Genomic DNA, 72,089 nt, shown 5'->3' with positions numbered 1-72,089 from the left:
AAATAGTGGAAAAATAGTTAAACATATTTAAAAATCATGAAAAATTACAAGGAGGTTCTCAATTACAGTAAGAACTGAAATATAAAGTATGGAAATTTTTAGAACTAAACCGATTTAGTTATTGAATATTTAATCATTAGAGCAACTCCTAAAATGTTAAATTTTAATATTTCAATAATGAGAATTTCCACTTGAATTTGTTATATAACAAATTGATTAATAGAAATCTAAATTTTACAGAAGAACATTTGTAACTTATCAATATCAAAATTTTAACATATATAATATTGGCATAATTCTATTGTAGAAAGTATACTAGTATTAAATTTTGATAAAAGAGTCATTAGTGTGTAACATCGTTGTAGGAATTGGTAGTGGTACGAGTGGAGCATAGTTCAACGCATCATTTACATTATCTCAAAGCATTATGAGTATTCACGTCTCCTCTATTTTCGGTCTTTAAATGTTTTGGGATGGAAAAGCATGTCACTCGTGGAGTAGATAGCGAGCTCCGCTTGAACAGAAAGCAGCAAGCTGCAAGTACTTTTACTCAATTATGTTCGTTGTGATTATTTTCAACTGTATCAAAAGTGATTTGCTATGTATTGTGTATGCTATTGTTAATTCATGAGGCCTTATCGTGGTTAAGTCCCTGGAATAAGTTCACACAACTCATTAACTCATTTGAGCCTATGGTCATTATTGATAGCTATTAGGAGGTAGACAACTCCTCACTTTCCTGTTTCGCAGAGTACATTTTACCATTTCTATCTATGTGAGCGATACATGTAGATCTCAATAGGGCACCCATCGGTTATTAGGTTTGGGTTGTGAACTTATGATTTGATCATTATGCACATACGAACCTTGTATCTCGTTTTAGCATCGAACTTATTTCCTATGAGAATATGAACTTTGCATCTCATTTTGGCAATGCACCTTAATCCTCATGATAACAACAAACTTATTTTTACTCACGATAGCAATGAACTTTGTTATGCAAACTTGTTTACGCATTATTTTACTGAACTTTCATACTCATTTTAACAAAAAAAAAACTTTAATTTTCATGATAATAATGGACTTTGTTTCTCATGATAGCATCTGACTTTATTTCCCATGAGAATATGAACTTTGCATCTCATTTTGGCAACATACTTTATTTCTCATAATAACAACGAACTTATTTACTCATTTTAGCAATATACTTTTGCTTATGGAAACTTCTATCAAAATTTTGATTATGATTCATGAAACCAATTTTTTGTAAACTTGTGAACTCACCAACTATTTCTATAGTTGATGCTCGTTTTACATGCTTTTTCAGGAATCGTTGAGTAAGTGACACGTAGGGACATATCACTTGTAGGAGTATTTGAATGTATTATTATATTTTAATACATTGTAATTTCTTTTAAAAATTGTTCAAAAGATGTTGTAAATTTTAACGCTTTTTAATGTTATTGTTGGTGTTTCCTTTATCTTTTGCTATGAAACCTTTAGTACTGTTGCGCCTCGTGTTTCCACTTTAACGGGGTGTGACAAAGAAGACCTATAAACAACAAGAGGTTAAAGAGATTTTATGCATCTTTCTGTAATTGACAAACCTAGTCCCTTTATTCTGTCATAATAAATTAGTTGGTCCTTCTTACCAAGAGTTTGATATATTAAGTATTCTAAAACTTCTTGAATAGCTAGTCCTTCATAAATTTTTTGTTTCTTTTAAGTTCATATATATATATATATATATATATATATATATATATATATATATATATATATATATATATATATATATATATATATATATATATATATATATATATATATATATATATATATATATATAATTTTTTGCAATTGCTTTTATTTATTGAACTCATTTATTTAGCTTTGAAATTTTATTTTTAGATATTTTTGTATTTTGATCATTTATTAAACTCCTTTCTTAATTAATTAAAAAAATCTAATAAAAAGGAAAACGAAGTATTACAATATTTACCCTTGAAATACCACCTTCCTAAAGACTCGGTGAAAATCCTCCATGATGAAGTTCAACTCCACGTAACCAATGTTTTAAAAACCGGTTTTTTAATTGAATCGGTGTACTTATCGGTTTCCGGTTCAACCGGTTTAACAGGCTCGACCGCTGAGTAAACCAGTTTCTATAAATTTTATTTTTTTTCATATTTTCATACTGATACATACATACACAAATCAAGAATTTGATGTCCACAATTTCAAACAATAAAATACATATAAAAACAAGTTGTAGATCAATCTAAATATATTAAAATAGTTTATAACCATAAGTTTTATATCAATCCACATACATTAAAAAGAAAATAAAGTCCTAGATGAATATAAACGCATTAAAAAACTTCGTAACATTTATTATATGTTTTTATTCAGAAAATTTTTTATAAACGTAAAAAAACTACCAAAGTTTATTATGCAAAATGTTTCAATTTCATGTGTTTTTATTCAATTTAACCGGTTCAACCGGTTTAATTGAACCAGTTCAACCGGATTTTTGTAAAAACCGGCCGATTCGATCCGGTTCATAAATAAACATGAAACCGATGATAGTTGAGCTGTTTCCTTCCTTGATTTCCGGTTTAACCGGTTCGACCGGGCGGTTAAAACCGGTTTGTAAAACATCTCACATAACTTGTTATTTCGATATATAAAAACAACAGTAGAGTTAATTCGTATAAACGCCAAATGATAATCTTTCCAAAATAGAGTGATCTACTTCCTAAAATATGTGATCAACATCTAGCAAATCATAGCATTGACTTCCTCCTATGACCAGTCACCTTTTATTTTCCAGGCAGTCATTACTTTTTATCTTCTACTCGGAATAAGTCAATAACAACAATATTCACAAGAAAATGTTAGCTTACAATTTCATTAACCGAAGTTCATGAGTGAAGAAATAGAAGATGAATAGTTGAATGCGCTTAGGAAGTAACTATTATGTAAGCTTCATAATCTAAAATCATTATACTGATGGTGGATTGATTTAAAATTCAACACCCCAACCTTCAAATAGCAACCGTTTCGCAAATTCAACCACACCAAGAACCGATAATCCTTATGCGTTAAACAACACATCACAACCTTTCTATCGCTACGAAAATCTTGTTCCTACATACAACTGAATTTTACCAATTTACACAATTCATCAGAACAATTTCATCCCAATATACAACATTTCCAAACTCCTCCCATAACGCATATATTGGTCATCGAAACACAATTTGAATTATTCGTCCCCAAAGCCCAACCCAAACCATCATGAAAACCGATGATTTGGAAGACGACGACCTTGTAGTGGTATGAAAAAGGCGGTTAGTGATTGAAATATGTGCCTTTTATTACTTTTGTTATATAATTTTCTTTTGAATTTATGAAATGATTTTAATTTTAACTAATCTTATATTTATATTGTTTTTATTTATATTTGCAATAAATAAAAATAATAATAAATTTAGTGTGATTGTCTATGGGTACACCCCTATGAAATGATTGGAGTGGAAAATGATACTCATGCACACTAGAGTAAGGGCGAAGGAAATGGTTGTTATTATGTGAGAAGCACCAAAAGACCTTTGGTGCAAGGAAATGGTTGTTATGCGCTTATGTGAGAAACACCAAAACACATTTGGTCCAACTGTGTAGTGAGATGTCTTTTGTTCATAGGATTGATAGTTCAAGTCCAAATATATGTGGTTTTAGGAGCATGCCATAATGTGTGTCGCTGCTCTAAAGAACATGTGAGAATCAAGCAAAGTAACGTTCCATGAAGGTAGGACCAACACCAAGACAAAATACAACCACATAGAGCATATCGTTAGAAAAAAAAAAAAAAAAAAAAAAAAAAAAACCAAAAAAAACCAAAAAAAACCAAAAAAAACTTGGAATGAGAATGAGACACACCATCAACCATAAGGGACCATTTATGTAATTTACTCACCATATTATTAATAAATACCCGAAAACATGTGTAAAAGGTACAGTAGTTTAGAATAGTATATCAGCTTTCCGTCGATTATATATATAAGCGTAGTATTTTTGTATACTTTTAGTACTGTCTATGGAAAACCACATGGATGTAGGTATCAGTTTCGGGAGGTCACTGATAGTACCAAGTGTTCAAGAACTTGCTAAGCAATCCATCACAAAGATCCCACCTCGGTATGTTCGCCAAGATCATCAGAAACCCTTACTCACTTCATCCGATGACACCTTCACTCTATCGTTACCTGTCATTGATCTTCACAGCTTATTTTCAACCGATTCTGAATCTTCCACGTATTCATCTGAGCTAAGTAAACTTCATACAGCTGCTAAAGAATGGGGTTTCTTTCAGGTAATCATTCACCAACTCTACGTGTCTCTGTTTTATATCCTTATTAAATGGTGTTTGTGGTTAGGTTTGCAAAATCTTGATTAAATCCAAAGACGAATGTTTTTTGTAACAAATTTGGTATACGTGATTAAAACAGGTTATCAACCATGAAATAAGTGAATCCCTATTAGAGGATTTCAAGAGGGAAGTCTTGAGCTTCTTTAAGCTTCCGATGGAGGTGAAACAAAAGCTTTGGCAGAAAGAAGACAGCCAAGAAGGTTTCGGTCAGCTTTTTGTTGTATCCGAGGAACAAAAGCTTGATTGGTGTGACATGTTTTACGTAAATACCCTTCCACATAATATCAGAAATTCCAAATTATTTCAGAAGTTACCTCCCGTTCTGAGGTTCTTTCTTCCATCTCGATATGAAAGCTTTTAGCGTACAAGTTTCCATTGTGTTTTTTGGATTGGATATATATGTTTTAATAACTCCATTTTGGCACCAAACTAATGCTAAAGTGATTCATCTACAACCCACTACAAAATTTGTAACACCAAAAGAATTAATATGTTAAAGTATATTACTTTTTTCCAATTTATAAAGATTTTCAAAAATACATTGTTGGATTCAACAAAAAGTGATTCACCTTCGATCCAACCTAACAACATTTCTTGCATCAAAATGATGTAAAAAAAAATAGTATAACACCAAATTCGATGTTAATGTTTTAAAAATCGGTTTGAAATGGCCGGTTGGACCGGGAACCGGAAAAGGGGGAGATTCAACTATCACCGGTTATACATCGAATTCTGAACTGGAATGAACCAAGCGGCTTTTAGAAAAACCCAGTTGAACCGGTCAAAATATATCGATTGAACCGGTTAAACCAAATAAAAACACATGGAAAAGAATCATTTTTATAATAAACTTTGGTGAATTTTTTCAAATCTATATAATTTTCTCTAAATAAAAAATATGATAAATGTTATAAAGTTTTTAATGTATTTTGAGTGATCTAGAACTTATTTGTATGTATACTTTTAATGTTTGAACTTGTAAATGTCAAATTCATAATTTATATATGTATGTATGTATAGGGAAATAGGAAAAAATATGAAAACTATAGAAACCGGTTGACCCGCGGTTAAACCGCTTGAACCCGGAATCGGTCAGTATACTGATTCAACTAAAAAACCGGTTTTTAAAGCATTGGTGTTATCACTGTAAGGAATGGCATCTACAGTGACATGACATAATATTCTTTAATTGTCATTTATCAGGGAGAAATTGGAAGCATACTCTACAGATATGAAAAAGTTAGCAAAAGCCATCTTAGGTGAAATGGCTAAGGCCTTAGGGATGGAACAAGATGAAATCACCGAGTTGTTTGAGGATGGTGTTCAGTTGATGAGGATGAATTACTATCCCCCATGTCCGGAACCAGAGTCGGCGTTAGGGATTTCCCCACATTCTGATGCCACTGGGTTAACAATCCTCTATCAATTAAATGAAACCGATGGCCTCCAAGTTCGAAAAGATGGAAATTGGGTATCCGTTACACCTTTGCCAAATGCTTTGATAGTAAACATTGGGGACATAATGGAGGTAATAAAATGATCCAAAGTTTCATTCATATGAATTATATTAATAGTTTTTTGTTTTTAAGAAACCGAAAAGTGAGTTGGTTTCAAGAACCAACAATTTTGGATTGAGAAATTAAATATTCTCCTACAATTTGTTCCTACTTATCCTCCTACCATATAAAATGTTGACAAGTAGATTAAATGATTATCAATTTTATTAAATGTCTAATTAAATGTAACACATGTCAACATTTGATATGATAGGAGGATAAGTAGGAACAAAATGTAGGAGGATATTTAATTTTTTTTTGGATTTTTGTTTTAAAAGAGTAAAACCTCAAAATTTACAGCTTAGCTTTTTTTGTTTTAAAACAAAATAAAAACCAAACGAAACCATATCTACTGTGACGTCGTTTTTACAATTCCTTACTTAGATTGGTTTTGGGCTAACTGCAACTAATAACATCATGCATGCTTGAAGTTATTGTAGTATTATATGGCATCCTCCTTTTATTTTTTTATATTAAAACAACGTACTTTTATTTTTTTTCTTATTACTACATTATATGATAAAATATCTATCAAATTATAACAATGTATTTCCGCTTTTTCCCTTGTTACGATATTACACTTTAAAAAATCAATGCAATTTTAGCACTGAAAATTGTTTTGTATTTTGATGAGTTTGCATTAAGTAGGTAGATTTTGAAAATATAATGTTGCAATATGATGAAATGAAAGTATGATGATATAATCATCAATTCCATGTGTTTGATTATTGTTTTTGGTTATGTACCTAAAAATAGCAAAAAACATAAAAACTGAACAAAATTGAACTGTTCCTTAATTGTATGTGTTTGTAGATTGTAAGTAATGGTGTGTATAAGAGCATAGAGCATTGTGCAACAGTGCAGTCAAACAAGGAGAGGTTATCGGTTGCCACATTCTACAGTTCCAATATGGGTATGGAATTAGGCCCTGCACAAAGCCTTGTTGCACAACATAATGTAGCAAAGTTCCAGCGACTCACCCTTGAGGAATATTACAAGGGCTTTTTCGATCGAAAGCTTGATGGTAAGTCATACTTACAATTTATGAAACTTGAAGATTTAAATGAAAAGGTTATATAGTTCAACTACATCTTTGGTTCTTTTACTTCATGTAATTAAAAACCATGTTATAAGATGTATTGTTACTCGGTAGTGGTAATTTTGCCACATCATGAAGTTAACTATGTTGGTTGTCTTAACCAACTAGTCTCTCTTGTATGTATAGATCATAGACAACTTTTGTGTATTCATATATAATAAGAACATGATAATGTCATCATATAATAATAAGAAAGTTATTGTTTTAAAGGGTGTTTTGGATTCACTTATTTAATACTTTTTTATTCGGTTTTGGAAAAAAAAAATTGTTAGTAAAAAGTCTCAGATTACCAATAAAATTATAAAGCAACCGTTCTTTTTTCCAATAAACTATTTTTTACCTAATTATTTTGATCAGTTTATGAAAAAAATCTTAAATTTTTTATTTTACTTCAACTTTTCTACCTTTTCCACAAAAAATCTGAAAATATCTTGGGTGTAAAAAATTTCATGGTTATAACCATTTGTCACATTTTAAGACTATTTTAGACACGACTAGAATCTTGGTTGTGTCGCGGCACCGCTTTGTGCACCTATAGGGCCCCCCTTTCAGGTATGTACTATGAGTTAGTTTGAAGTCTAGCATGTCAGTAGGATGATGACTTCATGCATATAGGCCAACTGAGGTGTTGATATGTATTGTATATGTTATGTGTTATACGATATTGTGCGAAGCTCACTAAGTTTTATGCTACTCTCAAGTTAAAAGCATTTCATGGTGTTCTTCTAACAATGGGAATGGTAGGCTTGATTGTACTAAAAACGCATCTCAACTAACATTTGTTTTAGACTTGCGTTATTTTATGATGATTCTGATACACTTTTTATGATATGGTTTTGTGGTGATGAAACAATTTGTTACTTTAGTTTTTTTTAATATAAAAATGGTTTGAATGTTAAACTGTCTTTTAAAAAGAAAGTTTTAGTTTGAAAATTTACGATGTTACACGCATAATATAAAATCAGAATGTTATATATTGGTATGTTATCTGAAACATAGCTTCAATTTTTAACATTCATGTATCAAACCAAAAGTGATCATAAAAGTGAATCTAGAAAAGAACAAACAATGTGTTTCTGATGGTTTTGGTATTTTGGAGTTCCAAAACACCAAGACCATGAAGTAATTTATTCATGGAGGAATTGTTCATATATGCTTAAGATTTGGAGTTCCACAAACTCTCAACCCAAGTGGACCGAACCAAATAGTTAAAAACAGTTGGAACAAACTGCAAGTCAAACAATTTAAAAGAAGTTGGCCCATAATCCACTTGGGAATGTTGTAACAAATCTAACTATGGTCCAAGTAATTCCTCTCAAAAATAGTGAAAGAAATATCATGCCATCTTAACTTATCCACTATTAACATGAGTAAACTAGTGCACAATCAAAGAAACATCAACAAGGATAGAGTTAAATATAAAGTCACTAAAGTTACTCGAAAGGATAGCAAAAAAAGCAAGTTCATATATTTTCGTTACATCACATACTATATCAAAATCCCAAACACTAAATAGCCAGATTTGAATCCCCAAACCCTAGGATTTAAGGAGAGAGGGGAGATGAGGAGGAAGAGAATTTCATTTTCTACCTTTAGGTATAAGAAAGCCATGAAATTAGGTTCCCCAAGGGTCGTATTTACAGTTTAGGTAACTTGAAAACAAATCCAAATTTGAATGATTAAATAATAGATTTAATCTGAATTCAAATCCTTTCCTTATCAGCAACCAGGAGCCTTCTAGAAACCCAAGGGAAGCCTTCAAAACTGTCCATTCCATGGATGATTCTAAAATTGCTTCTTTTGTTCAACTACTGAACAATTATATTTCACCTCTTAAATTAAAATCGATTAATAATTAATCAATTCTATCAATCTTTAATTAATTCATAATTAATTATTAACTATCTCTAATTAATTTATTATTCACATATTAAATTAACAAATTGTTTATCTTTCTCCTTTGATCAATCCAATCCATTTCCTGGTTATGAGGGCAACCCAAAAAAGAATTTACTTTTCTTTATCAACATTAAACCAATTTAGTTATGACCTTACACCCTTAAATCCAATAGTCTCCTACTTGGATAAGTCGCTAACTATAATTGTATGTACAACTCCGAATAACCAGTAAAAAGTGTTTTCCAAACACACTACCAAACTCTGACTAGACATTGGTTCTTAGATAAATAATCAACTATCCTTTCCTTCTACAAGATATCCTATGGACATGAAATATAGATCAGAATCAATATCATAGTCCAAGATTTTGTTTCTCGATCTCTAGATTAATGAAGATTAAGTTCAGACTACTAATTAAACACATCAATTTAGTTCGGGCTCAGCCAAGCACTTTAGATGTCAATAACAAATCATCGAGGGGCATAAAGATATCGTTTTTCCTATTAATGCAAAAGGAATAAATAAAATTTGACTATATAATCATACAATTTACTCCCCAAATCATGCATAGAATTACACCTTATAACACCCATTTACGAGATGTGTTCGAGTAAACCAATGCACAACTGATTTGAAAATATGAGTTATATATCTCTGTTTGAAGAGTATAAGATATCATCGTATTAGAATTACTCATAATTGAATCAATGAAGTTATCTCTTAAAGCGACTTTAACCAATACTCAAAATCCTTATTTTCAAAGTACTCATGAATATTGCAGCAATCCCTATAGACAATCTACAAACAATTCATGACACTCTTAAAATAATATTTAATCCCATAAGTATGACTGACTGTGTCATTTCGAATAAATTAATATTCAGGAAGTAACACGCAAAATGAAACACAATAATAAACTAATCGTTCTATGACATCATACTCTTTGATTATAAACAATTCCCTATTATTTAATCACCATAAAAGTCACAAATTTATATATTGTATAAATGTTTCGGGATAATTAACTTAGTAACTAAACTTGTCAACATTTCTCATGCCAATGCTTTTAGCATGCATATCATGTTTTCCTTTGGTTATCACTATTGTGAACGAATCATTAAAAAGATATTCACTTCACAACTAGATCTCCATCCTCAACATTTTATTGGATGTAGTGGAATTTCCTACTTCTATGCATTGACCTTCTATGATATCAATGATCCTTAGTCAATATCCAAGGCCAACTATGAAGTTTTTCTAGTCTAGGTACATTCCTTGGATACTTCACTTGCACTAATGTTGTCTTATGTACATTGTCGAATCTACCACCATCTCCTTCATGAAACTTTTCATACTACAAATCAAAATGAATATCCATTTAGACTATGAATCAAAGTTATCTCTAAAATTCATGTTATTATAACACTTCTCAAACATGTTCTCTATTGTCTACAAACACCCATTCCTTGGTATCTTTCAATACCTCAGAATGTTCATGACAGTTGTCTAGCAATCTAGTCATGCCAATTTCTGATACAATATTATGATGCTCAAAACATTTAAGAATCAGAATAAGCACATTTCATAGCATTGATGATCAATCCTATAGGTGAATCATGTAGGACTCGACCTATCCTATCATTTTAATGACAAATGCGAAGGAATTTCGAGATTCACTTAACTCTTGTAACACCCTATTCCAAGTCGTTTCATAATTCGGGGTTGTGACTCGAAGATCAAGTATCATAAGGCTTCAGGCTTTGGGTAAATAATGGTTTAGACCCATATGGAAGTGGGTAATGTAGATTATGTGATCCAAGAGTTCAGTTTGTGCTTTGGAGCCCAAGGGCATAATGGTAAAAGTGATGCTTCATGCCTTTTATTTGACTCAAGGATTTTAGTTAATGTGTTTTAAGTCAAATGTAATTAGATAGGGTTGTAGAGCCCCTCAATACCGTTATATGGATATAAAGATCTTCGAAAATGGAGATGGAACGAAAAACTTATGGCCTTCGGAAGTTAGCAGGATTATGGGTTACTTTAGTATGTTGGGCGTACCTGGAGTATGTTGGGCATACTAGACTATATGATCTCGAGTGTTTAACATGGTATGTTGGGCGTACCAGGAGTATGATGGGCATACGGGCTCCATGTGGAAACCTTAATTTAGGATCTTGGACCCTATTTAATGACCTTAACTCATTTCTAATCCTCCTTATCTTCAGCCTCTACCCCCTCTAACCCTAAATTTTAAACCCTAGCCCCCATTTAAAAGTATTTTGACCCTTGGAGTGATTTTGGTGGATTTTCATTTCATTTGGAAGAAGAAGAACACCTTGGAGAGGTTTTGTTGTCTTGGAGCTTATAGATCCAGGCGTTGTTCATCTTGATCTAGCTTCTGGAAGTATACAGTTTAAATCTTGATGATGCTTTTGATAGATCTAGCTAGTCTTGGGTGTTATGAACTTTTGGTCACTTTAGTTAATAAATTTTAGATCTTGAAATTTTGTAACCTTGTTATAAATAAAGTTGGAAACTTTATCCTTCTAAACATCATATTGATTCAGATCCAAATGTTTGAGATTTGGACTTAATGAGTTGAAAAAGATGCACTTTTTGTCCTTTTGAGACTTAAAGACTAGATCTCGGTTGCTTGGACCATTCTAATGGATAAAGTTGGAAACTTTATCCATTATGGAGTTATTAGGAACCATAAAAATGTAATCTTGGACCTTAATTTCCTTCCATGCATGAGCCAGGATGCCTTAAAGAGTTAAGAAGTTAGGGTTTTTGGTATTAAGCACTTAATAGCCATGCAAGACCATAAACATGGAAACTTTATGGTTAAGGAGATCATTTGAGGACTAGATCTGGAATTTGGATAAAAAAGCTTACGGGGTTAAGCTCTTAATAGAAGGAAATGATGGTTGCATGTATGTTAGGTGTACGCTATGGTACGCAGGGCATACGAGGTCAATACCCCATTTCTGGTCAAGGCTTGAGTACGCTTAGCGTACAAGCTGAGTACGCTCGTCGTACTCAACTGACTTGACTTGGTAGAATTTTTGACTTTTGGACATTGACCTGTTTTGACCAAGTTGACTGAGGAGTATCTTGGGTATTTTGATTATAAGTTAAGTTTGGTCATGTTCCAATAAATAGGTGACTGGTATAGTTGATATTTTGAGCTGTGTCATGTTCAGAGATCTTTCAAACTGAGAGGTGAGTTCCTTCACTGTACTTGTGGGTTGAAGGCACCAATTCCAACCCACTGGATTATGTTTGTAGGATGATAGTTGTCTTCGTGACAATTTCCTACTATGCTTGTATATACTTGTTTTCTCTTTGGCTCCGATTGATAGGATTTTATGTTAGCTATTGGGGGTGAATAGACCCGATACCGATTGAAAGAGATCGAAGAGGGTGAAATATACCCAATCTGGTTGAAAGAGGCTGAAGGGGGTGAAATATATCCAGTACCAGTTGAAAAGGACCAAAAAGGGTGAAATATACCCAATACCGGTTGAAAGAGACTGAAGCGAGGTAGACCCAGTTATGTTTTGACTGATATGTATGTATGGTATGGGGTATTTTGGGGGATTCACTAAAATTTATGCTTACGGTTTATGTTTATGGTTTCAGGTACTTCTGGTACGAAAGGGAGGGCCCGGTGTGACTGTAGAGCATCACCCATAGTTTTCTGCATTGGCAATTTATAATATTTACTCTGATGTTTAAATAATATATATACCTTGATTTCTTTTGGAACAAATTGGTTGTATGGATTATTTCTTTAAAAATAAATATTTTACTACGAATTTTTGGGACGTTACAACTCCTTTTTGTGAAGCATACGAACAATCATTTTATTTCCATGTTGAAACCTTTTAACACGTTGTATTTTGACTGAATCCTAATAAACATTTCGATTTATACTTTTAAATCCAAATACCAAGTATCAATGTTGCTTATGTATGTTCATCATAGCAAAACAATTCCCGAGCCTTTACACTTTGCAACTTAGGGACAATGTTTCCTATGAGTGATATTTTGAACATGCAATACCAGGAAGACAACCACACTCCCACTAGCTTTGACATATACTCAAGACTCGTATGGACTTCTAGAAATACAACACTTTTGACTTTCTAATGGAAGACTAAAATCCAACTACACAATGCTTGTTTAAATCTATAAATAACTTTCTCAAGCCTACACTCCTTAATTGAATACATTGAATGTTTAAATCCTTTCAGAATATGTCATATATCCTTTGAAATTTTCCTATTGAGGAAAGTCATTTAAACATCCATATTACCATATCTTATATCAAACAGGGCAACAATGGTAACAAATAACCAAAGAGACCTTTCTAAGCTACTGGTGAGAATGTTTTCTCAAAATCAATTTCTTGATTTTGAACAAAACTCCATTCCACCATACTTGATTTGCATGTGTGTACTATCTATGCTAGTATTCACATTGAAGATCTAATCACAACCCACTATTAGAATACTAGGCTTTAGGATCCACCAATTTCGAAATTAGTTATCCTTAATGGATTGAATTTCACTATCCTTAGACTCTTCTAATGGAAACCATAGGACCCATCATTACTTCTTAGTAGCTATTAGGCTTATCCAAATTGATTAGTGTGTTAACAATAACCAATGCATCTCCTTCCATGGTTAGATGATACTCATAAAGCTTTGGAGGTGTTGTAACTATACTATATCTTGCGAAGAAATAAGCAATGTCATTTAACATAACTAGTTTATTAACCTCATGTTGAGAGCTAATGTCAACTATAGGTTCATTATCAGTCATATCTCGAATTTCTTCAGATCAATATGCCTCCCACTGAATTCTTGATTTATATGTTCTTTCTGGTGTTGTATGCGGATGACATACTTCTCATAGGAAACGACATTCCAACCTTGCAGGAAATTAAGTCCTTGCTTGGGAAGTGTTTCGCTATGAAGGACCTTAGAGAAGTTGCCTATGTTCTAGGGATAAGGATATTGAGAAACATGAGTAAAAGACTAATAGGACTTAGTCAAAGTACCTAGTTGGACAAGGTGTTGAAACGTTTCAGCATGGAGAACTCCAAGAAAGGTGACTTACCTTTCCAAATCAATACCAAACTGAATAAGACTTAGAGTCCGAGTACAGAGGCTGAGATAGCGGAGATGAGTCGAGTACCATCTGCTTTCACAGTTGGCTCGATCATGTATGTTATGACTTGTACTCACCCTGATGTGGCCTTTGCTTTGAGCATGGTCAGTAGATATCGAGGGAATCCTGGTAGAGCTCACTGGACTGCAGTTAAGAACATTCTTAAGTACCTACGGAGGACTAAGGACTGGGTTCTTACCCTCGGTGGGAGTGATGACTTAAGAGTGATAGGGTATTGTGACGCCAGTTTTCAGACCAAAAGAGATAATTTGCACACTCAGTCGGGCTGGCTGTTTACCCTAAATGGAGGCGCAGTAACATGGAAAAGTTCCAAGCAAGAGACTGTAGCTGATTCAACGTGTGAGTTAGAGTACATTGCAGTGATCGAAGTATCGAAAGAGGCAATATGGTTGAAGAACTTCGTCGGTGACCTTGGAGTTGTGCCAGCCATAAAGGAGCCTGTGGAGATTTTCTGCGATAATGAAGGGGCAGTTGCCTTAACCAAGGAACCGAGAGATCATGGTAGATCCAAGCATATCGACAGAAAGTACCACTTCATAAGACATCAAGTAGAAGAAGGACACCTCGTTGTGAAGAGGATATCATCAGAGGACAACCTAGCAGATTCCGTAACGAAGGGACTGAGTAAGGTTAGGCACTTGCAGCACGCAAGGGGCATTGGGCTAACAGATGATATTAGTTTTAGTGATTAGATAAATGTTTGAAACTTGTAATAGCTAAACAGTAATTGACATTTGATGATTAAGGCTATTTATGATTTATTAATATATTTTAAGTATAATATTGTAATATGGAAATCATATTATTTAATTAGTAATGATCAATAATTAATTTGGAATTAATTTAGTGATCAAAAGAAACTAATTAAATATACGGGGACTGATTAAGTAAATCAATGATTATTATAGTGTGGGCCAATGATCCATGGTTAATTTGGACGGGCTAAACCAATGTGATAGTCCATGGATATTCCATGGAGGTTTACCCCATGGAGCCTAAGTAATATGAAAGGTCATGGTGCATTAGGGTTTTGTAAAGATGTAACCCTAGAATTTGTTACACTCTAAAAAGGATCCCCTAAACCGGTTACACCTATCATTCTAAGAGTTTGATATTGATTTTGTGCTAACTAGTTTATTCTCTCAAGTCTCCTTTTGCATTTGGTGTTTGTGACACATTAGAGGCATCACACTTGAGGTGCTAAAGCTTTCAAAGGCCAAGAACTACATCTACATCAAAGAGGTATTCATCAAACTATGAGTTTTATATTTTATATCCTCCATTGTATGCTAGATATGATGTATGCTTTGGAAAATTGAAAATGCATGTATAATTAGAGAAAACATAGATCCAAAGCATCTAGGGTTGCATGTGCACCATAGGAGTGTTATAGTGCTTAAAACCCAACACACACAACAAATACTTATCAAATTTTAAAATAGGTAATCCCCAAACAAGATCATTTAAAACAAGTTTGTTAAGATTTTTGAAGTTAAGGTGGGAAAGACGTCGATGCCATAACCAACTGAGGCCTGACGAAGCTTTCGACAACAAAAACACAGAGGGAAATCCAACAATAGGTTTGATGTCAAGAGTGAACATATCTCTTTTTCGTTTCGAATTTAGAAGAACCTCATTTGTTTCTTTGTTAGAGATAATGTTGCCTTCCTCATAAAAAAAGAAACTGATTGCCAGCGCCCACAACAAGTTAGGAAACACTAATCAGATTATGCTTTAGTCCTTCGACATACGCCACTCGATTCACCATGAATTTCCCATTTTTTACTTTTCTGTATCCTTTGACTTTACACTTGTTGTTATTGCTAAACTTTACAACTCCAGCATTGTCCAACTTTCGAAAATCTCTCAAATTCTCCTTCCTTCCAATCATGTGACGTGAGCATCCACTATCGATATACCAATTATCATCATATTGCTCGTCACATAGTACCTGCGATCAATTAGAAGAATTTAGGTCCCCGATACCTTTTGGGTCCTTGGATATTAGCTTGAAACACGTTATGTAAAGAAGAACCTGTAACCTAATTACGAAATTTTGACTTAAAACTGTCAATTAAGTCAATTTCATTGGCTTTAGGCATCGAAATGTAATCATTCAATGGGAAAGGTTCAACATTGACTTTCCCTCTTTCATCCTTTTTCTGAAATCCATCAACTTTCTTCTTTGGAATTTCTTTCCACTTTCGAGTTGCTGGATTAGATTCTTGAGATGAAGTAGCTCCACACATAGAATCATTTAAGTATATCTCATAAGCAGATTGAATTTGATGTTGTGTATACTTTCTCGACTAATATTGTTTTCCTTTTCCCTCCAGCTAATGTTTGATGTTCCTTACATCACTTATACCTTCTTCAAATGATGTTTTCATCTTCTGCTTCGAATCAATATTTCGAAAGTGTGTATTTTAAGTTTGAAAGTTTCATTTTGCTTTCCTTGAACATCCAATTTTTCAAATTCTCGTTTTGGAAATGACCTTTTTGGTGGATTTTGAAAACGATTTTTGTAACATCCGGATTTCAGGGATATTATTGTAACAGTTAATCTTGGGTTTCAAGGGGGGACTCGAAGAGTTGAGGGTCCAACTCACCGAGTCAAGTCGGGATCCTTCGGGGGGATTTAATGAGTGGACTCGACGAGTCAGAAGAGGGACTCGCCGAGTAGATACTGGTCCGAGAAAAACCCTAAGTTTCAGGTTTGGAGCGTATTTAAAGGAACTTATGACCTTGGGTGCGCCTCATATCCTCTGTGAGAAACCCTAAATCACCATGGAAGCTTGGGGTGAGTTCTTATGAAAAAATCAAGTGATTTAGAGAGTTATGTGGAAGGAAAGGTGCATGAATCAAGCAAGGAACTAGATGGAGGCTGTGGATCTAGATTATCTTATCATGGAGCTGTTGTGGAAGGTATGACCCTGCATCCTTTTCACCTAATTGTGATTACACGTATAGATCTTGGGAGTTTTAGGGCTTAACTACCCTCCTTTTATCTTTGAGCTAAGTGAGACATGATCTGAGGAGGGAAACCTCAGATCTGAGCCTTTAGAGATCCTTAGAGGCTAGATGCCTCAGCTTTGGTGGCCCAAATGAAGGTTGTTGAGCAAAAACCTTCATGAAGAGTGTGCTTTGGTGTTTTGGGGCTATAACACCGTGCATTAGCATAAAGATCGAAACTTTACGAAAGTATTAAGCCTTGGAATGATAGATCTATAGATTAGAGGGTTAGATCTGGTTAAAATCGTCTGGATAAGGAAAAGTCTGAATGGACTCGTCGAGTCAATGAGCTGACTCGACGAGTCGGCTAGGGTTTCATGTCTGGACTGAATCGTGATTTAGCCCAGCGAGTCGTGGGGTCGGATCGACGAGTTAAGTTGGATCTTCAAGAGACTTCGGGAAGGTAAGTGAACTCGACGAGTCACAAAGGTGTACTCGCCGAGTCGGGCAAAGTGGGACTGTTGACTTGAGTTGACTTCTGTTGATTGTGGGGTCTTGGTCAACATAAGTAATAGAGACCATGGAGGGGTAAAATGGTCTTTTATCCACTTCCCAATTAGAGAGGGAAAGAGTAATCGTCGGTTTAATTAGAGTTGAGATTTCGAGTGTTAAATAGAGATATTTGCCTTATGTGTTAGGCGGTGGCGAGTTCGAGATTCGAGTGTGAGGATAGCTACTTTCTGCTTGCCAGGTGAGTCTTCTCACTATACTTTACCTAGAGTGGTAATTAGACTTATATGACAGAGTATCTTGTATGTTATTTATGTGATTGTGATACACTGCATTACTTCTATGTGATTCATGCCGTGTATGTTCTAGAGTTTACAAAGTTAGAACCGGAAGGTTCACATAGTTAGAACCGGAAGGTTCACAGAGTTAGGACCAGAGGGTCCACAGATTTAGGACCGGAGGGTCCACAGATTTATAGCCTCGAGTGGCTAATATGTGCTATATGTGGTATTTTGGGGAATTCACTAAGCTTCGTGCTTACCGTGTTATGTGTTATGTGTTTCAGGTTTTCCTCTCGGAATCGCAGGACGGCACCGGCTTGATTATACACACCAGAGAAAGAGTTATGAGGATCTTGGATTATTAATGGAGTTGTGCTTGTAATTGAATAAAAGAGATTTTTATACGATAAGTTATGAAGAGTATGCATTTTTAAAAAAAAATTAAAAAAAAATTGTTTTAAATTTTCACGTCGTTACAATTTTGATATTGATTACGATAACCAACACCATTTGGTGAAAAACTTTTTGATTTTGACCAAAATGTCTTTGAGTATGATTTGGTCTAAAATTCCTTCATCCATTATTTTGAGCAAAATTCCTTTGTTCCTTGTTTTGAAGAAAACGTCCATTTCCATAATTTTGACCAAAATTTCTTTGATTATGATTTTAAACATAGTTTCCATTTCCATGATTTTGAACATTATGTGGTCGAAGTTGATTTTGAACATTGGTTCGACTCTTTTGAAAACCACTTTGCTTTTGATACGATTTGTTTTGAAATGGCGTCTTATTTTGAGAAAATGTCTAAACATTTTCAGAAGATTTTTGCTTAAAAACATTTTGTTTTTGAAAAGCTTTTAGATTTTTCCAGTAAGCTTTGTTTCATGCTTTTGAATTCGAAACACCTTCCTCATAAACCAATTTCTCTACTTTTTCTTTGAAAAAAATGTTTTTTCACATTTTGAGGTTTTGAAGCATTGGACAAATAGTTAACTTCTTTTTCTTTGTTTTTATTATCAACACTTAATTTTTTAGTTTTCACAGCCCAAAAATGTTTTGATTTTTGTTGTTGAAAAGTTGTTGAGTTTTTATTCAAACCATTTTCGACAGTGTTTTGACTTGAATAAAAAAACCTTCTTCTGTCACTCCTTTATTGTCTCCCTCAACCATTTTGTTCAATTCTGGATTCACCTTATCACCATTTCATGAGATAACAAATACTTGATTTGGAAATACAACTTCATCTGCACCCTTGAGCCTTGATAGACTATTGAATTTGATTACAGATAATGTTTTCCTTTATCTTTCAACACCTTTGTGTACTCATTTGATTTTTTATAGACCTATTTGACTACAACTCTAGGAAAATGTGTCTCATTCGAAATTAGTCTTCCACCACAACATGATCAAGAGGATCATAGACATTGGATGTAGAAGGTCGATCACTTTTTACTTTTCACATTGAATCATGACATTTTTCTTTGCCTTTAGCCATCAAATTGACATTAATAACAGAAAACTGTGACCAATCGACACTCCTCAGCCTCAATTTCACTAATATTATCATAATCATCTTTGATATCAGCAAAATTTTGTTGAGAATCAAATGCGACTTCTCAGTTATGTTCAAAATCTAAACTTGTTCATTTTTAGTTAAAGTTTCATTAACAATATGCACAAGATCATCAACATTCAAGTAATCATCAATCTTAACTATTCCATATGCATATGAATCATTAGAAATTTTATCATACTAAGATATCTCCTTTTCACAATCATAAGAAGTTTCATCTATCTTTTCTCTCTTATAAGCCAAGAAAGGAAGCAACTTTCTATGTTGTTCTTTACATATTGTAGATGAATGATGCAGCTCAGTCAATTTTTCATACAAGCATTTAGTTGAATTATAGTAAATATTCCTCTGTTTGATTAGCAACATGTTATTTGTCCTAACAGAATCTTTATCTACTGTAACAATTCTTATTTTAAGCTCTAAACTCTCAATGACACTCTTCTTAACTTCCAGTTTGTTTCGAGCATCATATAGCAATGATTTTGATTGTTTAGCTTCTCTACTCATGGAAATCAACATATCATTAAGATAAGAAAGAGTATCATCAAATTCTGCTAAAACTGCATGATAAGTATTCGAAAGAATATTAAGAAATTCAAGAAGATCACGTACCTTCGTTGTCATAAGAGATTTGTCATCACTTGTTGAGACGAAACATCTTCCTAAGATCTTCTCCTCATCAGAATCACCTTCTTCATCTCTTCATCATCGGACCCTGAAGACCAGATCCGATATGTACGTTCTTCCTCATCTCCTCCTCTAGCCATCAAAGAGATTCCTTTGGTTCAAGATTTTATCTCCTCAATCTTCCCTGCATAATACGCTTCGTCCTTCACTCTCTCCTTCTTTTCTTCCTTCTTTCTTAGCATACAGTCCTTTGTTAAGTGGTTCGACCCATTGCAGGAATTGCAATCATAACCTAAATCACATTTAAGCTCCATCTCCTTTTTCTCTACCAAGTTCTTTACTTTTTTTTTCCTCTTTCGACTCAACCTTCACACTCTTTCCAATCGAACTTTTTCCCTTAAACTCGTTGTTGTTCTTTTGATTGAAAGGCTTCTTGTAGAATTTCTTTACTTTGTTTTTTGAGTAGTAAGTCATTGCTTCATCATCAGAATTAAGAAGAAAACCTTCTTCCTCAAGTTTATCTTCTTTAACAGAGTCGACTTTAGATTCCTCGGCAGTCACTTTTGACATCAATGCCAATGGTCTTCCCGAACTTAACTTTCCTTCTTCAGCAATTTTATTTATCTCACTTTCATGAGCTTTCAGAACATTATACAGATCAGCCAATGAATAACCATCGAAACTCTCTTGAGTTTTGATCATGAGGCTAATGTTTCTCCACTCTTTTCTCAATCCCATCAGAAAAGTAAGATTGAACTCCAGAGACGAACGAGTAACACCATATCTTGTACATTTGAATATCAGTTCGTTCAAACGATCATGGTAAGACTCTACTGATTCATTATCCTTTTGCTTGAACTCAGTTAGATCCAACAAATACTGCTTTACAACACTTTTCTTTTTCTTCTCATTGATTTGATATTTTTCTTTCAATGTGTCCCAAATCTCCATTGCTATTTTACAACTTCGGACATAATTGTAAACTACAGATAGAAGAGCACCACGTAGTTCATGTAGACATTTCTTATCATTCGCTTCCATTCTGTCCTTTCGCAAAGCCATATCAGCAGCAGAAGAACCACCAGTTCCAACATTTTCAGCCGTGTTAGCACGATGATTACCACTTTTGATACATTTCCAAAGATCTTTATATATTCCATTCAAATAGTCCTCCATTCTGTCGGGCCACTACTCGTAGTATTCTAGAATAAGCATCGGAATCTTAGTAGATGATTTGAGCAAGTGTGAGAAACTCGACATAGTGTTCATGTTGAAGTTCGCCATTGTTGTACGGACGAATGGGATTTTAGATTCAAAAAGAGATATCTAAAAGTATAATCAAATAGAGATTGACCAATAATCAATCGATCTAACAAACAAAGTGCAGAATTGATACAAGTTTTCTGATCCAAATTGCGGAATATTTTGAGAAAGAGCGATTCAAAAAATATGAAAAAAAACACGAGAAAACTGAAATTGATTGGATGAATCCTGCTCTGATACCAATTTATATGAGTTAGCACTACTAGAAAAACAGCCTTTTACGACGCTCATTGTGCATCGTAAAAGGCTCAGACGACGCGCAAATGCGCGTCAAGGAAGGCCCTGTCATAAAGAGAGACGACGCCCTTTTGCGCGTTATCTATAGACGACGCGCATTTACGACGCGCAATTAGGACGCACGTTTACGACACGCAATGTATATCAAAGAAGGCCCTGTCATAAAGGAAGACGACACGCATTTGCGTGTCGTAACCTTACGACGCGCGTGTTAATGACACGCAATGCGTATCAAGAAAGCCCCTGTCAAGAAAGGCCATGTCATAAATGAAGATGACACACGTTTTTGTGTATCATAATTTTAAATGTTTAAAAAAATATTATTTATAGATGTACTGATTTTCAAATTAAATAATACATTAAAAATCTCATAATACAAAATAAAATACCATAAATAACAAAGATAATTCATTTCACTAATATGTCAAATACAAATAACTATTCCAATAGTGAGTAAATGTTATAAAAAAATGAACTCATTTATATACAATTGCATTATCTAGCTTACTATGTGCCAACAACTCTCTGTGTGTTTACATTTGCTTGAGTCTCGTTTCCTCCAAAGCTTCTAGCCATGCCAAAATATGATATCTTAAATTCATCAAGTCCTTGACGTGAAGTCTTAGATAGAAGCTTAACTGCAATCTCCAATCTTTCTAGCAGACCCTAAAGATCATTATTGTCCATGTAGCAGGATCAACCTGCAATCTCTTTTTTGCCTTCGTATTACTTGCAACATCTTTTGCCTGTTTGACGAAGGTTGTGCCTTCACCAACAACATGTTGCATTGCGTCAAAAAGATAACAACAGATGACAACAAATACAAATAACTGCATTCTACTTTAAAAAAAATAGAATCCAACTCCTAAATCACAAACCTGTTTAAACATACTAGAGACAGAATCCAATCCATGGGGTATTTCTGGAAAATAGTCTGAACATTCTTGACAAATCATCAACCTGCAAGTGAAGGGTAAAAAGGTAAGAAACAAATGTTTATAACCAGTAAGAAATCTAAACACTAGATTGTAAAAAAAAAATATCAAGAATTTAATCAAAAAAAAAATCTAACTATTGTTTACCATTTGTTTGTATTCTCTAGCTTGAGCTTCAGCATGCAGATTAAGCTCGGAAATGTGAGCTTTATGTTGGACAATCGGAGAAAAAATTAAAAAAGAATCAAAATACAGGTTAAATTAGTTAACTTACATATGGGTTTAATCAGATAAAGGAAAAAAGAGAAGAACTTGCACCTCTTTATCTTTGTTGGCAATCTCTTTTTCAAGAAGTTCATCCTCATATGCCATGAATCATGATCATGAAATTCAGATTAGGGTTTATAACATGCATTACAAGTATCTACTTCTACAAGAAGCTGATTATTAGCATCATCAAACTATTCCCTTTCTTCTGTGGCATTTTGAAGACGAACATTTGCAACAACCAACAAGTTTTTGACCTAAAACATGGAGTTACTTTCAGACAATCACACTGACACACACACACACACACACACACATATATATATATATATATATATATATATATATATATGATGCTCATTAATAAGAAGGCTGAAGGCACCTTCTTTAATTCAGTTTCAAGTTTGTCTCTTTGCTTTTCAAGTTCATTAATTTCAGCTCGCAACTCCTGGAAATTGCAATGACATTTTCAGTCTTCTTGAAGTGTTTCATAATATGAGAAGCTGAAAGGGTATCTGGGTATCCTTTATGCACAGTTTATTGCTTATCCTAAAAGCTAAATTCAATAAAAAAAAAGTCATAAACTTAAGGTGCAAAATTATATTTAAATAACAAACAGAAAAAAAAAATCAATCCCTGTGATTAGTGTTTTTTGGTCCATAGCTAGAGCTCATTTAGTTCTTGAATTGAAATTCAATAAACTCCTCTCTCAATTGAAATCAAATTTGTATTCTGATTTTCTATTTCTATCAGTTTGTATGTATGAGTTTTACCATTTGTCTATGTTTTATGAATTTTTTCTTCCATCTTAAAAGAGTTATTGCATCTACTAAGCGTTTGTAATGTTTGATTCCAGGGAGAGAGATTATAAAACTGGGTTTTATTACGAATCTAAATATATTTTGTATTGAGTTTAGATTGGATTTTTGGGATTATGTTGGAAGTTGTTTGATTTAGGGTGCTTGAGAATGGAGATGAAGAAGATGAAAGAGACAAGGGCAAAATGGTCATTTTGAAAAATTCAACAGCTAGGCTGTCAAATTTGAAAATTCAAGAACAAAAAAAAGGTGTTATCAAATTGTAGCTTGCATCACTCTCGAGATTGCACTCTATTTCTTTCTTTTTCACATGGGAAGGAGATGCACTAGGACTAAAAAAAATTAAAAATGTTGCATTAGTCTATTTCAGATCAGGGTTCTATTAGTGTGTACCTCAAAGATAAGTCAAAAGAAAGTCTCTTTGTGTTTACCCTTATCTCTTTCTCTTTCTCTTTCTCTTTCCCGCTCTATCTTCTTTTTCTCCAACTCATGTTCTTTTTCCCTTTGTTGCTTTTCCTTCTCTTTTTCTCTATGTTGTTCTTGCTCAATTCTCTTTTCTCTTTCTCTGTGTTGTCTTTCCTGTTCCTTTTTGTCTTTCTGGACATAATTAGAGAGTCCAAGTCCCTCCAAATGAGAAACTTAAGGAAAGCATCAATTGCTCTTTCAACATGGCTGACATCTTATAACAGGTTTTTGTTGTAAAATTTGTCCCAAGATTTAACTCTTGAGTTTTAATATGTTAAATTCCTATAAAATTACCAATTTACCCTTTTAAAGAATTAACATATTTACACTAACAGTGTAGTTTTGGGGATCAAAACTGTGTCCTAAGGACGATTTTTGCAAAAAGATTCCTTTGCAGTTTACTTGTGTACTTATATATAGTCTAGGGACTATTATTGTCATGTATGCATTTATGTTACAGGTATATATGTTTTCACCTTTACAGTACTGTGAAAGGAAAAATATATAACCACACATAAATGCAAATATGACGATAATAGTCCCTTGAATATATATATATATATATATATATATATATATATATATATATATATATATATATATATATATATATATATAACTACAAATTATTTCTTTAATAATGTTAAAAGATTCATTTTTTTTAATAATGATTACAGGGACATGGATGTCCAGGGTTGCCTGGAATCATGGTGAGAATTTTTTGGCCTCCTCGAACTACAGTGGCACTGTCATTGTGTGGAAGAGAGCAAAGACAAATGACAAAAGGTAGACATATGTCTGAGTAAAGTTATAAAAATACCCTCAATTTAAAGTTTAATTTACACATATGAAGAAACTTTTTTACTACTTCAACACACTTGTTAACCATCAAAAATCAGAAAATTTATGATCATGATCATCTTTTCCCAGTGTCACCAAACAAGTACTATTTTCCATTTTAACTCTGCAGAAAAGGCATACAGTTTTGTGGACTCAGCAGAAAGAATTAAAAGAAATACGGCATGTACCTGTCTCAAACAAGTAATCCACCTCTAATATTTCAACGGTCATGTGATTTTGGGAAATCCCAGGATGTTGGAAAGCTATACAACCAAATAATCATACAAATCTAATTATTGTAGCTTTAAATAATCAGAATCGTAATTAGATAATCGCTTGATTAAAGCTTTAAATAATCAGAATCGTAAATAATCAGAATCGTAATTAGATAATCATTTGATTAAGTATACCATGGAGTAATCAATGCAACAACACCAATAGGTTCCCTGATAAGATGACACTTAAATGTATCCATTGGAAGACTAACATATGCATTTTGCTTTCTATCCAAATCTTCAGCAAGATCAGCATTGTAATCAAAGCATCCAGCAACATCATCCTAAATGCCATATACTAGCAAGTTTGTTAATGAACCTACTTATGAATTTGAGACAAAGAAGATGAAGTAACGGATAACCACGCACAAACACCTTTGAATCAATAGCACACAAATACTTGGCATAATGAGCTCCTGATGTTGATGCCCACTCTTTCCCTCCATTACGTTTAAGAGCTTTGTGAGCAGCATCCACAACAATGTTAACATCTTCTTCTGTAGCAGCTGGAATATCCCCTAAACACAATATTTCGAACATAACCAAGTTAACATACAAAAACCCTAACAACTTACACAGCCATGATATCAATAACAGATGTGCAAATCGCAAAAACATAATCTTCCCTGAATTCATTGAATCTTTTGAGTTTCTATTCACTGATATTGCATTCTTGAGGTCAATAGAAGGCATCAAATTCGAATCTTGACTTGTGTTCATATGATGAATAAACATATAAGCAAACTCAAAGAAGAAGATGATAAATGGAACGAGAATAGGGGTGATGGTTGAGTACACGAGTCCAAGAAAGAAGTACCATTGTAATCGAGGCTCGGTTACAAGCCAAAGCAATGAACCAGGATCCATGGTTTCCTCTGTCTTCTCCAGGATAGCGACTGATCGAAGAACTCTTTTAGTTGCTGAAGCGCGGTTCCAGTTATGATGCTTCCGAGAAACACGTTGAGATGTAAAAAAAGATGAAAGAGATTAGAATGTCGCATATGAAGATACTTCCTCCATATGGAGCCTAAATAGAACTTGGATCAAAGAGATTAGAAGGTCGCATACAAATAGTATAAAGCAAAGAATAATTTGATTTATTACCAATAGATCTTTGAGGAGGTGAAGTGTGAAGAAAGTTGTGGGGGCTAGGTTTCCTTTACGATTCTAGGGTTTGATGAATTGTGTTAATCGAACGATACAGCCCAGGAGACAACTGCTTGCTCTTTCATGGGACCTTCTTTGAGAATTTTAGCAAACACCGAGCATACACTGACGTTCAACGCTCTCAGGATAACGACCTAGCCATCCGATTGCAGACGCAACGTTCTCCTGACCTTCTGGGGATCAAGAAATGAAGGAGAAGAAAATGTAAAGAGAAAAAAACTCTAAGAACCATTTGAAGAAGTTAACGAATTCAGATGAGAAATTAGGGCTCGTATGAAGTTGTATCTCTTCCGTCGAGAACCCCTGTGGGTTTGATATGTTCAAAAGACGGGATTATATTGCGATTTTATTGTGGGAAAATAGAGGATTGGTGATGTTATTAGGGTATTTTTTGGGTATTAGAGTGAGAGAGATAGAGAGAGAAAGAGAGAGAGAAGAACAATGGAAATAAGGCAGAGGGTAACAATGGCAGCCTTTCAAACTTTTGGGATTTTCGTTTCCCCCCAGGTGCAAAAGAAAAGAACGCGCCTTCATTCAAAAAATATAAAGTGACATTTCTAGACGACACCCATTTTTAAATAAGTGCCCTCCGTGTTTTTATTTTTTTTTTGTTCAACATTAATTTTAGGGCACGCATAAAAGCGTGTCCACTATCCTTCAAATTTTAGAAGAGATAACACTATTTTTAGGGCACACGCTTTTGCGTATCGTAAATCACCGCGTGTCATTGTTTGCGCGTCATTAAAGGGCTGTTTTCTAGTAGTGTAGAATCGATAAACGAACACAAAATCAATCAAAGAAAGCAGTAAGAACACATCATCTAAATATGATATGATTGACTCGTATTAGTTTGAAGAGAGTACAAAGTTTTTTAGAGTGTTTACAAACTAAAGAGCAAAAAATTTACTCTCAACTCTAGTACCTACCCTATTTATTTATAGGGTACAACAAACTCAGCAAAAAATACTAGGACTAAATATTCTAGCTTCGAATACAAATAGTGCCCTGTAAATACATAGAGTCGAAATCATTTGGATTTCGAACCCTTACAGACTCAACCTATTTCGACTCCTCAATATATACATTTCAACCCCTACATAATAGACAAAATTAAATGAACCTCTTGGGATGTTACTGTACTAGATGTTCCTTTTAAAAATATCATTGGATTAGACAAAGACACAAATACAAATATTCTTCCTTTCTTGAAAAGCAATGTACTTTTCAGACAAAAGATATATATATATATATATATATATATATATATATATATATATATATATATATATATATATATATATATGGAATGACACCCAAATCAGAGCATTCTACTTTCAAATATAAGATATTTGGATACAAAAAAAAATCAATTGATGGTGATCTAATACAGAGAACTAGAACAACTACACCATACTTAATGTACCTTCTATACAATTATCATGCATATAAAATTTTAATAATTCAGTTTTTACATATAATATAAAAATTCCAACTAACTAACCGATTAAATTAAAGAATAAACATGTATTTTCTGACATATATTAGCAGTGGTTAAAGCTCCTGAAAATCATTCTCTCATGGTTTACATAAAAAATAGAAAGACAAATTAATATAAAAATAAAACTAAGATGATAAAATATCAAAAACTGGATCTATCTTTTTAAATAAATGAAAGTACATTGTTGTTTCTTGAAAGCAATGTATAGAAAACGTGTCGACTCTAGAATTAGAAATACCTGAACTTTAGTTGCCATTGGTTTAATGTACTCTTGAGTAAACTTTTTAGTTTGCAACCTTGCATAAAGTCTGATGAAAAAAACAATTATATTGAGAATTATATTTTCACGATTCAAAAACAAGTCTGATGTAGAAGATGAAAAGTCAGGAAAACAAAAGAAAAACATGATGCAAAAAGAAGAAAACGAAGGATAACAGAGGCTTGATATTTACTTCTATATTAGATTCTGGCTAAAGCAGGACGTGGAAAATTGTAATTAATGAACCCTAAAATTGAGAACCACAAGTTAAAATTACCATCATACCTGTAACATCCTGAAGTTTAGGTATATCTCTTTAATCCTTCTTCTTTTCCAAGTTGTCAAAATTAGCCCATAATAGAAAATGGTGACGAGGGGGTATGTTGGGCGTACTGAAGAGTACGTTGCGCGTACCCATGGGCGTGCCTTTGACGCAAACTCTACCCAGGTACGCTAGGCATACCTTAGCTTACTCTGGGTGTAATGGGCCCAGATTCAAAACCCTAAATGAAACATGAGGACTATAAAAGGAATACTATATAGCAACCATCCCAGTCACCATTTTACAAAGAGAGAAACCCTAAGAGAGCCAAACCTTCATTCTAAGCTTGTGTGTGTGTGTGTGTGTTTTGAGCTTATCATTGTGTGCTTGTGAAGAAGAAGAGAGGGCCATTGTGGAAGCTAGAGTTGGAGTGCAAGCTTTGGATCTGAGCTTTACAGAGGTTGGGGCACCACTTGGAGGTAAAAAGCTCAAAGCTTTCTTCATCATTTTGGATTTGTGCATTATGGACCAATTTTTAGGGTTTTTGTCCCAAGATGGAGACTTTATGAGTAAATGGTCTCCATAAGCCTTGATCTGCCCCATTTCAGTATAAAATGTATTGTAGATCCATAAAAATCCAATCTTGATCGATAGTATTGAGTCATGCATGAGTTAAGGACTTAATGAGGAGAGAGGATAAGAGTTTGGAGTGATTAGTGACCTTTACAGCCATGCAAAGGCTTAAACGATTCGACTTTATGGGTTAAGAAGCATTAGAAGGACTAGATCTGGAATATGAGCATGTATCTTAATCGATTCAGACCAAAAACATTAAGACCATGAAACTGATACTTACGCTTGGCGTAAATCTCAGAACGCGGCGCGTAGGGGTTGAGATCCCCGATTCTGGATAGCTGTAGTACACCCTACGTATAAGGTTGGTACGCCCCGCGTACTGCCATCTATTGACTTTCGTTGACTTTTAGGGTTTGGTCAACAATTGGACATTTGGACCATTGGAGGGGTAAAATGGTCTTTTCCCCTTCTGAGAGATTATAGGAAGGGATTAGTCTAGCCTTTGAGAATCGTTTTAATTAGAGGTAAATTACCTTATGTGATTAGGTGGAGGCTAGATCAGTATTTCGAGTTCAAGACATTCCGAGATTACCCAAGGTGAGTCTTCTCACTATACCTTACCTAGAATGGTAATTATGTGTGACCGGAAGGTCTTATGTGCTATGACGAGTATGTGATATATGTTTCTATGTGAGATGTATATGTTATGTATGTTATGAGTAGCATGGTATGGACCGGAAGGTTAACAGGGTATGGACTGGAAGGTCAATAGTGTATGGACCGGAAGGACGATATGGTATGGATCGGAAGGTCGACAGAGTAGGACCGGAAGGTCTACTCAGATTATGGGACCGGAAGGCCCCTAAGACACATTGACTAGAAGGTCTCGTAGACTTATAGCCTCGAGTGGATTATGTGTTGTATGTAGTATTTTGGGGAACTCACTAAGCATTTATGCTTACCATGTTATGTGATATGTGTTTCAGGTACTAGCGAGGATCGCGGGAAGGCGCCGGCATGATTTGTACACACTGACAGAGGATTTTGTATTTGAGATTCTGGGATATGCTTTACCGTGATAACATTTGATACACTTGAGATTTGAGATGATTATATGAGATATGTTATGTTTGAAAAATGAAAAAAAAAATTAATTTTCACGTCGTTACAAGTTGGAACAATCAGAGCCTTGGTTTGAGGGATTCGGATGCACCTTCGGGCGTATCTGAACTCAAACTGAGGATTTGAGAAAATCGTTCATAAAAGAAACAATTTTTCTAAAAAGAGTAAAAGATTTTGAGAAAGGCAAAAAGGAGCAGTGTGTATGATCAACCAGCGCCCGAACGGTGATTTCCCAAAATACCCTTACATTATTTGTTATGAGATATTATGTGATGTGTTATGCATGCTAGAGAGTAGGCTAGGTATTTCATATTTTAGGACTAGAGTGGCCAGATTTGTGATTCCTTAGCCTAGGAGTTACTGTTATCTGCGATTTGCTTTCGAGTATGTGCTGAGAGAGAATCTCCAACAGGAATCCTTTAGAAAGGGATTTGAGCAGAGGAGTAATCTAGGAGAGATACCTAGATGAGCATTGAGGACCCTACTGAGAGAGTAGTCAGATACCCGTGAGGGGAGGAGTTGCTTGAGCTCGGTGATACCTTTTGAGTATGAGTAAATCAAGTGGAGTTATCACCTACAGTATGTTTTACATGTTTATTCGATACCCGAATGTTGCTTGCTTCGTGCTTTGTGGAACTCCCGATGATGGGAGTCAGCTACTAAGTGAATGTGGCGATATTCAAGAGGTAGATGACTGGCATCATAAGGAGTTTCTCAGCAGCTGATGGTGGAGAAGTGTGAGGACCTAGGAAGAGCCTAGGAAGTGACCTTAGTTAGATGTGTACGTTGTCAGAGTAGATCATTTTGCTGGAAAGCGAGCACGCGTGTGGATTGGTGATTGAGAAGGTTGAGCAGCTACTTAAGGACTCTGTGGTGGTCCGTGTAGATAGTATGGGTAAATGTGGCAGGTAGTATGTGATGGGTTTTGAGAATTCTAACACTTCCTAAGTGTACATGCAACCCTAATAACCTTGGATCTATGTTTGTCTAATTATCATGCAAAGTTGAATTCCAAGGTTATATTCCTATCTAGCATACATGGGGAACAATTTTTAACTTGAATGAAAGATAGAATAACTTACCTTGTTGTTGCTTATGATCCTTGAAACCTTGTGAGCCTAGCACCCCAAGTGTGATGCCTCAAATGCTTCACGCAACACCAAATGCAAAGGAGTAAATTTTTAAAGAATCTTACACTTGCAAAAATCGGCCTAGCCCTCACTTGTTCATGTGTAGCCGATTTTTGTGGAGAATGGGTTCCTTATATAGTGTTGACACATCTAGGGTTACACCATGTAAACCCTAATGTGTCATGACTCTTCATTTCCATGACCCATGGGTTTGTAACTCCCATGGAGCATCCTATGGGTTTAACCCAACTTGATAATCCATGGAGCCTCCTAGCCCACTATACAAGTTATGGATGATTTACATAATCAACCCATATATTTAATTTGTTATCTTTTGATCACTTAATTAATTCCAAATTAATTCTTGATCAATACTAATTAAATAATACTATTGATATATTAGAACTTATAATATATTAATAAACCACAAGTGTTATTTCTCTCATTTAGTCTATCCAATTGCATGGTGCCATGCAACCTAAATGGACCATGTCGGGTCGGGTCAAGTACATACCAGAAATAGTTATGGACTTAGAAACCTTATCCAACAGTCTCCCACTTGGATAAGTCTAATAACTATAACTGCAAGTATGACTTCAGGAACCGATCAGCAATCGTAGCTCTTTCAAGGTCTCTCGGAACTGAGAAGATGATGATACGCCATTTAAGATAAGTGATCATATAATCCTCTGTTCTAGATATCAGCCGGACAAATACATGGAACAATGTCTTACTTATTGTCCAGCAGTTTATTTCCCGATTTCCGATTTGTTTGACAAAGAACTTAATTGAACACATCAACTTAGTTCTGACCGGGCCTGGTACATAGGTCAAAACAAAATCATCGAGGGGCCCAGATATCAGCTTCTAATCCAAGAAGGAACAGATAAACTTCGACTCATATGTTTGTTCTACTACTCATTGAGTTATACACAAGAGCACGTTTTATAACATCGAGTTACCAATGCGTTGACGTACAATTAATGTGTCACACCCCCAAACCAAGGATGGCGGAAACGTCCGGGGGTGGAGGACTTCATGTGTAGTATCATAACAACAATGGCAATAGTGATGAAAGTAAACACAACCAACATATATATAATTGAAAGAGTTACATCATTGTATGAATTACATGTTTCAAAATCAATTACAATATGTTGACAAAATATGATAAGTTTGACGCCTCAACGTCCCATCCTCAAAAGTACTTTGTTACCTGTTTAGCGATTTCCTGAGAATACAAGTTGTTTGAAAAAGTGTCAACACAATGGTTGGTGAGTTCATAAGCTTTTGACAGTAAGAGTTGGAAAATCGATCTTTATAATGAGTTGTATGTTGCCAAGAAAATCCAATATTTTCCTTATAAAAGTTATGTGATCCTAAATACCAGGACCGAGAATGAACAATCAATTTCCAGAGCTAATGATATGAACGTGGTTTTAAATCAGCATAAAACCCCTTTTTGACATGAAAGCACACAAGTATTATTCCATACTTAAAGTAATTTCTGAGAGCTAAATCGACATAACTCGCTAATTTAAAGTTAGAACCCGTAAATCTTATGATTGTTAATACCACATGTGAGCTATCATAACCATACTTGACATAGACGGCCTCGTAATACGACGTTCTTCAGGCGTCGCCGTTAAATGACACTTGTCACCACAGACCTGCCGGTCTAGCTGTTGCAAGCAGCTCTGGTATGGGTTTGTCAAACCCAATATAGATCTATACACAACTATCACGTTCTCCCTACAAGAGACTCTGGTTACAATTTACAGGACTTTTTGACTTTGTTACTTTGGAAGTAACCCGAAGTGAATGACTCACAAATTTATTCATTAACAGATTTACGTGAACTAAACTGAAAACCTTTGGTAAATAAGTTTGAGAAGTAAATGATACATAAACAATACCTATTATAGTTTATCCAAAACGTTTGTAATGTATAAGAATTCTTTTATGAAAATGCCTTAATGCTATGAATCCATAAACTATGCTCATTATAGCTTAATATACGTGTTCTAAATGAATGAATAATCTTATCATGAATGACTATGTTTTAGTTTATGATGATAAACTAACAAGGAAACACATTCAATATTTAGAACTTATCGTTATACACTTTGCTCAACATAATACAAAGTGTTATGAAAGTTATAAGCTGTTAACTAATTTTCAACCTTTCTACACTGTTTTTGAAAAGTCATAGAAAAATCATACGAAGTCAAAAACTAAATCCGTAAATTTTGAGAGTTCCCAAAATGTGTCTAGTTTACTCATAATTTTTATCATGATTTTTAATGACCTCCAACTTGGGTGAAAAAGTCCATAATCACAGACTGGTCCGGATTGGTGTTTGAAATGATAGGCAGTTTTGTAAAAATCACCATAAATTGTAGAAAAATCGTATGGAGATGTGCAAGTAGTCATTTTAAAGCTAAGAACTGGAACTACTTACACCTAAAACATTTTCTCAAACAAAATTGTTTAAGTTGTCCAAAACAGTCCTTGAATGGAGTCCAACTTTTCTGATGAAAGCTGTTAGAAAAATTTAGTTATGTTCTTGGTGTTTTAACTTGTATTCCCCCCCCCCCCCCCCCTTAAAAACTTAAGAAAACATAAAAATGTAGGGGTATGAACTCACCTTAAGTGATTTCAGTGGATGATTGTTGAAGAATGGAAGTGTTTAACTCAAGAACACTTGTAGATGCCTTGAAGATTTTCGAGAACCTAGCATCATAGTTATGGAGTTTGTGTAAGCAATCAATGATTTGAGTAGAATGAAGTGCAATAATCACAAGGAGGATGAATTATACTTACCAAGAGTGGAAGAACACTTGATGATCAGCCTTGGGATCTCGAATTAGAGAGAAAAGTTTGAGGGAAAAGTTGGAGTTGGATCTTTGGTGAAATGAGAGTAATTGAAAGAAAAATGAGGAGAGAGGTTGAGTGACCAGCCCTAAAAACGTGGGGATGGCTTGTGAGAGGGGTAAAAAGTACAAGAAAGTGACAAGGTATGGTGGGGAGGAGTGTGGGTTAGGCATGGAGTGGGTATGGGGTTGCTTGTGTCATAAAATAAAGTAAAGTCAACACTCTACCTTTGTACTTCACCTACTCTCTTTTGGATAAGGTTTTATCCTTAAAACGTGATAAATCATTAATTAAGGGGTCTTATATGTTAAAATAAAGTTTTGGGTGAAAATCTCGTGTTAAAACAATTAAAAACGGGCCTAGAACGCAACATTAGTCGAAAACCGGGAGAAAAGAGGCTTCCCAGCGAGACCTCTCGGTCCTGGCCGAGGTTCGGTCCTCCTGAGGCTGGGTTCGGTCCCTAATGCTGCTAGGCGCGAAGCGAAGGGGGCGAGGAAGCGAGAGGCGAGGGCTCGGTGTTCTCAGAAGCGAAGGCTCGGTCTTCAGAAGAGAAAGTGATCAGACCCGAGATGTGCCGAAGGTTCGGGTTCGGGTGTGTAGGCGAGGTTCGGGCCCGAGAGGACCTTTCGGGTTCGGTTCAGTAGCCTTTGGCTCAGAAGGGTTCGGTTCCTAAGAGGACTTTCGGGTCCTAAGAGGGGTTTCGGCTCCTTAAGTCCGTTTTTTGCGTAGACTTCCGTTTTTGGGCTGTTTTCGCCAAATTCGAGGGTCGGGATGCCCCGAGTGATTATAGAAAGTGGAGAGAGATTTTGAGAGAGATTTGAGAGAGATTCCACATACTTAGAGAGATTTGGGAGAGATTTGACATTCTTGGAGAGATTTCTCATACAAAGAGATATTTGGGAGAGATTTCACATACTTAGAGAGATTTGGGAAAGATTTGACATTCTTGGAGAGATTTCTCATACAAAGAGATATTTGGGAGAGATTTCACATACTTAGAGAGATTTGGGAGAGATTTGACATTCTTGGAGAGATTTCTCATACAAAGAGATATTTGGGAGAGGTTTCACATACTTAGAGAGATTTGGGAGAGATTTGACATTCTTGGAGAGATTTCTCATACAAAGAGATATTTGGGAGAGATTTCACATACTTAGAGAGATTTGACATTATTGGAGAGATTTCTCATACAAAGAGATATTTGGGAGAGATTTCACATACTTAGAGAGATTTAGGAGAGATTTGACATTAGAGAGAGATAGAGTGAAAACGACTGAGAGTGGTTTCATGTGTGACAATAGTGAGTGTTTGGCTCCTCAACACAAGGTCCGTGAACCCTGTTAAGCCATGTTTTAGGATCTTACACACTCCCGATGAGTATGCAACATTGTTTTATTGTTCTTGTTCATTGCTTAGTACTAAGGTTAAGAAAAATTAAACACACAATTTTTCCAGGTGATGTTTTCTCATTAAGATAGTGAGTTATACAGAAATTACATAATACAAACCCTAATATACAAGGTTTAATTGAGTTGATCGGTTTGACTCGTTGACTTTGTCCGGCTTAGACTTGACCCGAATTTGACTATTGTCACATAATGCATAACCAACTCTTAAGTAACAAATCATACCTCTAGGTTTGAAGACTTATATGATATTACCATCTCACTAAAAGTAGAGGACCCATACTCGATGCAGGGAGTATTCCGAAGGATCTAAGTAGCAGATTGAGAGGTGATGTCATGGTTCGAGTACCATGGGTTGTAGCAAATTGAGAGGTGATGTCATGGTTCGAGTACTATGGGTTGTAGCAGATTGAGAGGTGATGTCATGGTTCGAGTACCATGGGTTGTAGCAGATTGAGAGGATATTCCATGGTTCGAGTACCATGGTTTGTAGCAGATTGAGAGGTGATTTCATGGTTCGAGTACCATGACTTGAGGCGGATTGAGAAGAGGGAACATGGTACGAGTACCATGATTCGTAGCAGATTAAGGGGAGATAACATGGCTCAGGTACCATGATGCATAGCATACTGAGATGTGGTCACATGGTTTGAGTACCAATACGTGTGAGGGTTAGTGCTTCTAGTTTACTAGTTATCCTAATGTGGTAGATTAGACTGAGATTAGATATGAAAGAGTATGGGGCCAAAGGGCCATGTTGAATGAGTTTCGGTGGAGCATCCCTTGAGAGGGAAATCGAGTTAGCTCCGAGGGATTGTTGGTGAGATGCCAATGGAGTCGCAAGACTCAGGGATGAGTAGGGATGGTGCGTTATGGGAGAATACAGTCTGGGCTGAGTGACCGGGCGATAGTGGAGATGTCACTTTCTGTGACCTGAAAGGTGCTTTTATTAGTAGTTTCCAGTGTTTAAACAGGAGTATATCGGGGGACAGTGGCCCTTGTGGTCTACATTGTGGATCGACAATGAGAATGAAGTATGTGATTTTATGGATATTTCCGTTTTGGGAGGCAGGTTGAGGAGTTAGTAGTCGAAGTGCGTGATAGGGCACTATTTCCGAATTGGATTCGAAACAGTGGGGTTTCTGGCGGAGTGTTAGTCTAAGTCTTCAAGGTGACTAGATGCAGTCATGTGGGGAGGATTCCAAGATTTTTTCAGGGACGGAAACTTGGAGAGTGTTTTGTTTCCTTTGGAAAGGCCCTGGGACGATTGCGTAATACTTTAAGAGTCAAGTGTGTCATGACTGGTGAGACAATCTTTTGAGTAGGTTGTGGGTGTGCCAATTGAGTGATTGTTCGAACCCTGAGTAGGGGAGAACAAGTTTACTAGTTAGGGGATCAATGATCCACTCATGTGCGAACAGAGAAATGGTTATGGGAAATTGCGGTGCGGACGCATGAGCCCTGAGTTAGTGGAGGATGAGGCGAGGTGTCAGACGGGAAGATGTATGAGTTTGTGTTTAAGAAAGGATGAGTGGATCCATGGCTGGTGGCCGTGGATTGAAGAATTCATTGTGACCTAGGATTTTCGAGGTTGGAATATGTTGAGTTCGAGTGCGATCAGGGTCGATATGAGTAGTTTCGTATGGGTAGTGATTAAAAGAAGGGGAGCTTCGGGTTTTTGTCAACGTGTTTTGAGCCATTGGCGATGCCTTTATGTTTCCAATTGGGAGATGGAATACTCTGAGATTCAAGTGGTGCGAGAGGAAGATCGGTTGTGAGATTCTGAAAGAGCAATGCGGTATTCGAGTATGGTGCCATAAGTATGAGATTTGTGGTTTGGGTAAAACATCATGAGATTCTGTGATAGTGTACCGAGGTATCCAGGTATGATGTCCTTAATTCCAGATTATTTTGAGTTCTAAGTTAAGAGATGGTAAGCAGTGTAGCAAGTATCTATGGTTCCAGCGGAAGCTCTTTGACTGATTCATGTCAAAAGAGATTATTTAAGAATGAGAATTGCAGTGAGAAAAGGAGTTCGGTCATGACGGTTGCCGTCAGGAGTAGTAATACTTACTTTTGGATGGGTAGGTGTGCACTTATCGATGTTGGGTCGTGGAGCGTGGGTTAATAGATGCAGTGAGTGGTGTCGACTAGAGGATGAGACCGTGGGATGGTAAGAGGAAGTACTGTAAGGCTTCAGGGAGCTGCAACATCCATGAGTTAGTACGAGACAGTGTGTTGTGATGCTACGGGGAGTGGTAGTACTCATTAGTCAGCAAGAGGGTGTTGTGATGCTACGGGGAGTCGTAGTACTCACTAGTCAGCGAAAGGGTGTTGTGATGCTACGGGGAGCCGTATTACTCACTTGTCAGCGAAAGAGTGTTGTGATGCTACGAGGAGCTATAGTACTTACTTGTCAACAAGAGGGTGTTGTGATGCTACGGGGAGCCGTAGTACTCACTTGCCAGTGAAAGGGTGTTGTGATGCTATGGGGAGCCGTAGTACTCACTTGTCAGCGAGAGGGTGTTATGATGCTACGGGGAGCCGTAGTACTCACTAGTTATTGAGAGGGTGTTGTGATGCTACGGGGAGCCGTAGTACTCACTAGTTAGCAAGAGGGTGTGGTGATGCTACGGGAAGTCGTAGTATTCACTAGTCAGAGTATGGTGCAGAGGAGTTCTTAGGCTTAGGTAGCCTTATCGTTTGAGTCTTCGGGAGCCTGGTTGCCAAACCAGGGGCGAGACGGGGGTCTCCGTGTCAGTTGGGAATTGATATATCCTAGGTTGAGTGGGGATTGTCATAATCAGAAGGAATTGGGGAGAAGGTGTGTGCTTAAATTCGCGAATCTGGGGTCATGAGTTGGGTACCAGATTGGAATTGAGTGATTCCAAGTCTGCTGTTGAATCAAACTCTCGAGCTTGAGTCTAGATTCGTTTGTGTGTTGAGTAGGCGAGATGAGGTTTTGGTTTTGTAGATGGGTTTCATTTTGAGGGATATTAATCTTCATCTGATTTATTTGACCGAGTGGGTCGGTTTCGTTGGTATGAGAATACTCGCAAGTCGCATGGAACCAATGGGTGGAAGATAACCAAGGGACGGAAGCGAGACGATTTCAGATGAGTTGTAGCACTCGCTTGGGTTAAAGCGAACTTCATGACTTGTGTGTCGCGATGAGCCGAGATAGTCATCGTGAGAAGGAAGTCGGTGAGACGTTTTGGTTTAGAATGAGTAACCTTTGGAGGTTCATCTATTGGGTCGGGAGCTGACCTGGTGCTCAGTATTGAAAGGGAAATCTGAGAGGAAGCTGGGGTTTATGTTTATGGGAGTCAGATGATACTTCCAAGTGAGTGTGGTCTTTTCTTGTGTTTGAGGTCAGATTTTTGGGATTTATTCTTTCCGGTAAGTTATGATAGTTGTTCAGGCGGTGGGTCATTAGTGGGTTATGACCTTTCCATTCCTCTTGAGTTCGACTAGGATCGATTAGAGAATCAGAGTTGATAGAGTGTTCTTAGAGTCTGTTAATCGATGAGAGATTAACATGATATTTTGCAAGGGTGGTTTGGCAGGGAGACATACCACTGGAGTTTTCAAGATCGGAAAGAGTCAGGTCGAGTACCGCAGTGGCAGTTGGGTATGTCCTTCTTCGAGGTCGGGAGTTCCTATTGGGATCAGGTGTCTTTAGAAGAGATTGTTGTATGATAAGAGGTCCTTTCGGTGGTGCTTTTCGGATTATGTGTTGATAAGGAGCGATTTCGAGGGCGAAATCTAATTTAAGTGGGGGAGATTTGTAACATCTTGAAGTTTAGGTATATCTCTTTAATCCTTCTTCTTTTCCAAGTTGTCAAAATTAGCCCAAAATAGAAAATGGTGATGAGTAGGTACGTTGGGCGTACCGAAGACTACGCTGCGCGTACCCATGGGCGTGCCTTTGACGCGGACTCTACCCAGGTACGTTGGGCGTACCTTAGCTTACTCTGGGCGTAATGGGCCCATATTCAAAACCCTAAATGAAACATGAGCACTATAAAAGGAATACTATAGCCCTCATCCCAACCACCATTTTACAGAGAGTGAAACCCTAAGAGAGCCAAAACTTCGTTCTAAGCTTGTGTGTGTGATTCGAGCTTGAAAGTATCAGTGTGTGCTTGTAAAGAAGAAGAGAGGGCCATTGTGGAAGCTAGAGTTGGAGTGCAAGATTTGGATCTGAGCTTTACAGAGGTTGGGGCACCACTTGGAGGTAAAAAGCTCAAAGCTTTCTTCATCATTTTGGATTTGTGCATTATGGACCAATTTTTAGGGTTTTTGTCCCAAGATGGAGACTTTATGAGTAAATGGTCTCAATAAGCCTTGATCTGCCCCATTTCAGTATAAAATGTGTTGTAGATCCATAAAAATCTAATCTTGATCGAGAGTATTGAGTCATGCATGAGTTAAGGACTTAATGAGGAGAGAGGATAAGAGTTTGGAGTGATTGGTGACCTTTACATCCATGCAAAGGCTTAAAGGCTTCGACTTTATGGGTTAAGAGGCATTAAAAGGACTAGATTTGGAATATGAGCTTGTATCTTAATCGATTCAGACCAAAAACATTAAGAGCATGAAACAGAGACTTACGTTGGGCGTAAATCTCAGAACGCGTTGCGTAGGGGTTGAGATCCCCGATTCGGGATAGCCGGAGTATGCCCCGCGTACAGGGTTGGTACGCCCCACATACTGCTCTCTGTTGACTTTCATTGACTTTTAGGGTTTAGTCAACAATTGGACATTTGGACCATTGGAGGGGTAAAATGGTCTTTTCCCCTTCTGAGAGATTATAGGAAGGGATTAGTCTAGCCTTTAAGAATCTCTGTTAATTAGAGGTAAATTATCTTATGTGATTATGGGGAGGCTAGATCAGTATTTCGAGTTCGAGACTTTCCGAGATTACCCGAGGTGAGTCTTCTCACTATACCTTACCTATAATGGTAATTATGTGTGACTGGAAGGTCTTATGTGCTATGACGATTATGTGATATATGTTTCTATGTGAGATGTATATGTTATGTATGTTATGAGTAGCATGGTATGGACCGGAAGGTCAACGGGGTATGGACCGGAAGGTCGACAGAGTAGGACCGGAAGGTCTACTCAGATTGTGGGACCGGAAAGCCCGTTAGACACATTGACCGGAAGGTCTCATAGAGATATAGCCTCGAGTGGCTTATGTGTTGTATATAGTATTTTGGGGAACTCACTAAGCATTTATGCTTACCGTGTTATGTGTTATTTGTTTCAGGTACTAGCGAGGATTGCGGGAAGGCGCCAGCATGATTTGTACACACTGACAAAGGATTTTGTATTTGAGATTCTGGGATATGTCTTACCGTGATAACATTTGATACACTTGAGTTTTGAGATGATCGCGGGAAGGCGCCGGCATGAAAATTGTTTTAAATTTTCACGTCGTTACAATACCCCTCTAACCATAGGCCAAAATAAAAATGTTATACCCCATGTACCCCTTGAAAAATCACAAATGTCCCTTTTTGACAACTTTTAAAGTTCAATTTTACCAATTTAATGGTCACATGGGGTTAATTTTTGTTTTTTATGAAAGTATTTATGTCATTTTGCAATTTTCATGGGCCAAGGAAAAATGTGTTCAAAAACTTCTTGCCAACTCTTTCAAATCCAAGGAATCATTTTTCGGTCAACTACAAGTCATTTTGAATCATTATGAAGGTTAATGATAGAAAACAACCTTTACAATTAAAAACTACACCTAATAATCATTAGATTGATCAATAACCAATTTTTATTCATACTTTGAATGTCAAATTGGTATACCAAACACTCTAACTAAGGGGGTGTTTGGCTAAGCTTTTTAAAACAACTTATTATGGTTCCACACCACTATAAGTTAAAAAAGTGTTTTGATGAAAGTAACTTCTCTGGTGGGGAAACTCTAATAAGTTATTTTTTCATAAATTACCCTACACTTACATATTAACTTATAAGCTAATAAGTTATAAGTTATAAGCTAATAATCAATGTCAAACACCCCCTAAAAAAGGGACAAATATTAGACCAAAACAAAAAGTAAACAAAATATTTATAAGATTATCTTCCAACTTAGACAGCCTTACTAACAGAGTATTGTCAAAATATGGTTGAAATACAATAATCATCCCTTCCTAAGTCTGAGTCTCGTGAGATACTTCCATGTGGTAATAAATGAGACTATAACAAATATTGTTGAGCATTTTATTAGAACAAATTATGTAGATTTTTCTACATTTACAAATTACAGTTGATAGGTTAGATTATTAAGTATGTATTTGGTTGCGGTGCAGGACCCCTAGTTACAAATGGTGCAAGTTTTGTTCCTCTTGTCGGCATAGATGTTTAAAACCATGGATACTATTTATAGGTCTGTGTATCTTAAGTACTGAATAATACTATTTACAAGTATGTTCCACTTAAATGATCAGTTGATCGTATAGTTAAATGTTTGAATGTATTAATTATATGATATAGATACCTTGTGAAGAAGCATACATAGATTGCTTCAAAAAGATAAGGAGCAATAGATGTCAGAACTAAGGTACCAAAGTAAGGAAACAACTCTAGGTTTAAGAAATTAACTTATTAATAAAGAAGAAGGCCTTTCATATGACTATGATTCAAGGTGATTCGTGCAAGTAATGTTGAGATATGAGATGGATGATGAAATCTACAATTGGCCTATTTGGCTAGTTGGAGATAAAATATAATCCAGATTCATATAGTTTAGAAAAACGAGTCGAAATGCCAAGTATTGTTTTCACTGTTTAGTTGTTACTGGAATGTCATTTTCCCCGGATTAAATCATTATTGTAAATAAATGTATGGTATTGTTTCCGTTTTCAAAGTAACTTGCTAATACATAATAACTCTGGTTGGATCTAGTTAAAGTGCATCAACATCATCTTAACATTAAACCCGTCCATTTACTTCATATCTCCTTTTCATCTGTACTAGGGAATAGGTCATTTTTTTATGATGTGACCCTAAAGAAGATGACACAAATTTAATTTTACCTGCATGATGCGAAGCCACAGAAGAAGGCATGCCCAAACTTACAAAAAACATACAATTATTTATAATTTTTATATTATTGTTATCTGTTTGTTTAGCCAATCATATATAAGTATATAACTCCCTTGGCTGGATCTCAATTGCCATGGCCGGCTTTTATGGAGTTACTTTATCAAGTCACTTAAATATAATATGGTTGATTCACTTGTCTCATCTACTTGTTCATTCCTCCGGTTTTAAATTGTACATTATTTCAGTCATGCACACAACCCGTAGGTGGAGTGCATCATTATCATATTAATTTAAATTTTATTTTCTGGTTTGGATTGGATCATTATGGCTACTACAGTTAGTAAATATGCTAGGGGTATTGGTTCCAAATCATCAAAAACAAATCAGGTACTAGGCTCAAGTGGCTGAACTTACCTTAATAGGTAGTTGGACTTTGCAAATTCATAAAACAAATAAGTTCAACAATTTGGTTAAAATTAATTTCATTTGCTAGATATTTCAATATCCAACAAAGAAGAAAATGCCCAAAAGAAAAACATTATATTTTGGTCAAAAATCGGTTTGAGCACTATATTTTAGTTTTTTTACAAAAAAAAACCACCAATCCTTGCAAAAAAAAGTTTTAATGTGACCACCTGCAGGTTACCATATAATTGTTATATTCTTTTTTCAGTAAAACCACTAAACTTTACCATTTTTTCTGATTTGACCACTATAGACATTTTTTTTAAAAACATTATTTTTGTGTATCAAGCTTCTTCCTTTATTTACGTTATATTTGACACAAATATTGTTAGGTTGATTTTGTTTTAGGACATCCGACTCCAATAAGTAAGTAGTATTGGAAACATGTTCAAGCCAAGAGATTTTAAGTGTTCATTATTCTGTGGTTATTTCATTGCGCCTTTAAGTTTCATAAAGGATGAGTAGAAAATATCTAAGTTTGCTATACCGATGGTCTTCATCTTCTTTTTCTGTATTACAAATTTACAACTATTAAGAAAATATTTTGAGAACGACACCATAAAAAAGTTCAAATTTTCAGAATTGTTTAAAATATAACGAATTGACAAGCAACACAGCAATTAACACTGTCATGTTATAAGTACTATTATACACATATACACTGCCTTACGTTAATTCCTTTAATATTCATTATAGTATTCTTTAGGACTGAATATCCATGGAAAACCACAAGGATGTAGGGATCAATTTTGGGAGATCACTAATAGTACCATGTGTCCAAGAACTTGCTAAGAAATCCATCACAAAGATCCCACCTCGTTATGTACGCCAAGATCATCAGAAACCTTTTCTCACTTCATCCGATGACACCTCCAATCTCTCTATACCTGTGATTGATCTTCACGCCTTATTTTCAACCGATTCTGAATCTTCCACTTATTCCTCTGAGCTCAATAAGCTTCATTCAGCTTCTAAAGAATGGGGTTTCTTCCAGGTCAGCATTCACTAATTAATTAAGTCTACTTCACTTGATTTAGTCGTTCTTAATTACAAGTTGTTTCAATTCCATGGTTGATTAGGTTTCAAAATCATGATGTTAATATGCTAAATAAATTAACAGGTTATAAACCATGGAATAAGTGAGTCTTTATTAGAGGATTTTAAGAGTGAAGTTTTGAAGTTGTTCAAGCTTCCAATGGAGGAGAAAGAAAAGCTTTGGCAGAAAGAAGACTGCCAAGAGGGTTTCGGTCAACTGTTTGTTGCATCCGAGGATCAGAAGCTTGATTGGTGTGACAAGTTTTACGTAAATACCCTTCCACTTAATATCAGAAATTCCAAACTATTTCAGAAGTTACCTCCCATCCTCAGGTTCTTTTTTCCTACTCCAAATGAAACTAATTTAATTAAATTTTTAATTTTGCATGCATGTCTGTTAATTACTGGATATATATATATATATATATATATATATATATATATATATATATATATATATATATATATATATATATATATATATATATATATATATATATATGCGTTTTAAAAGTGATTATGTTAGTAATAATAAAATGGGGTGTAGTAGATAATGTTGGACGTGTTTGTTATTTGAAGTTGTAATGAAATCACGGTGTTGAGTTTTTGTCTAATTCTAATTATGTCAAAATCCCGATTTTGATAGTAGATACCCTTCCTTGATTTGTTTTTTGAAAAAATTATAAAAAAATCAAAAAAAATATATAAAAAAATGAATTTACTATTTTACGGCTTTTACCCTTTACCGTTTACCTTTTTTTGTTGTGACTAATGTTCAGAATTTATAGGTTTTGAATGGAAAACCGAATATTGGAGATATTTTTCATGTTTTGAATTTATAAGTTAAAATTGTGTTTTTTTTTGTGGGATCTTAGAATCTCGATCCCGATCTTATAAATCCAAAACTGATCCTATATAGAATCTCGATCTTGACAACCTTGAAAGATATTGATCCCCTTCTATGAGGAAGTCAAATTAAATTTGGTTGCATTGCTATAAATTAACATTGAAATTTGATTAAACATTTGTTATAACTTGTTTTATTCTCTTCTTATTTTTACTTTTTAAAGTTATCTAAGGTTTAGAATCTATTACAAAAAATATATATATTTATTTCACCCGTTATCGAGGATACTTATCGTATTTCTTTGTTATCTGTACTAGATTACGTATTGCTTTGTTATCTCTACCACTTTTTAATATATATAGGAAATATTATATACATAAAAAATGTAGATGATAAGATAGTGCATTTAATTACTATCGAAATACACATCCAAATTAAATGAAGAGCGTATCGAGTTCACATCGTGCAAGTTGTACGTATGATGCACGTCAGGTAAAAAAAAAACAATTACCTAATTTGTCGTCAAGTTACTCGTATAATTCACTTGTTTATAACCTATTGAACCACGGTTATAAAATTAATCAAACTTTTATAGTAAAAGCTCAAAATTATTAATAAGTTATTTTAAATAAATTATTAACTTAAGAGATATTTTTTATTAGTTATGTGAAATTATAATCATTGATTCAAATAAATATATAAAATTAATTTTTAATATATATTAGATATTTTTTATTTGTGAATTAATGAAAACAATAATTTAAAATTTAAAATTTAAAATTTAAAATAGAATCACATTAATGAGGAGGTTTAATAAATTTAAAATAAAAAACTAATAGATTGACAAGTGGCAACACATTAATTAAAATGTCTAATATGGTGACACATGTCAAAAGAGCTACTCTTTTATTAGTATAGAGATTATTTCGTATTCTTTGACTTGATTGATTTAATAAGTGCATGCCTTAATCCAATAAGTTATATATGGGTGTTTCCTATTTGAGTTAATCCAGAAAGAATGAGCTTTCTTCATCATATGTTAACAAATTATTGATTTTCCATTTACTCAAATATTTTTGAAACATTATTTATCCAGTGAGAAGGTGGACACATACTCTAGGGAAATAAAAAAGGTAGCAGTAGGCATCTTGGGTGAAATGGGTAAGGCTCTAGGGATGAGCAAGGAGGAAATGGGGGAGTTATTTGATGATGGGGCCCAGTTCCTACAGATGAATTATTATCCCCAATGTCCTGAACCAGAATTGGCTATGGGATTCTCCCCTCATTCTGATGCAACTGGATTAACAATCCTCTATCAACTAACCAAAACCACTGGCCTCCAAGTTCGAAAACATGGAAATTGGGTATCCGTTAAACCTTTGCCAAATGCTTTGGTAGTCAACATTGGAGACATAATGGAGGTAACAACATAATTCATGATTTCAGCAACATGACAAAAGGATAATCGATTTGATATTTTCAATCCGTTTTCATACAAAAAATAGAATGTGCTTTCGTTGATTTGTTTATGATACCATTTTACTTTCATTCGGTATTTTGCTTTAAAAGTATAATGCCTTCATGAAAATGATTAAAACTACAATGGTGTAATAGAAGAGAGGTACTATCCTATTTCTTCCATTTAGCCCATTTCTATATTTTATGTAGAGGTGTGCTAGAAAAGCGAACCAAACATATATAAGGTCCTTACTTGATTAGCTATGGGCCAAATGAAAGAAATAGCATCTTATTAATTTTCATTTATTTTTGTATTATAGCATTCTACTTTCATTTCTTTCAAATACAACAATGTACTTCCATTTTTGTTTCTAAGACAATGTACTTTCAAAAATCTCCGAATTTTAGCATTGCATTTGCATTCTTTCTTATTAGGATATTATACTTTGAAAAATCTATCCAAATATAACCGATAGATTTTATCGTGTGTTTACAGGTTGTAAGTAATGGTGTATACAAGAGCATAGAGCATTGTGCAACAGTGCAATCAAACGAGGAGAGGTTATCAGTGGCAACATTCTACAGCTCCAATATGGGTGTAGAAGTAGGCCCCGCAAGAAGCCTTGTTGCACAACATAATGTAGCAAACTTTCGACGTGTCGCTTTTGAGGAATATTACAAGGATTTTTTTGCTCGAAAGCTTGATGGTAAGTCAAACTTGGAGTTTATGAAACTTTAAGAGTTATATAGTTTGAACTATATCGTTGGTTTCTTTTGTTTCGTGAAATTCAAAATCGTTCTAAAGTATTGTTAGAAAAGTTGGTAGTTGTAGTTTAGTCTCATTCTCAACTTTTGTATGTCGGGTATGTTAACCGAGTTTTTTGTATAAATAAACATCTTTTGTATGTGTTCACAATCAACAAAGTAAAAGGTTCATTCATGATAACCTCATAACCATATCCTTTTTGCCTCATATAATGGAGCTTCATACTTCAAAAAGAAATAAAAACAAAAAACACAACAAACCTATAATTCAACTATGTAACATTTTTCTTCAATTCTTCAACTTTCATATAATCCAAGAATGACTTTCCATCTAGCTTTCGAGCGAAAAATCCCTTGAAATATTCCTCAAGAGGGACTCGGCGGAAGTTTGCTATATTCTGTTGTGCAACAAGACTTCTTGCGGGCCCCAATTCAGTACCCATACTCGAGCTATAAAATGTGGCAACCGATAATCTCTCGATGTTTGAATGCACTATTGCTCGATGCTCGATGCTCTTATACACGCCATTAGTTATGATCTACAAACAAATATCAAATTTGAGGTTTTTTGGGTTTTGGTTACACAACTAATATGTCAACTTGTTGAATTCAAAATTCGAAAGAGAATGAAGATCTTTGTTATATTTTGTAATATATGTAAGCAAAAAATATTCCAGAATGTATATCTAACAACACAACTAATAGCTAAGGAATGAAAAATGGAAATACCTTAAATATTCAATGGGTTAAATGCAAAAGAAAGCAATGTATGTCCGTTGATTTGTTTACTATAGCATTTACTTTCATTTCGTCCTATTACAACATCCACCGAAGTATAGCAATGTCATTCAAATAAAAAAGAAATATCTACTACTATCATTTAGTAGATTTTTCGAAATATAATGTACAAAAAAATGAAAACACGATTCTATAATTGGCCAAGTATTTTAAAGTACAATTTCTCAATAAGAAAAGAGATACCCATTATTTCTCAATAAGAAACTACATTACTATAAAACTATTTCTTTGCATTTAGCCCGTAATTTAATTAATCAAGGAACTTATATATTTTATTACCTCCATTATGTCTCCAATGTTGACTACCAAAGCATTTGGAAGAGGTTTAACAGATACCCATTTTCCATCTTTTCGAACTTGAAGTCCCTCTGTTTCGGTTAATTGATAGAGAATCGTTAAAGCATCGGCATCGGAATGAGGAGTGAATCCCAAAGCCGATTCCGGTTCCGGACATGGAGGATAGTAATTCATTCTCATTGACTGAACCCCATCATCAAACAATTCACTCATTTCCTCTCCATCAATCCCTAGAGCTTTAGCCATTTGACCTAAGATAGCCATTGCTAGCTTTTTTATTTCCGTAGAGTAAGCTTCCAATTTCTCTCTACAAATTTCTTCAAAGTTGTTAAAACAATTAGGGTTGTGTTTCTTTTTTTCTTCACATTATATATTGTCTGGATCGATGATTATGATTAAAAGATATATAAGAAAACGACAATATAGCAATTTTGTAAAAAGTGAGGACTTAATGGAGAAAACCTTTCATTTATTTAAGTTACAACAATCAATAACAGAACATTCAAAGTTATAGACTTTTCATTTGTAGAAGGAAGAAAGAACCTGAGAACCGGAGGTAACTTTTGAAATAGTTGAAATTGTCTAAGATTGTGTGGAAGGGTAGTTATGTAAAACATGTCACACCAATCAAGCTTCTGTTCCTCTGATACAACAAAAAGCTGACCAAAACCTTCATGATTGTCTTCTTCCTGCCAGAGCTTCTGTTTTTCCTCCATTGGAAGCTTGAAGAAGTTCAAGACTTCCCTTTTAAAATCCTCTAATAAGGGCTCACTTACTCCATGGTTTATAACCTGTTTTTATCGACTATATGAGCTGAATACGATATAATGGAAACAAAACTTTGATTCCTAGCATATGTTAGTACTTGATTTGGATTTCATCATGATTTGCAATCCAACAACATATACAATTTCTAATTTACAAGGATTAAATCGAGTCAAATAGACTTTAAGAACACTAACCTGGAAGAAACCCCATTGTTTAGCAGCTGTATGAAGCTTACTGAGCTCAGAAGAATACGTCGAAGATCCGGAATCGGTTGCAAATAAGGTGTGAAGATCAATGACAGGTACAGAGAGATTGGAGGTGTCATCGGATGAAGTGATTAAGGGTTTCTGATTATGATCTTGGCGCACATACCGAGGTGGGATCTTGGTGATGGATTTCTTAGCAAGTTCTTGAACACTTGGTACTATCAGTGATCTCCCGAAATTGATCGATTCATCGTTGTGGTTTTCCATTGGTCAAAAGAGAAGAGTGCACATGCTTACTACTTCTTTAATAAATAATGGGGGGAAAATAGACGATTATAAGGGGGTTTTTGAAACGTTTTTTAATTTTTCCAAAAAATTAAAAAAATAGTTAAAAGATGATTGGGCAATGCTCTAAATCTTTTAAAATAACTTTTTTTTTTTGTGTGCAAGAAGAAATGTCAGTGTTTCAAAAGTTATAAAATCGTGACTTTTAGGGCTTTTTAATATGAAAAGATGACTTTTAATACAAACACATTTTAAAAATGACTATATTTTGAAAAAAGTCACTAACCAAAAAATCATTTTACAAAAAGAATTTTTAACATCAAAAATAATCCCAAACACCCCTAAGATGGACTTTATTCCTATTTCCATTGGTCACAAACTACTACTTCTTGAGTTCTTGTCGCCCTGTTCAATGCGTATCAACTATTTATTTCAAAAACTAATATTAAATTCTTGCTCAATTTATGTAACAAAACACTCTAGTTTCCGTAGTATTTAACTACACTAAATGACATGGCATTTTGTTAAGGATGTACATAGGATTTTTTTTAAAGCCATATAGGATAAGATAATGATAGCATCTATATACTATGTTGTAATTTTGTAAGGAGTGGTAGCAAGTAGCAACTAAATATTACTGTTATTTTATTTTGGAATAAAATAAAAAGAAAAAAGAAGCAGTCAATTACAACCCATTTCTCTTCTCTTTCATGCCTTCAAGTAGACTTTTCGTATGCCTATGGTAAATGAAAATCCATGTACCAAGCTTCAAATTTACACTACATTTTCCCATGACTCATAATGTATTCGAAGTCAACTCTTTTAAAGAAACTATTTTGTTAATACTAAAAATCTAATACATGCAACCCTAACATTCGTTAATGTGCACAAACTAATTCTTTACATTGAGTTAACCACACTATAACCCGGAGGCTTATGAACACCTACTCCAACCATAACATTCCTCAAAAAGGCAGCATGACCCCAATTCTCAACATCAGCATAAATACTCGATAAAACTATATATTGACCACATTGTTGAGGGTCTACCTCAAGAAGCCTTTTAGCCACCTCATTTCCTAAATCAATATCCCCATGAAGTTTACAAGCACCCAAAAGAGCACCTAAAACATAGGCATCAGGCTCAAATGGCATCCTACTTATGAAATCTTTTGCTTCTGCTAAAAACCCTGATCTACCCAATAAATCAACCACACATCCATAATGTTCCATTTTTGGAACAACACCAAATTGAGGCAACATTGAGTCGAATAATTCTAAACCTAAATCTATAAGGTTGCAATTTGAACAAGCAGCAAGAATCCCAACAAAAGTAACTTCATTTGGATGATATCCTTCGATCTTCATCTTATCAAACATTTCTAAAGCCTGTTTATCTTTTCCATGTGAAGATAGAGCACAAATCATTGCATTCCATGTACATGTTTCCTTTTTCAACATACTTTCAAACACTTTAGTGGCGTAATCTAAATGACCCGTTTTCCCATATAAATATATCAGTGATGTCCCGATAAAGGGAGTTACTTGATCCTCGTTCTTGATGATATATCCATGTATCTGTTTCCCAAATGTAACAGAATGAACACAAGCAGAAAGAACACTAACGAATGTAGCTTCATTAGCTTTCACTGAACAATCTCTTAAACACCTTTGAAAAAACCGAATTGCAGTGTCGTAACACCCTCTCTTGTTGTACCCGTTGATGATGGTAGTCCATGAATAAACATCCCTCACAGGCATTGATTCGAAGAAGGAAACAGCAGAACCCATATCCCCATTCTTGCAAAACCCATCAAGCATAGCGTTACAGGAAACAAGGCATGGTTCAGGCATTTCATCGAACACCTTCTGTGCATAGGAAAGACAGTTGCTTTTAGCATACAAATGAATGAATGATGTTTGTACAAAGGGATCTGATAATACTCCGCGCTTGAGGGCTTGAGTGTAAAGGGGTTTAGCGATGAGGGAAGGGGTTGTATAAGCAGCAACGGTGGCTTTGGTTAGTGAAGGGAAAGTATGGGGGTTTGGTGGGATGTTATGGGAAAGCATGTGGGTGAAAAGGAGTAAGGTAGTGTGAGGGAGATGGATATTGAGGTAAGCTCTGATGAGAGTGTTGTAGAGTAAGGTGGGTATCCATTTGAAGGTAGATAAGTTGGTGTTAGGGTTAGGGTTAGGGAGGAGATTACCGCTGATGATGAGGAGGGAATGGATTTGCTTGATTTGGATGGAGTTTTTGATGAAACGTTGAAGGAGTTGCAGTAGAGATTCCGGCGAGAGAAACATCCCGGAGCCAATTCATTGGATGGTCAGCTGAAATAACGAGACAGTATAAGATACGTATTTAATTATTAATTAAAAATTTTAAAAAGCAAGCATAGATTCTGAATTTTAATAAGGAAAATAGAAACGACAAATTTTCACCTATTTTTATATATTTTTTAAAAAGAATATCCAAAAAAAATGACATATATAGATATCAAAATCGTAGATGGGCTTTTTGTCATTTTACAATGACGAAATCGTAGATAGCAATGATTTCTTCCGACATGTTAACTTTACATGCTATTAATTCAAAATTATGTACTCAAAGCTGCATAGTTTCATTTATTACCGTTCATTATTTTGATAAAATCGAATTATTCAATTAGACAATTTGGATTAAACTATTTGGTTTGGATATTCGGATTTTTGAATTGGTTTTTAACGAAACCGAATTATTATTTTGGATTTCGGATTGGTTTTGGTTTATAAAATAAGAACCGAATAATCCAAAAAAAACCGAATAAACATTTATTATTTATCTATTTATAATATAGATCCATAGTTATTTATTAATTTTGTAATTTATTTTTTCAAATAGGTTCAAAACGTTTCACCCGATAAAAAAAACATTTATATGTATTTTCTTTCAAAAGTTTTCTATCTATAAAATATTTAACTATAATATATCTTCTTAGCAGTTGTTTAAAAATTTCAAAATGTAACTAACTAATTTGTTTTTGGTTCTTATGTAAAGTTAGGTAATATTATAATTATATATCGTTTTAAAATGTTTCGTTTTTTGAAAACCGAATTATAAAAAACCGATCCAACCGAATTGTAATTGGATCGGATCGGATCGGATTTGAATTTAGATTGGACTATTCGGATCCATTTTTTGAAAACCAAAATCAATTTGGATTCGCTTGATTGGATCGGATCAAACCGATCCATCCAAACGAACACCCCTAGTTTCATTTTGCAGTTCATCCTTCCACGGCCGGCCTAATCCCAGGGCAAGCTGGGCCACAGCCCAGGGCAGCAGATTTTATAGGGGCATCAGATTTTTCAAGTTATGATATATATACATAGATATGTGCCATTTAGGCTAATAAGAATTTGATCCATATGACCACAAATCCGGTCCGATGAAAAAGGAAGGCACGACCTAATAAAATTGAAGGCGGAAAATTGAATTGAACCAGCAAATAAAAGACAGGTATGATGATTCAAACACAAATAACGAGGAGACAGTGGGCAAGGTGAGAAGACGAGGAGACAGGTCCGGGTATGATAAAAACGATCAACAAGAAACAATATTAGTCCCAAGATATCATTGTTGTAAGCCTTCCCTCGGGATACTCTCGTTAGCTCCAAATATTGAAGAATGCATTTTTAGTTAGAAATAGTCTTTGATATTTTAATTTTTAGGTAGAATCGGTCTATCATTTTTTTCATATTTACTTCGAATTGGCCTCCGATTTTACAAAGGCTGATGGTATTTGTGTGTCTTTTTGCAGATTTAGGTTTTGTGTAGTGAAGAACATGATGATTGAAGCTGTTGTTTCATGTACCTAAACCGATTACAGAAGCTATGAGTTCTGATTTGCTTCTTACAAACCGTCATTTGATTATTATTATTTTTTATTTTTTTGACAGAAATAATGTTTTGCAATAAATAACAGGGAATTTTATTTATATGTTTATCGAAGCATTATTTTCAAATAACTAATACTCTAATAGGTTTCAGGTTTTTGTTAGCCATAGAGATCGCGCAATGCTTAAGAATCTAGTTGCTATAAACAACCCACAAGCATCAGAGTATGCATTAGTTTTATTTCCACTTTTGAGAATGTTTTCTTCTAATAACTTTACATATTTGTCCATGAAAAATCATTAAGATATATATTGATTCTTTTAAAAAGTTACACATTTGTCTATTAGAATATATTAATTTATGTTTTTATAGCACCCAAAAGGCAATACACTCTTTTAAAAATTCAAACGGAATTGAATAGATTAAAAAAATCTTGTAGCAACTACCACTTCTACACCCTTTATTTGGTGTTTATTAAACTTTAGACTCATGAGCTGATATAGAAGTCTTGTTTTTGGTTTAATTGAAAGAAAATGCTACCAACGTTTTAAACTTTTCTTGAAAAAATTGATGCACCTGAGTAGGAATAAGGAGGTGGATTGGGATTCTTAACATGAAGAAGGTTGACGGTGATAGTGATGTGTTCATTTGATAGATTTTGATTTGGATTATTTTTAAATTTAGATTGGATTTTGAATGGTTATATCTTTAATTTTAAGGTTTGAAATTTTTAACATATAAAAGGAATGTTATAAAAGATGAATAAGATGATGGCAAATCCATATTTCATATCAAATATGGTGTTAATAATTAGATACATATTTGATAGAGGATGCTCTTAAAATGATGTGTTTCGTTTACCGTTTGGTGGGCATTTTTTTTACTATTTTGTCCCGGGCATCGAAAACCAATGGACCGGCCCTACATCCCTCAACTAATACTAACCATAGAAAATATGTGAGTCGATCTTAAACGTAATATGCATCATAGCTTAAAAAGCTTGGTTTTTAAATGCACAAAACTAACTAGAACAAGGTATTATCATAACGGATCTAATAAATAATTTGTCTATAACTACAAGCAAAAGAACAACTAATTTCAATATTTCATCAATGGCCAAAATCTACAACTACTTTCAATATTTCATCAAGACATGAAGACAACAACTTATAAATCTCTACTTCTCAAAGCAAAAGAACAACTACTTTTAGATTTTTAGTAAGTAAGTTACTTGTTTCATTCTTGGAGTTGGAGTTGGAGCTTCTTGTCCAAAAAAGACCCAATGGGACCTTAAATTTAAATATTTAAACAACTTAGCAAAAAGATTTCAACAAAACTTAACATGTAAGCTAGACAATTAGACAACAAGTGAAATTGTCATCAATGAGATTGGAACTTCGGATAACAGATAGACAACAAAACTCAATTACTAATTTCAGAAACCTACCGATGAACTTTGGAAACCCAAACCTATAACCAATTTCAATATTTCATCAATAATTCAACATCAAGATATGAAGATAACTAATTTCAAGTTTCAACAAGTAATAACTGCATGCTAACCTTAATCAAATAAACCTAATTGCTAATTTCAAGTTTTCAAGAAAATGACATAGAATTGAAATAACTCTAAAAACTTTGCTTAAATGCTTAATGCATACTTGTTGCATTCTTGCAGGTTCGGAGGGAAGTCGCCGAAGCTGAGGAACTGCCGGCGTGGAGGTGAAGGCTGCCAGAAAAGTCGATGGGAGTGGGTGGAGCTGGGTCGTGAGGGTGAGGCGCTATGTGCCGCTGGACGGTGGCATGTGCCTGTTTTTTTCCATTCCCTGATCAGCTTGTCGGTATCATCCCAAGACCCAAATTGATTAAGAGGGTGTTTAACCTCTTGGGCTTTTTGTTGTTCTTTTATTATTATTTTTTTTACAGTCAGCTCTTTTTGTTTGGGATGTCAATCTTTCAAATTTAGACTCTTTGTTGTTCTTTTTTTTTATCTTTTTACATTTAGCTCTTTTTGTTTGGTTGTTAATCTTTTAAATTTAGACTATTTCTTTGGACATAAGCTCAAGTATTTTTCAATATTTGCATTTATCCGGAAAAAAAATTAACAATGTTTAAGAAAATTTGAGGAGTAGGTTGGGCATATACACAAATATCTAATTGCAGTTTTGTAGTTGAACAACTTGACGTTTTTACATCATTGGTGTTAACAATAATCAATTTACCATGTATATTTTATATGAGGCCTGTAAATCGGTCTAGAACCGGACCAAACCGAATACCACTACTTGGTTTCGGTTTTGATTCGGTTCTACTAAAAAATGTGTTATCTAAGAAGGTGTTCGGAATCGGAACCGGACCGGAACTGAAAACCAAATAAGCCGTAAAATGAGAACCGAAAACCGGACCAAATACCATAATTCGGTTCCAATTGGTTCCGATTCTGGTTCGGTTTTTCGGTTAAAAAGTTCATCCCTACTCTAGACTACTTACACTACGAGCTCTAAGACATAACATTATGGGCGCTTAATCAATAGCTCCCTTTCATATGATATAGAGTTTGAGCTCAACGATTTTACTAACATAAATGCTCTATCGAGAGGGGGAAAAAGCCTATAGTCCTTCTGGACTTGATATTACACGAATTGGTCATCCATACTATGGAATAGGAAACTCTTTTCTTTCATAGTAAGTTTTTTTGAAATTTTTAGATAATATTAAAAGACACAAAACCAAAATCATATGTAAAAGAAAAAGAAAAACTTTTGGTTGAGTCGTTTTGTAATGTGGAAACGAGTTAGTGACCTAAGTCAATACTTCATTTACAGTTTTTCGTCTCTCAAACTACACGCTCCCATCAACCACTTCCTTATCCTTATGATCTCGATTCTCGCCCCTCTGCCTTCCCAACTCCTATCTTTCCATTTTTCCCTCTAAAATTTACTATGAATTTAGCTATTATGCCTTGTAACTACTACTTTTTCCTTTTTTTCCATCTATACAACTCCTAATATTTCAACATGTCTAGTGTTTCAACCTTACATAACACCACACATTTCCAAGTCTAACCCTAACCTGAAACCCGACACAAACTAGACACTAAAATAAACTATTTGACACAACCTGACATGATTATTAAATGGGTTGAGTTTAGGTCAAAATTTCTCAACCCATTTATTGATTTGACACGACACGACACGACACATGTGTCAAGTCTAGTGTAACGTCCCACAAATAAGACCCGAAAATCTTTCATTTTTGCATTTATAAAACTGTAAACCATATCATTGTCATAACACCAAGGTAATCAAATTTTATCAATACATCATCATTATCAAAGTAAATCACAAAATGTGGAATCGGGTGGTGTGTGCTCTGCAATCATCATGGGCTCTTTCCTTTGAAACCAGAAGTACCTGAAACATAAACTGAAAACTGTAAGCACAAAGTTTAGTGAGTTCCCTACTGTAACGCCCGGTTCCTGGTATGTATTTAAATAAGAATTATTCATTTTTTTCTAAGGGACTCGACGAGTTGGAGGCCCTAAACACGTCGAGTAGGAACAGGTCTTTTTGGACACGGGACTTGAAGTCTACTCAACGAGTCGAGGAGCCTCGACTGGATGAGTAGAGTTGCCAGGGGTGAAACCCTAGTTTTCTGGGTTTGCACCTTATTTAAACACCTTATATGGCCTCCATTCCAGCCTCCATCACCTCCAAACCCTATTCACGAAACCCTAATCGACTTTTGAGTGTTATTTGAGCTATTTTGTGCCATTTTTGTGATTTGAAGCTTGGAGAAGGAAGGAAAGGCTTGGAGATTCAAGAAGAAGGCAGTAGATCCAGAGCTTGGGTTGCATTTCCAGCTTGTTTAAGGTATAAAGCTTATACCTTGGCTTCCCATCACTTAGATCTTCTTTAGGGCTTGCATATTGTCATTTTGGGCCATTTCAAAGTCACTTTCGGATTTGAGTGCCTATTAGAGTGATGACTTCAGATCTAGGAACATTTGAGCTCAGGAAGCTTAAAGTTGCCAGCTTTATTGAGTTATGGCCCTATCCCAAGCATTAGGACTTCTTTATGGCTTAGTTTTGGTGTTCTAGCTTCATAACGCCATGCATGCATGTAAAGTTGGCAACTTTATGTGTTATGCTAGCCTAAGGATACCAGATTTGTCGAATGGATGTAATGAACTCTGTTAGATGCCATTTTATGCATCTTTTAGGGTAGTTTTCATCATTATTTAGTATCATATTTTGTACATTTGCATTTCATTTATTGAAATAATGTTCAGCTCATGTCTTTCGTTAGAATTCCCTTATTGCTCATGTTTTTATGTCAATTTCAGATAGTTTGAGTGGAGCAGTGCTTTGGGAGCAGCTGGATGCACGTTTGGAGCTTAAAATGGAGCTTATAACTTATGGAGGATGTTTAGGAATGCTTTCAAGATGCTTTGGTCAAGAAAGATTCGATCGAATTGATCATACGAAGATAGAATCTACAATCTAAAGTTAAAGGATGTTGCTGGCAACTTTGACCCCTTGTTAGTATTTTGACCATATCTCGAGAACCGTAACTCCGATTGACGCGATTCAAAATGATCTGAAAAGTAGACGAAATTTCGGACGTCTTAGGCACAACATGCGATCGCATGGAGCCTTTATGTGATCGCAGGTTTGGTCGCAACTTGTCTTCGAGGTTTTTTTGTGCTAAAAATTCATCCGGGAGTGAAAACTCAATACATGCGATCGCAGGTTAAACAAAAATTGCCAAAATACTTCATTAAAAGGCATGTGACACGTTTTCTTTAATACATGCGATCGCAGCTTTGAAACATGCGATCGCATGCACGGCGTTTTTGCTGTTGGATGTATAAATAGACCCTCATAACCTTCCAGTAACCTAAGTTGGCGATTCCAGAGGTTCCAGAAGACAAAAATACGATTTTGGAGGCATTTATTCTTTGATTTCAACGATTTCTGAATATCTAAAGACTGTGGATCATCTCCTTCAAGTAGATTAGTAAGATTAGTTGTTTGATGTCTCTTTTTCATATTTTAGCCATGTCTGGCTAAAGCCTAGTTTTCAGTTCTGCAAAAACGAGTACTTTTCATGTGATTAATCATAAGATCTGGTTTTTGATTTGTGTTTCTATCTACATTCTTCAGTTTTGTTCTTAATGAATGTTTGATTTGAATTCTTATTAGTCTGATCACCTAGTTAGGGTTTTATCATTCCAGTTAATCAGTTATAGAATACGTAATTGTTCTTATCAACTGGTAAAAGTAACAAGTAATAAATCGGTTCCGTGTTTGGGATTTGACTTTATTATAAACTGTAAAATCATATCTTTAGGCTTCTGAGCCTGTGAGAAGTATTGGATATTGTTGGGAATTTTACATAGATTATAATGCAACTTTTCTGATCTTAATTAAGAGCTTGTTTGATTAGACAGTAAAAATTTAGGGTTAACTGAAGAGCTTGTTTTGACTAACTAATTTAGGTAAAAGAGAAATTACTAGAGCTTTTTAGTTTTTCTCAGTACCAGCTTAGATAGAACGCATCTCAAATAATCAGATATGGGTTAGTTGCATGATTAGGAAAGTCGCAGCAAAGCTGAAACCATTTTTATTAGTGATTTTCGTTTACTTTATTAGCACTGCATTTCTAGTTATTAGTTTTAATAACCCCCCCCCCCTTTATATTTATGTTTCCTGACTAGATGTGCCTGATGCAAAAATGCATTGACTTTTAGGCTGTGTCCCTGAGGATTCGACCCTGCTTTCCTATGCTATCTTTTTAGTGCAACCAGCAGTGATAATTTACTAATACGCGCGCGACAGCGTGTTAACAAACTCAGCAAAAATCGACTGTATGAAATTGGCATATGGGGGACTCGACGAGTTGTTCATGCAACTCGGCAAGTCGGGTCGTGGTTCCCCAACCTTTTCCGGTTCTAAGTGAAATCGATGAGTCTAGGAGATGACTCAGCAAGTTGGACATAGTTTTTGGACTGAAAGATTAAAGAACTCGGCGAGTTATGAGAAAATGTCCCGATTCTGCAAAGAGAGGACTCGACGAGTCCAAGGAAGGACTCGGTGAGCTGAATGGAAAAGTGTCGATATTGTTGATAGGAGCAACTCGACGAGTTGTGAAAGAACTTGTCGAGTTGGATCGCGACTTCAGAGATTTTTGATCTATGAAACTCGACGAGTTAGTAGACCAACTCGGCGAGTTGAGTCAACCAGAGTGCTGACTTTGACCAGGGTGTTGACTTTGACCTGAGTGACCCTTGAAAGGGTTATGAGTATGGAAGGGTAATTAAGGAAGGTTGTTATGTGTAGGAATTTGAGAGGAGTCGATCCTAGCACCGAGGACAGTTCAGCTACTACACGAAATTGAGATGAGTTACCTTCGAGTAGAAGTGGGTCTAAGGCCACAATATCGGCCCACTAGTAGGAGTTGCTTGTTAGATGATTGTCTTTGTGATAAAGTTATGGAATTCCACTATCTGTTATGTTTATGTGCTAGTATGGTATGATGTTATGTGATAGCGGTAGTAGGGGGAATAGTCCCCGTATTTGTCGAAAGGACCAAAGAGGTAGGTCGGACACCCCGGTATGCTTGGCAATATGATTATGTTATGTTATTATATGGTAGTAGTAGGGGTGAAACAGTCCCCGTAACCGGTTGAGATAAACCAAAGGGGTAGGTCGGACACCCCGGTATGTCTGATAGGGGTAGGTTAGGCACCCTGATATGCCTAGCAGGGGTAGGTTGAGCACCCTGGTATGCTCAGCAGGGTAGATCAGGCACCCAGATATGTCTGACAGTATGTTTATTATATGGTGTGTGGTATGATGGGGGAACTCACTAAGCTTTGTGCTTACGGTTTATAGTTTTTGTTTTAGGTCCTTCTTCTTCGAAGGGAAAGGAATCGACATGGTAGCAGCGCATCAACCCACTATTGTGACAACCGTCAATCTCCAGTCAAGTCAAAGTCAACTAAAGTCAACAAGTCAAACCGGTCAACTCATCTAACCCTTGTATATTAGGGTTTTCATTATGTTTCTTATTGAACAACTCGCAATCTTAATACAAAGTATCACTTAGAGTTTTCACGTGTTCGGAAACTCTAAACCCTGATCAGGGCAAGTGATGAAACTATTCGATAAAACATTATTCCTTAACCCTCAGGGGCATATGACAATCATAACAAGACTTAACGAGTTTTACGAACCTTGAATTTACAAAGCCAAACACTCAAAAAAGTCACAAAAGAAGTCTTTCTCAATCTCTTTTACTCTAACTCTCCCAAATCTCTCTCTATCTGAGAAATCTCTCCAAAAATGTGAAATCTCTCCCAAATCTCTCCAAGAATGTAAAATCTCTCTCAAATCTCTCTCTGTATGAGAAATCTCTCCAAGAATGTGAAATCTCTCCTAAATCTCTCCAAGAATGTGAAATCTCTCTCTGTATGAGAAATCTCTCCAAGAATGTGAAATCTCTCCCAAATCTCTCCAAGAATGTGAAATCTCTCCCAAATCTCTCTTTGTATGAGAAATCTCTCCATGTATGTCAAATTTCTCCCAAATCTCTCTTTGTATGAGAAATCTCTCCAAGTATGTCAAATCTCTCCCAAATCTCTCTAAAACCTCTTTTAATTTTTCAGAATCATTTGAGGCGACCCGACACTTGACTTGGTGAAAAACCATTCGAAACGGGATGATACCTTAGAAAATAGCCTTTTAGGACCGAAGTCCCTTTATAGGGACCAAACCCTCCTTGAGCCGAAGTCCTAAGAAGCAAGACTGGAGTCACCCTTGAGTAGCCGCAGCCACTGAACCACAGCTATCGGACCGGACCGGATCTGCTGAGGACTGAGGCTGATGAAGACCCGCAGCGCCGAACTGAACTCGGACCTGGAGCGCCGCATCCGAACTTCGCCTACGTTCCCTCCTGACGAACCCGCCTGCGGTACCTGCTCGGACCGCAGTCCTTTCCCCTTCGGATCCACTTCAACGACCAAGCCTTCCCTCCGGTTCTAAGGCTGCTGAGACTGGACCCTCACCCTGACTTCGGATTTCCCCATTTTCCACCCGGTTTTTTACTACGACTCTGTTTTAAGTCCTTTTTAATTATTTTAACGAGGGATTTTCACCCAAACTTATATTTTGACATATAAGGTCCCATGTATTCATGAATTCAGCATATTTTTAGGGAAATCCTTATTTAAGAATAAAATCTATTAAGTAAGATCTTGTGGTGGAGTGTTGACTTTGCCATAGTGTTTAACACAAGCAACCACCCCCATGCCCACTCCATGACCAGCCATTGTCCTTCCACCATACCTGGTCATTCAAGAGTACTTTCCCCACCATTTGACCAGCCACACTCTTGGTCAAAGGCTGAAAACTCACCCTCTCTCCTCATTCTCACTCATTTCTCTCATTTTCACCCAAAGAGCAAACATCTTTTCTCTCAAATTCTCTCTCACAATTTCGAGATTTCCAAGGAATTTTCAAGCTTCTCTTCTACTCTTGGTAAGTATTATCATCCTCCATATGATTATTTCACTCCTTCTTCACTCAAATCATGAGTTCCTTACACAAATATCGTCATATTTGTTGTTAGATCTTCGAAATCTTCAAGCATCATTAAAGTGTTCTTGAGTTGAACACTTCTTTAATTCATCATCCATCTACTGAAATCACTCAAGGTGAGTTCATACCCCTATCGTTTCATGTTTTTCTTAAGTTTTAAGAGGGGGGGGGGGGGGGGAATACAAGTTAAAACACTAAGAACATAACTAAACTCATTTAACAGCCTTCATCAGAAAATTTTAACTCCATTCACGGACTATTTTGGTCAACTTAAACATTTTAGTTTTGAAAATTGTATTAGGTGCAAATAGTTCAGGTTCATAACTTTAAAATGACTACTTGCACATCTCCATACAATTTTTCTACGATTTATGGTGATTTTTACAAAACAGCCTATCATTTCAGAAACGAATTCGGACCAATCCGTGAATATGAACATTTTAACACAAGTTAAAGACTTCCAAAAATCATAATAAAAATTATGAATAAACTAGACACATTTTTTGAACTCTCAGAATTTACGGATTCAGTTTTCGACTTCTTATGATTTTTCTAAAACAGTGCTGAAAGGTTAAAAACAAGTTAATAGCTTATAACTTTCATAACCCTTTGTATTATGTTGAGCAAAGTGTATAACAATAAGTTCTAAATATTGATTGTGTTTTCTTGTTAGTTTATCATCATAAACTGAAATTTAGTCATTCATGATAAGATTCTTCATTCATTTAGAACACATATAATAAACTATAATAAGCATATTTATGGATTCATAGCACTAATGTATTTTCATAAAAGAGTTCTTTTACATTACAAACGTTTTGGATAAACTATAATAGGTATAGTTTATGTATCATTTACATTTCAAAACTTATTTACCAAAGGTTTTCAGTTCAGTTCACGTAAATCTGTTAATGAATAAATTTGTGAGACATTCCCTTCGTGTTACCTCCATGGTAACAAAGTCAAAAGTCTTGTAAATTGTAACCAGAGTCTCTTGTAGGGAGAGCGTGATAGTTGTGTATAGATCTATATTGGGTCTGACAAACCCACACTAGAGATGCATGCAACAGCTAGACCGGCAGGTCTGAGGTGACAAGTGTCATTTAACATGCGACGCCTGAAGAACGTCGTATTACAAGGCCGTCTGAGTCTTAGCATGGTTATAATAGCTCACATGTGGCATTAACAAAACATAAGATTTACGGGTTCTACTTTTAAATTAGCGAGTTATGTCGATTTAACTCACAGGAATTACTTTAATTATGGAAAAATACTTGTACACTTTTATATCTTTAAGTATGGAAAAATACTTGTTTATTTTCAGTCCTGGGATTTAGGACTACCTAACTTTTATAAGGAAAATATTGGATTTTCTTTGGAACATATTCCTATTAAAACTACATAAAGCTAGAATTGTTAGACTTCAGCTATACTCGCTAAGTGTATATGCTAGGGTTATATAAGAATCTAGTCACAATCGACTTAGAATTTGTGGGTCCGCCTCATCTCCTGTTCCTTGTTTGGTTATGGACCTAGGGCAGACCCATTATATTCAACGATTTATTTAACTTGAATTTTATTATAACAGCCCGGAATCCAAGTAAGCTTTATGATCCTTTTATTTTGGAGAATTGTCAGTTTTGGCCCTTAAAGTTGTATGCGAGATTGGTGAGTACGTTGGGCGTACTGAGATGTACGCCGCGTGTACTCGCGCGCTTAATTTGAACGCGGACTCGCCCGGGTACGCCGGTCGTACCCAGGGGTTACGCTGGGTGTAGTGAGCCCAGAGGCAAACCCTAAATTTTGGGTTTGTGCACTATAAAAGGAACATGTAGTCCTTTGCCCTAGCCACCATACCCCCTTGAGTGAGTCCTTAGAGAGCTGAGATCCATGCTTTAGCTTGTGAGTGTGTTTTTGAGCTTGAAGTTACCTTTTCAAGGTAAAGAAGGAGAAGAAGGAGCCATTGTTGGAGCTAGAAGTTGAAGAACAAGTGTAGATCCGAGTTCTACAGTGGTTGGAGATCACTTCTGAGGCAAAAAGCTCAAAGCTTTCCTTGTTCTTCATGAGTTTTGCTTTTTGGACCATTTTTAGGGTTTTTGGTTCAAAGTTGGAGACTTCATGTGCAAAGAGTCTCCATGAGTTTAGATCTGACCTTTTCTAGTGTATATTGTGCTGAGGATTCATAAAAATCCAGTCTTGGTCGTAGATCTTGTGTCATGCTTGAGTTATAGTCTCATTATGGAAAGAGGAAAAGTGTTTTGAGGTCAAAGTGACCTTTACAACCATGCAAAGGCTTAAAGGATTCAACTTTATTGATTAAGTCATGTTAGAAGGGTCAGATCTGAATTTTGGATGAAAGTCTTAACCATTTAAGACCTAAATGAGTTGGATGAGGAAGTTGGGTATTATGTTGGGCGTAATCCCAGTACGCGCGGCATAAGGGGCCTCGTACCTCGATTCTGTGAAGGCTCCGGGTACGCCCAGCGTACACGTTTAGTACGTGCAGCGTAACCCGGAGGGTTGACTTTTGTTGACTTTTAGGGTTTAGTCAACTTTAGTGTATTTGAGCTAAGTAAGGGGTAAAATGGTCTTTTATCTCTCCTGAGAGTGATTAGAGGAAATGGTCTAGCCTTGGGAACTATGTTGATGACAAGTGATTATTTCATATGATTAGGCGGAGGCTAGGTCTTATTTCTCCGAGTTCGAGATTTCCGAGTTACCGAGTTACACGAGGTGAGTCTTCTCACTATACGTTACCTAGAGTGGTATTATATGTTGACCAGAGGGTCTTATGTGTTATGTATGAGATTATGTGCTATGTGTTATATGTATGTTGTATGATGTTATAGACCGAACCGGAGGGTCCAACGATACAGACCGGGCCGGAAGGTCCAACGAGCTATGACCGGACCAGAGGGTCCAACGAGCCACGGGACTGGAGGGTCCCGCTGAGACACATCGACCGGAGGGTTGTATTATAGCCTCGAGTGGCGTATGAGTTGTATGCGGTATTTTGGGGAACTCACTAAGCATTTATGCTTACAGTTGTTGTGTTATGTGTTTCAGGTACTAGCGAGGACCGTGGAAAGGCGCCGACGTGACCCGTACACACTAGAGAGAGGATTTGATTTGGTGATCTTGGGATATACTATGATTTGATAATTATTGTTGGATACTTTTGAGGATATTTTTATATGAATTTGGTTGTTGAAAAATGAAAATTTTGTTTTGAAAATTTCGTTGTTACAAGTTGGTATCAGAGCCTTGGTTTGAGGGACTCGGATGCACCTTTGGGCGTATCTGAACTCAAACTGAGGATTTGAGAAATTTTCAACGATAAAAACTAAATTTTCTAAAAGAGCAAGGGGTTTTGAGACAACCAGAGCAGAGCAGTGTGTACGGTCAGCCAGCTCCCGAACGGTGAATCCCCAAAGTACCCTTACATTATGTGTTATGAGATATGCTATGTTATATTATGCATGCTATAGTAGGCTAGGTATTCATATTAGGACTAGAGTGGCCTGATTTGTGATGCCTTAGCCTAGGAGATTTATGCTACTGAGTTGCCTTGAGAGCGAGTAGGTAGCAGTTAGGAGCTCATGAGAGGTCTATCGGAGGGTAGCCAATGCATAACAAGAGTAGAGTACTTGTGATCCAAGATCCAAGGAGGAGGACTTGGGGTGAATGCTGATGTGGTGTGGTCAGTAGTATAGGGCCCGTACTACTGAAGACACCGTATCAGTGGGCAGTCCAAGTAAGAATCCTTTGGAAATCGGAGAAGGATTAGGGTTGCGTCATCGAGTGCGAGTATGCTCGATCGAGTCTCTGATGTTTATATGTTGTATTTCAGAGGCATCATGGTTGGGACTCGACACACTCCTGAGAGCAGTGGTGTCAGCGACGAGGAGATCCGTCGATTGATTCATGAGGAGGTGGTTGCTACCATCCGGGCTGAGATTCCAGAGATGTTTGGGGACATCAAGACCACATTGATTGAGACCTTTGATGAGCGGTATGAAGCAGTGACTGAGGCTGCGGCTGCTGCAGCTACTGCTACTGTTGCTGCTACCAGACCTCAGGGAGGTGACTCGTTGTTGTTTTGGGAGTTCAGCAACACGAAGCCACCAGAGTTCGATGGGACGCAGGACCCGATTGTTACGATGAGATGGATCTCTTACATCGAGGGATGTTTCTATACATGTTCTTGTCCAGAGCACTTGAGGGTATGGTTCGCTCTGAACCAGCTCCGCGTGGGAGCAAAGGATTGGTGGAAGTTCGTGACGACGAGCTTCACTCTGGCGGAGATTTCTGAGGTGACTTGGGAGAGGTTCACCGCTATGTTCAGAGACGAGTATGTTCCCCTGGTGGAGAGGGAACGGTTGATTCAGGAGTTCTTCACCCTCAAGCAGGGTACTGATTCTGTTGCAGTGATTACCAGGAAGTTTCATGAGAGGGCGATGTTTTACCCTGAGCAGGTGTCTTCTAAGCAGGCTCGCATGAGCCGGTATCTGAGTGTTCTAAGGAGAGATATTCGGGAGTTTGTGGCAAACTCGACTTATCAGACATTTTCTGAGCTCCAGGCAAATGCCGGAAGAGGGAGATCGAGTTGGAGACTCATGCCAGGGAGGAGGCCGAGTCACAAAGGGTGGATCGGCGGCTGGCTCAGTCTCAGCCGGCAGCCAAGAGGGATAGACCCGCTGATTCGAGATCTGGGGGCGCAAAGGGCCGCACTTGTGGGAAGTGCGGAAAGAGTTACGAGGGGTCGTGTAGGGCTGGAGTATGCTACAAGTGCGTGAAGGAGGGGCATATCGCGAGGGATTTCCCCAAGGGGTTTTCGGTTTGCTTTCATTGCAACCAGACCGGCCATCGGAAGGCCGAGTGTCCTCAGCTACTTCAGGGATCTGCGCCTGCTGCTAGGGCTACCGAGGTTCGGCTAGTGAAGGCCGAGGCACCGAAGGCTCGTGGGAGAGCTTTCCAGTTGACTGTGGAGGAGGTCCGCTCGGCGCCCGATGTTGTGGCTGGTATGTATTATGTATTTATCTTTTATTGAGTTGAGTTATTGTGCTTATATGATGATATGCGTATGTACTTTTCTTGTGAGTTATGTGCCTGCTTTAGTATTATTTGACTGGGGTGCGAGTCGGTCGTTTGTTTCCTTGGCGTTTTGTCAGCACATTAGTATGCGTCGAGAGGCGTTGGGTCGACCTCTACGAGTTTCCATAGCTGATGAGCGAGTAGTGTATGCTACGGATGTGATTCGAGGATGTATCCTTGAGATCTTCGGTATGGAGTTCCCGATAGATCTGGTCCCGATTGCGATGGGGGATGTATGTGTTATAGTGGGCATGGATTGGTTGAGCCAATATGGAGCTGTTATAGACTGCGAGCGTCAGTTGGTGACGATACGAGACCCTAGTGGGGGAGTACTTACGGTGTTCGGTGAGGGAACCCGATGTGGGTCAGCGTTTTGTTCGGCTGCCAGGGCGAGGCAGAGTTTGCAGCAAGGCTGCACTGGATTCGTAGCCTAAGTGACGGACACGCGAGTGGCCTCTGGGAGGCCAAGTTCGATTGATGAGGTTACGATATGTTTTTTCCGAGGAACTAACGGGTGTGCCTCCTGAGAGGCAAGTGGAGTTCCGTATCGATTTGGTTCCGGGAGCAGCACCTATCGCCAAGGCGCCTTATCGCCTTGCGCCGCCAGAGATGCAGGAGTTATCCTCGCAGCTTCAGGAGCTGTTGGGGAAGGGTTTTATTCGACCGAGTAGCTCACCTTGGGGAGCGCCGATCCTTTTTTTCAAGAAGAAGGATGGTTCACACCGGATGTTTATTGATTACCGGGAGTCGAACAAGTTGACGGTTAAGAACCGTTATCTGTTGTCGAGGATCGATGATTTGTTCGATCAGTTGCAGGTGGCGTCTTGGTTCTCCAAGATAGACTTGAGGTCGGGTTATCATCAGATGAAGGTTCGGGATGAAGATATCCAGAAGACAGCGTTCAGAACCCGTTATGGGCATTACGAGTTCGTGGTGATGCCTTTTGGGCTCACCAATGCACCAGCTGTGCTCATGGATCTCATGAACAGGGTGTGCAGGCCGATGCTGGATCGGTCGGTGATCGTATTCATTGATGATATTTTGGTGTATTCGAGGTCTAGAGAATAACACGAGGAGCATTTGAGGGAGATCCTTGGAGTTCTGAGATCGGAGAGGCTTTATACCAAATTCTCCAAATGTGAGTTCTTGTTACGAGAGGTTCAGTTCTTGGGACATCTTGTCAACCAGAATGGGATTAGGGTTTTTGCCCAAATAGGGTCTACTCGCCGAGTCCGGAACTCGACTCGCCGAGTCCACAACTTAAACTCCATGCCTCATCCCGCTTCTACTCGGCGAGTTGGTCCTTCAACTCCCCGAGTCCAAGACCAAAAGCAAAATATTAAAAGATTTAATAAAAAGAACACATACCAAGAACCAGGTGCTACAAATCTAGTCACAATCGACTTAGAATTTGTGGGCCCGTCTCATCTCCTGTTTCTTGTTTAGTTGTGGACCTAGGGCAGACCCATTATATTAAACGGTTTATTAACTTGAATTTTATATATTTTATATACGTTGGACGATTATAGAAGGAATCTATGGGACTTTCTAGGGTTCATTACCGCATAACACAGAAGCATTCATTCCACACTTAATAAAGAAAATTTTGGGTTTTCTGGAAACATACTGTGTTGCTTTTACAAGGAAAACGCCTTCTTTCTCAAACAAAACTCTTATGAACTCACCAACTTAATTGTTGATATTTTTTCAAAACTACTTGTATTCTCAGGAAATCAGTGAAACAGGAAAACAACAGCATTTTGAGGATGGGACGTTAAATCGTCAAACAGTTAATTTTGTCATCATAATGTAATTGATTTTGAAACATGTAAACTTACTATGATGTAACTTTTTCAATTATATTTATGATGGTTGTATTTACTTTGAGCACTATTATACTCGTTGTGATACTATACATGAAGTCCTCCACCCCCGGACGTTTCCGCCATCCTTGGTTTGGGTGTGTGACAACTATTTTCCGCACTTGATGTTCTTGGGATTGTACTCTGACAATGTTACTACACTATGACATGTTTTGAGACATATGATATTTGGCTTTGATGAAATGAATTAACTTGATGATGTTTTCTTAAAATTGTTTTATGAGTTGTTATATCAAAAAATGAAATTTTTTGCCATGATTTTTGGGATGTTACAAGTCGGTATCAGAGCCTTGGTTTGAGAGATAAGGACACACCTTCGGGGGTGTCTGTGTAACACCGTAAATTTTCAAACAAAATTTTCATTTTAAAATCACATAATTCTCATAACACATTTCACAAAAATCTCATTTATTAATTTACAGAACGCAACTTCATAATTGTTTGATTAATAATCCAGGACCCTCAAAACATAACTCTTTCTCTTGTGTGTACAATCAAACCGGTGCCTTCCCGCGATCCTGAGAAAAACCTGAAACACATATTGTTGGGTTTTCTATGCATCAAATACACTCTAAAACTAAGCAGCGAAAAAAACCGAAACAACGATATACTTAAGTGTACATGCATCCTATGAATCTATGGCTTCATGCTAATTATATTAACCCTAGAATACTAGAACATACGTAAGAAAACATACCTCTTATGATGCCCTTGATCTCCATGCTTGAGATCTTGAACCTCCATGAAGTTGCTTGGATGAAAGGACCCAAACCAGAATCCATCTAATGGTATCACACCCAATGACACCAAAGAATGGAATAAAAATAACTAGGAGAAGGGTCAATTTCACAAACCCAAAGGGGTTAGAATCGTCCCTAAGAGGGGGAGGAAGAAGGTTTGGCAGATACTTCAAGTCAAGGTGCAAGGAGGAATGAAATCCCTAAGGCCCTATGTATAGTCTTGGATCCCTCCTAGGGTTTAGTACTCCTTCCCATGTGGGATGGAGGCCTAACCACGAAATTTCACTCCTTTCCCATGTGGGATGGAGTGATTTTCATCCAACCCTAATTCCATAAGGTTCTGGAACATTCCTGATTAACCAACTATCGATTAATGAACATTCAACCCTTTAATTAATTAAACTGTTAATTAATTCCCAAAATATATTTCCAGTTAGTTTTGTAATTAGTTATTAACCATAATAATTAATAAAGTAATTTCTCCTTTATTTATTCTACTAAATTTGGGTCTTGAGGGAAACCCAAAATGAGACTTAGCCCAAAAGTCCACAGTGAGGTTACGTGGGGCGTACCTCCCTTGGTATGCTCAGCGTACTCACGAATCCAGATTGGCCATCTGGGACACTTAGTCAGTATGTGGGGCGTACTGGAATTACGCTCAATGTACTTCCTAGATTCACTCTTTCTACTCATTTGGTCTTAATCAGTTAAGACCTTGGCTCATATCACAGATCTGGACTCCCTAATAGCTCTTACTCCATAAAGTTAGTGACTTTAAGCCTTTGCATGGTTGATAAGGTCACAAACACACAAAACTCTCACTCTCTTATCTCAAAATGCTCATATCTCATGCATGGCTTGATTACAACGTCCAAGTCTTGATTTTTATGACACTACACCACTGAATACACTCAAAGGGGTTGATCATAGTCTCTGGAGCTCAATATCTCATAAAGTCTCCAACTTTTGGGACAAAAACCCTAAGATACTCTACTATGATGCACAAATCAAAAGAGTGAGAAAGCTTGAAGCTGTATACCTTTATATGAAGCTCCCAACACAGATATGCTCAGATCCAAGGGCCTGGACTCTCACTTCTTCTTCGGAAATGCTTGGTAATAATGTTATCACATTATTAGGAACAAATTTCGCATTATAATTCTTTAAAAATGATCCTCTGAAATGAAATAAACATAATGAAATCGACCTTTTCTAGTCATGAAAATGGGGATGTCACATACTCCAACCCTATATTTCTTAATAATTTCATGTTTCCTTTAATGACATTCCAAACTCTCGACATCATTTATATCTTTTAATGAATTATATTAACCATAAAATCCCTTAAACCCATTATTTAAATCGCTTTTAATTATTGATTAATCCTTTTAAATATTAAATAACTTCATTTTGGTTAATTTATTTCATTTTACTATCATAAAACTAAAATCATTGGTGAAATAATTATCCGAATAATGGAATCTGACGGAAGCACATTCGAGTCGTTACAAGTAGAGAATGTTGTGAGGTGTAAAAAAAGAGTGGGTGAGGTCTCTGTTTATAGCGCACGGTCTTGGAGTGCGCGACGCGCACATGCACGCTAGCTCAACCCAACTTTGGACACATCTCACCTTCTCGTTTGTCCACGTTTTCTCAAATCTCAACGAATCTTGTGAAAATCCGAAAATTTTTCCGTCGCGGTATCCCGTTCTCGTCAGTTAAACCGTTTGTCTTGCAATTTTTCCGTTAACATTTTGGATTAGGTCATTTAATTTAAGACTTTTATTATGACCTTGTGAGTATCCAAATCTATTAGAAACACGTGAAAACGCCCCAAGTTATTATTTGGAAAAAATTTAGTTTTATTCCGTCGGCTTATAAACAATTAAATCGGGTACGACCAAAAGCCTTGTTTAACGTCAGTATCGGGTAAATTTCCACCGGGACACAAACTCAAACCTTATATAAAGGATGAGTGAACTTCAATTTAGCTTTTTACCACCACCTCACAACTTTCTCTCTCTACTCTCTCTCTAAAACTCGAGTTTGAGCCAAAAACACCACTTTCAAGCATCAAATTGAAACCTCGCATGTAATCAAGCACCGAGCTGACACTTAGCATCCTTGCCGACACATTCCTCGATTGGTGAGTTCATACCCCTACTCCTTTTTCCATGTTTTCAAATGTTTTCAGGGGGGAATACAAGGAAATCTTGTACTCAAACTTATTATTTCAGTTCAAATGTTTATATTCTGTATGTTTTTAATATCGAAAACCGTATTAACCAATAGTTCGAAATGCAGAGTTAGCTTTCAGACTAATTG

At 36.1% G+C, this 72,089-nt stretch overlaps 4 protein-coding genes across 4 annotated transcripts; 2 read left to right on the top strand and 2 right to left on the bottom strand.

The window, feature by feature from the left end:
• Nucleotides 1–4,013: 4,013 nt before the first annotated feature.
• Nucleotides 4,014–7,279, top strand: LOC145102399 (protein SRG1-like). Its single transcript, XM_079039789.1, has 4 exons — nucleotides 4,014–4,375; nucleotides 4,512–4,759; nucleotides 5,636–5,960; nucleotides 6,802–7,279. The coding sequence occupies exons 1-4, from the start codon at nucleotides 4,100–4,102 to the stop codon at nucleotides 7,066–7,068; spliced, it is 1,116 nt and encodes a 371-aa protein (XP_078895915.1). The 5' UTR covers nucleotides 4,014–4,099; the 3' UTR covers nucleotides 7,069–7,279.
• Nucleotides 7,280–43,795: 36,516 nt separating this feature from the next.
• Nucleotides 43,796–47,398, top strand: LOC145102389 (protein SRG1-like). Its single transcript, XM_079039778.1, has 4 exons — nucleotides 43,796–44,106; nucleotides 44,233–44,480; nucleotides 46,091–46,415; nucleotides 46,949–47,398. Exons 1-4 carry the CDS (start codon nucleotides 43,831–43,833, stop codon nucleotides 47,189–47,191), a joined length of 1,092 nt encoding a protein of 363 aa, XP_078895904.1. The 5' UTR covers nucleotides 43,796–43,830; the 3' UTR covers nucleotides 47,192–47,398.
• Nucleotides 47,374–49,596, bottom strand: LOC145102380 (protein SRG1-like). Its single transcript, XM_079039768.1, has 4 exons — nucleotides 49,275–49,596; nucleotides 48,856–49,103; nucleotides 48,295–48,619; nucleotides 47,374–47,756 (listed from the first exon to the last, which is right to left on the bottom strand). Exons 1-4 carry the CDS (start codon nucleotides 49,551–49,553, stop codon nucleotides 47,490–47,492), a joined length of 1,119 nt encoding a protein of 372 aa, XP_078895894.1. The 5' UTR covers nucleotides 49,554–49,596; the 3' UTR covers nucleotides 47,374–47,489.
• A 795-nt stretch (nucleotides 49,597–50,391) lies between these two features.
• On the bottom strand, nucleotides 50,392–51,899 carry LOC145102369 (putative pentatricopeptide repeat-containing protein At1g10330). Its single transcript, XM_079039759.1, has one exon. The coding sequence runs from the start codon at nucleotides 51,873–51,875 to the stop codon at nucleotides 50,472–50,474; it is 1,404 nt and encodes a 467-aa protein (XP_078895885.1). The 5' UTR covers nucleotides 51,876–51,899; the 3' UTR covers nucleotides 50,392–50,471.
• Between the last annotated feature and the right edge of the window lie 20,190 nt (nucleotides 51,900–72,089).

This window comes from Lactuca serriola, chromosome 1 (genome assembly GCF_051521515.1).
Source record: "Lactuca serriola cultivar US96UC23 chromosome 1, Lser_US96UC23_V15, whole genome shotgun sequence".
Taxonomy (NCBI): Eukaryota; Viridiplantae; Streptophyta; class Magnoliopsida; order Asterales; family Asteraceae; genus Lactuca; species Lactuca serriola.
Note: the sequence above shows the minus strand (reverse complement) of the source record. Positions and strands in the feature narration are given on the sequence as shown.

What these genes read in the sequence shown, in the direction of transcription:
- LOC145102399 (XM_079039789.1), top strand. Translation starts at nt 4,100, where the DNA reads ATGGAAAACCACATGGATGTAGGTATCAGTTTCGGGAGGTCACTGATA. An exon ending in AAGAATGGGGTTTCTTTCAG is followed by an intron (nt 4,376 to 4,511) that starts GTAATCATTCAC and finishes TGATTAAAACAG; the next exon opens with GTTATCAACCATGAAATAAG. An exon ending in AAGTTACCTCCCGTTCTGAG is followed by an intron (nt 4,760 to 5,635) that starts GTTCTTTCTTCC and finishes GTCATTTATCAG; the next exon opens with GGAGAAATTGGAAGCATACT.
- LOC145102389 (XM_079039778.1), top strand. Translation starts at nt 43,831, where the DNA reads ATGGAAAACCACAAGGATGTAGGGATCAATTTTGGGAGATCACTAATA. An exon ending in AAGAATGGGGTTTCTTCCAG is followed by an intron (nt 44,107 to 44,232) that starts GTCAGCATTCAC and finishes ATAAATTAACAG; the next exon opens with GTTATAAACCATGGAATAAG. An exon ending in ACATTGGAGACATAATGGAG is followed by an intron (nt 46,416 to 46,948) that starts GTAACAACATAA and finishes GTGTGTTTACAG; the next exon opens with GTTGTAAGTAATGGTGTATA.
- LOC145102380 (XM_079039768.1), bottom strand. Translation starts at nt 49,553, where the DNA reads ATGGAAAACCACAACGATGAATCGATCAATTTCGGGAGATCACTGATA. An exon ending in AACAATGGGGTTTCTTCCAG is followed by an intron (nt 49,104 to 49,274) that starts GTTAGTGTTCTT and finishes CGATAAAAACAG; the next exon opens with GTTATAAACCATGGAGTAAG. An exon ending in ACATTGGAGACATAATGGAG is followed by an intron (nt 47,757 to 48,294) that starts GTAATAAAATAT and finishes ATTTGTTTGTAG; the next exon opens with ATCATAACTAATGGCGTGTA.
- LOC145102369 (XM_079039759.1), bottom strand. Translation starts at nt 51,875, where the DNA reads ATGTTTCTCTCGCCGGAATCTCTACTGCAACTCCTTCAACGTTTCATC.